At 43.1% G+C, this 71,171-nt stretch overlaps 5 protein-coding genes and 2 pseudogenes across 8 annotated transcripts; 2 read left to right on the top strand and 5 right to left on the bottom strand.

Moving 5' to 3' along the window:
• The first annotated feature begins 3,259 nt into the window (after positions 1-3,259).
• LOC120112491 (L10-interacting MYB domain-containing protein-like) lies at positions 3,260-4,511 on the top strand. The gene is made up of 2 exons (XM_039132018.3): positions 3,260-3,788; positions 3,876-4,511. Exons 1-2 carry the CDS (start codon positions 3,429-3,431, stop codon positions 4,506-4,508), a joined length of 993 nt encoding a protein of 330 aa, XP_038987946.2. The 5' UTR covers positions 3,260-3,428; the 3' UTR covers positions 4,509-4,511.
• An 18,445-nt stretch (positions 4,512-22,956) lies between these two features.
• Positions 22,957-32,435, top strand: LOC103720087 (uncharacterized). The gene is made up of 4 exons (XM_008809622.3): positions 22,957-23,415; positions 26,113-26,374; positions 30,566-30,633; positions 31,912-32,435. The coding sequence occupies exons 1-4, from the start codon at positions 23,281-23,283 to the stop codon at positions 32,164-32,166; spliced, it is 720 nt and encodes a 239-aa protein (XP_008807844.3). The 5' UTR covers positions 22,957-23,280; the 3' UTR covers positions 32,167-32,435.
• Positions 32,436-34,977: 2,542 nt separating this feature from the next.
• Positions 34,978-43,970, bottom strand: LOC103720091 (putative membrane-associated kinase regulator 6). 2 transcript variants are annotated; one of them, XM_088723625.1, is made up of 3 exons: positions 38,682-43,970; positions 35,317-36,090; positions 34,978-35,193 (listed from the first exon to the last, which is right to left on the bottom strand). In XM_088723625.1, exons 1-3 carry the CDS (start codon positions 38,754-38,756, stop codon positions 35,179-35,181), a joined length of 864 nt encoding a protein of 287 aa, XP_088579751.1. In that variant the 5' UTR covers positions 38,757-43,970; the 3' UTR covers positions 34,978-35,178. The 2 variants fall into 2 exon arrangements, with proteins under 2 accessions (XP_088579751.1, XP_088579752.1); XM_088723626.1 differs by having other exon boundaries at positions 35,317-36,082.
• Positions 43,971-44,120: 150 nt separating this feature from the next.
• Positions 44,121-46,515, bottom strand: LOC103720086 (receptor-like kinase). The gene has a single exon (XM_008809621.5). It carries the CDS (start codon positions 45,676-45,678, stop codon positions 44,248-44,250), a length of 1,431 nt encoding a protein of 476 aa, XP_008807843.3. The 5' UTR covers positions 45,679-46,515; the 3' UTR covers positions 44,121-44,247.
• A 2,930-nt stretch (positions 46,516-49,445) lies between these two features.
• Positions 49,446-49,958, bottom strand: LOC148703215 (secreted RxLR effector protein 161-like). Its single transcript, XM_088723325.1, has one exon. The coding sequence runs from the start codon at positions 49,956-49,958 to the stop codon at positions 49,446-49,448; it is 513 nt and encodes a 170-aa protein (XP_088579451.1).
• Positions 49,959-52,115: 2,157 nt separating this feature from the next.
• LOC148703214 (putative receptor-like protein kinase At5g24010 pseudogene) lies at positions 52,116-55,038 on the bottom strand (annotated as a pseudogene). Its single transcript, XR_015988047.1, has one exon. The product of XR_015988047.1 is annotated as a putative receptor-like protein kinase At5g24010 pseudogene (transcript).
• An 8,819-nt stretch (positions 55,039-63,857) lies between these two features.
• On the bottom strand, positions 63,858-66,752 carry LOC148703213 (putative receptor-like protein kinase At5g24010 pseudogene; annotated as a pseudogene). Its single transcript, XR_015988045.1, has one exon. The product of XR_015988045.1 is annotated as a putative receptor-like protein kinase At5g24010 pseudogene (transcript).
• Positions 66,753-71,171: the final 4,419 nt, after the last annotated feature.

Below are 71,171 nucleotides of genomic sequence, written 5' to 3'. Positions count from 1 at the left end.
ACATTTCTCATGATTTTTAAGATCACTTTTTGGTATTAAATTTAGATTCATTAATTGTTTAATTGTATTATAATTTACATAACCTAATCTACTATGCCAAATAGAAGGAGGTTCTATATTCATAATCAAAGGATTTTCATTTATTGAACGAATTATTACATTCAACTTAAACAATCCTTCACTTAGAAATTCTTTTCCAATAAACATTACACCATGAGAAATTACAACTTTATTAGACTCAAAAATAAGACGATAGCCTTGCTGGATAAGCAAAGAACCACTAATTAGGTTTTTCCTAACAACCGGAACATGTTGGACGCCGTGCAGGGGCAGAACTTTTCCAGAAGTAAGCTTCAAGTCTACACGTCCTACTCCAAGCACACGCGCCTCCGAGCTATTTGCCATGATCACAGCTCCTCCACTTGAGACCTCGTAAGAAGAAAACCAGGAGCGATCTGAACAAATGCGAATACCAACTCTGGTATCAATCCACCAATCAAGTGTTTGTAAAGTCATGTTAACTTCAGGAGTGAAGAAAACAAACCTGAAAGCAGTCTCAGAGGAGCCAGCACTGGAAGTCACCATGTTAACTTAAGCACTGGTTGTGTGTGGACCTTTCTTCTTAGATTGAAGAGGTGCAGTCTTCTTATAGAAGCACTGGAGAGCCAAATGGTTGGTCCGACCACATACATAACAAAAACGAACACCGCCTTCCTCTTTCTTCTTCTTCTGCTCCTGGGATTGGATTGGTTTCCCATTGTGGTGGTTAGAGTTTCTAGGGTGATAGGGTTTCTTTTTATAATGCTTATTTTTGAAGGTCGGTTCTAATTTTTTCTAGGTGGGGCCTCTACATTATAAGCATCATTCTTGTTTCTAGTAGAGGTTTTACTTCTAAGCCTGTGCTGCTCTTCAATCTTAATGGAGTTCAAAACTTGGGTTAGGCCCTGTTTGGGGGAGCTTTTGGAGGGCCAAAAAGCACTTTCTGGCCCTCCAAAAGTACTTTTGGGGAAAAAAGTGTGTTTGGTAAAATTTTCAAGAAGCTGTTTCAGCTTTTGCGGGAAGCTGAAAACAGCTTTTTGGCAGAAGCTCCAATTTGGAGCTTTTGGGAGGAAGCTGTTTCAGCTTTTTCGGAAAGCTCTATTTTTGACAAAAATGCCCCCATTAAAATCTAATAATTACATAGCTTGCCCCTTTATAAACCTAAAAAATCTGGTTGAGCCAAGAACCCTAGCCGTCATAGTTCTTTCCGTAAGAGAAGGTATTTTTTTTTTCAATTTTTGTATGCATCCCTTGAACAACATTTTAGAATAAAAAAAATTTAATCCTTCTCTGCACCTTCCAAAATCAATGTGTTGTTTTTTTTTTTTTTTAATCATCAACCTCGCGGCCCGTCCTCCTCGAGCATGGACCACGAAGAACCATCCCTGGACCACGGCATCGCGGTCCAGGCTGTAGCCGCGACACCGTGGACCGCAGCATTGCGGTCCACGATGCCTCCTCTCTCGCGGTCCACGGGTGACCATGATCGCATGTTACAGAGGGAGGATCTCTCTCTGTTACAGAGAGATCCTCGGTCCATGCTCAAGCCGCGACACCGTGGACCGCACCACCACGGTCCACGGTGCCTCCCCTTACAGAGAGAGAGGATCTCTCTCTGTTACAGAGAGAGAGGATCTCTCTCTGTTACAGAGAGAGAGGATCTCTCTGTAACAGAGAGAGAGGATCTCTCTCTATAACACAGAGAGATCCTCTCTCTGTACGCTTAATGATCTCGCGGTCCACGGTGGACCGCGAGATCCTCTCTCTGTTGCAGGGAGGGAGTTCTAGTGGACGGCGAGCTCTTTTCCCTCTCTGTTACAGAGGGAGAGAGAGAGAGAACAGAGAGAGAAATCTCTGTTACAGAGAGAGAGATTTCCCTCTGTGGTTCGGGTGGACCAAATTTTTCCTCTCTCTTCGGGTGGACCAAGTTTTTCCTCTCTCTGTTACAGAGAGAAAGATAGATTTGTATTTAGAATTTTAATGGAGTTTGGTAATATTATTGTTGCCTTCTAACTTATGATTGGATCATTTTCTGTCAGGTACTATCACCTAGTGGCTCAGAAATTTGCAATCTCCATTGCACTTTGAAGCTTTAAGAAGTAAGAATACTCCTTTTATTCTTAATTAGCCAAAATATTTTATGCTTATACTTTTGACTTAAAGTCCAAATTACTACTTACATTGTCATTCTTCAACAAAATTCACTGCTAGTGATTCCAAGAATGGACATTTGATGAATATTGAAGCATGTTTTAATTAAAAGATCTTACACCTTATTGTCATTTTAGTGGTGCATACTATTGTTACTAATACTTCCAATATTGCCAAGAAGATATTGGGTACTCAACATCGTATTTGGCTAATATTGGGAACTTGACAATGTAATATGTTTTGGCCTGAGCGTAGTTAGTGCAAGCAACAAAGTGCAGTTAGGCACAGGTTTATAGTGCAGTTAGGCACAGGTTTTCTAATTTAGTGAAATAGTTTACTGATGCCATCCCTCTCATTTATCTCGATCGTAATTACGAGACACGCCCCTGGACCTTATTAATCTGACAAATAATGTGCATACAACGTAACCATTACATGATTCAAACTTTAGTCTTCATGATCCGAGCATTGGGAATTTCCAAACAATCTCACAATTTTTTTAAGAGAAATCTCGGTGCGCTATTACTTTTATTCCTTTAGAAATAATCAATTTTCATATTTATTACAGAATCATATGAGCATGTTCTGAGAGCTAAAAGGAAAGAACCTGTAGGTGCTAATGGATTTACAATATAAAATCGAGATACTGGAGATAAATAAGGTAATAAATGTTCCTATTAATCTGATCTTATTTCCAATAGAAAGAGAGTCCTACAAGATCTGGAAGTTGAAATTTAAAAAGAAAGGAGATCATGGTACGTAGGCAAATTTTTCCTGAGATCATGGCAAAAATGCTGCTACCTAGTTAGGAATGGGAAGAGTAAGTTTATACATGGTAATGGCAATTTCTTTATTTAGTATCATAATAGCCATCCATCAAATCCTTGATTCTATCAAATAATTGACATTCATTAGACATAGAGTTCTATTAAGAAGACTAGCCTGACCAAATACAGAGAAAGTATACAATAAAGAGTACATGGGTCTTCTTAGACTAGCCTAAAAATGGTCAAGAACATAGACGAAACCAGTAAAGCCTGAGATCCATTTAAGAACTGTGCAAGCTGGTGAAAATGCTTATAGTTCTATCAAATAATTGCCTCTTATTGCATGCCTTGTCTAATATCTCATTGTTTTTCTAATATGCTTTACAAGGTATTTTATTCATATGGATGAAATCATGACTTATGATTGACAAAATGTTTCATGTCTTTGTTGTTGCATTGTAAGAAGAACAAATGTCTAAGAAGAGCCAACATACCCTTGCTGGTCCATCAACCCAAGATGAGAAGAAGAGGAAGGCCATTTGGAATGAAAAATTGATAGAGGAGTTTATCGATATATGTATTGGTGAAGTTGAAGCTGGTAATCTCCCAGGAACACATTTCAATAGGTTAGGGTGGGCCAATATAATTAAGAAATTCAATGAGAAGACTGGAAATCAATATGACTACAAAAAATTTAAAAATAAGTGGGATAACCTGAAAGCAAATTGGAGCATTTGGATGAAATTGGTGGGAAAGGAAACAGGACTTGGATGGGATCCTGTTAGAAATACAATAGATGCACCAGATGCATGGTGGGAAAAAAAATTGCAGGTACACGTGCCACTAGTTTAATATTTGTAAGATTTTTTATACTAACCTATAAACTACTATTGACAACTATATATTGTTAACTTGCAGGAGATTCCTGATGCAGCTAAGTTTCGAGAACGTGGTCTACAACATGCCATAAAATTGGATAGGTTATTTAGAGGTACTAGTGCCACTGGGGAGGGGGCCTGGGCACCAGCTTTACTGGTGCAGGAGGATGTTGAGGACACAATTGAAGTATATGAGAGGTTGGATGGGGTTAATAATGATACATTTGAGGGCTTAGGTGACTCAGATGAGGACCATCATATGATTGCATATAAAATTGATGATATTCCCACTGATAATTTTAATGTTAACCTTACTCTTGCATCTGATGCTATCCAAGAGAGAGGAAAGAAAAGAGTTAGCTCTACTTTGCATGATAAGAAATGCAAGAAGGTTGGGGGTGCTGCACAACTATCTCAGCAATTGAGTCGTCTTATTGATACAGTGGAGAAGAAAAGTACAGTGCCATCCAAGATGATTGATAAACCTGGACGTAGTATCGATGAGGTGATGGACGTAGTGCATATGATGCCTGAGATGGTAGCACAACCTGAACTGCTTTTGATTGCTGCTGAGGTGCTCCTTAAAAGAGAACATCGAGAGATGTTTATGGCACTCCGAGATACCAATCTTCGAATTGAATGGCTCAAGCGAATGTCAAACTTACATAAGTAGTTGTTGACGTACTATCATGGCAATATGTTTTGTAGTTTTAATTATGAACTTCTATTATAGAATGATGATGGACTATATCACTACAAAAAATTAGTATTTTCCCGACTCTTCCCCGCCGACGCTATGAAAAAGCGTCGGCGAACGACGACGCTTTAAAGCGTCGTCGTAGGTCAAAAGATACTTAAAGCGTCGTCGTAGGCCAAAAAGCCCAACTCCCCCAGATCCCTTCTTCAGTGCTCCGCCGATCTGAGAGACGACGACGCTTTAAAGCGTCGTCGAAGGCCAAAAGATACGACGACGCTTTAAAGCGTCGCCGGAGGCCAAAAGGGTCCCAACTCTCCCGATCCCTCCCTCACCCGATCTGAGAGACGACGACGCTTTAAAGCGTCGTCGGAGGTCCCTCCTTCTTCACCCAGCCGCTCCCCCGATCCCTCCATTTTCTGCCGCTCCATCCGCCCACCCCACCATCCGCTCCTTCTTCTTTTAATCCCACACCGGAGACCCCACCCGTTCTCCCCTAATTTCTTTATCTACTGCACCTTTGGCGTGGGGTGTTGGGAGGGAGAGGATGGGGATCCGTCGGAGGAGGAGGACGGGAAAGGCATAGTCGAGGGACGAGTCGTTGAGGAGGAAGCCGTCGGAGGCAATTTTGATGGGCCTCTTCCAGTCGCAGATGTCCCCCTCGTAGCTCAGGTTCACGGGGCTGTAGATGCCTTGGTAAGTCAGCGGCTTCAGAACCGTGGCATCTGCCGTGCCAGATTCCATCTTCTCCAAGATGGGATGGAAAAGTGGAAAGGTGGAGGCGGCCTTGGAAGAGGAGGATGTCTTTGAAAGAGAAATAACAGCAAAAAAAAGAAGAAGCTATAAAGAGAGGAGAAGCGTGGGATTTGGATAGACGCGGACGCAGAAAAAGCTCAACCCAGCGCCCAGCTATGTTCTAGCCTTTGCAGAACCATGGCGGCCATGCCCTGTTCCCCTCTTTCTTTTTTAATTTTTTTTTTAAAAACAGGTTGCTAACGCCGACGCTTATAAGCGTCGGCGTTGAGTATTTTCCCCGACGCTTTCATTAGCGTCGGGAAAGTCCTGTTTTTGCCGACGCTTTCTCTTAGCGTCGGCAAAAACCGGACCCACGCCCACCTGCCCGACGTTTGACCCACGCTTTTTGAAGCGTGGGCTGGGAATTCGCCGACACTTATAAGCGTCGGTAGAGACAAAAAAAAGCGTCGGGATTTCATCCTTTTTTTGTAGTGTATGTATTTGTGGTATCTCTTGGATAATGTATCGTGGATGCTATTGATTTTATGGATATTATAGATGTTATGATTTTGTGATATTATATGTATTTGCATTATATGTTTATATATCATTTGTTTTATTTGCTACAAATATTTTATTTTTTGCATAATATGTTTTCTACAGGTATGGGCAGCATTGACAATAGTTCTGAGGAGAATTATTCCAGTGAAGATGAGATAGTTGATGATGATAATTATAATATTCTACTAACTGCAACTGTTGGTATGGTTACTGAATATTACACAAAATATATTGAAAAGGAGCCTTGTAGGACCTCTTATCAAACCGGATACAAGTTTGTATCAGAAATTTTACATGGCAATCCATATAGATGCCAACAACAATTTCGAATGGAAAAACATGTATTTATTAATCTGTGCATGGAATTGAAAATCAAATATGGTTTAAAGGCTTCTAGATATATTCCTGTTGAGGAGCTGGTGTCTATGTTTTTGATGATTCTAGGACATGGGTTTGGGAATAGGATGGTTCAAGAAAGATTTCAACATTCCGGAGAAACAGTTAGTAGATATTTCACCCATGTTTTAAATGCTGTTTTAAGGATGTCCAAGGATATTATTAGCCCGCTGGATAAAGAGTTCAAAAATATTCCAAGTAAAATCCGCGATGATCATCGTTGGTGGCCTTATTTTAAGGACTGCATTGGAGCAATTGATGGCACCCATATACCAGTGAAAATTTCTCCATCCAAACAAGTACCATATATTGGCCGAAAAGGGATTCCTACACAAAATGTTATGGCTTGTTGTGATTTTGATATGCGTTTCACTTTTGTTTGTGCTGGATGGGAAGGTACTGCTCATGATACTCGTATTTTTTTAGATGCTATACACAGAAAAGAGCTCCAATTTCCACACCCACCTAGAGGTATGCATTTTAATTAAATATATTATAATATAGACGTATGCATATTAATTAAATGTATTATGATCGCAAGTATACTTTTTTAACTTTCATTAAATATATTAAAATACTAACTCATATATATATATATATGCAGGTAAATATTATTTGGTGGATGCAGGATATCCTCACATGTTGGGATATATGGGGCCTTACAAAGGGGAGAGGTATCATTTACCAGATTTTCGACGTGGAAGTCAACCAAAGGGTATGCATGAAATCTTTAATCATGCACATTCCTCCCTGAGATGCACTATTGAGAGGACATTCGGATGCTGGAAAAGTAGATGGAGAATGTTGAGTACCATGCCCAACCTTTCTTATCATAAACAAGTCCAAATTGTGGTGGCTTCCATGGCTATTCATAATTTTATTAGAAATCATGCAATCAAAGATTTGGAGTTTCAGCCTTATGATGATAATGAGGATCTACTCCCTTCTGATTGTTTAGAGATTAATGAACCACAGGAAGAACTGAGTGCAGAGCAAAGCCAAATATTGGGTAACCGTGAGATGGATATTCTGCGTGATCATATTGTTTCTCAACTTATAGCTCGTTGACTTCTGAGTGCAGTGCAATTCCACATGTTGTTTTATTTTGTATTTGACCAAACATGAATGTTCGTTGTATTTTTGTTGCTACTACGTCAACAATGTAAAAAAGTATGAACAAGGTAAAGTTAGAGAGGATGGATATTAACTATGTGCAATCCTTGATTAACTATGTGCTAAGATATATGTATACCATGCTATATTAATTGTGTCCAATCCTTAATTGTGTGTTAGAAAGGCTAAACTGTGTGCCAGGCTATATGAAGTATATTCCAAGCCTTATTAAAGTATGCACGTAGAATATGCTAAATAATTTTTCATCTATGTGATTCTCGTCTAAACATCTAGTAATCATTTAATCAATTTTATCACCTAAATAGAAAAATTGTTAGAGAGATACCATAATACGTTATCACCTACTATAAATATAATATTATAATACGTTATATCATAATACATTAATATGTTATGTTAAATAATTTAATATTATGTTATATTATGAAAAATTAATTTATACTAATAATTATAATATTTTATACCTTTATTATTGTATTATACTATAAATATTATATTATATTATATTACATTATAATACATTAATATGTTATTTTAAATAATTTAATATTATGTTATATTATGAAAAATTAATTTATACTAATAATTATAATATTTTATACCTTTATTATTGTATTATACTATAAATATAATATTATAATACGTTATATCATAATACATTAATATGTTATGTTAAATAATTTAATATTATGTTATATTACCAAATATTAATTTACTCTAATAATTATATTACTATTATGCTATATTAACATAACATTATTTTATATTACAATAATATTATACTATATCGTATATTTATGTATTAATTTATGTTATGTTTTATTATGTTCTGTTGTATAATACTATGCAATGTCCTTTATGGTAATTTTGTCATACAAAAGTACTTTCTCAGTTTGTTTACCAAACACAAAACAAAGTACCACAGCACTTTACGAATGTAGTTACCAAACAGCAAACAGCTTTTTATAACAGCTCTACTTCAGACAGCTCTACTTCCAACAGCTCTACTTCCAAAAGCTCTATTGCCAACAGCTCCCCCAAACAGGGCCTTAAAGTGAGACCTCTTTAGGTATGGCTCAGAGTCTTAACAAAATCAGACCAGAAATTAGATAGTTTATCTATCAGACAGGCTACCTGGAATGATTCATTCAAATTGGTTCCATTAGCCCTAAGCTGGTGGATCAGGATTTCAAAATCATGGATTTAATCATTTATTGGCTTTGAGTCCACCATCCTAAAGTTATTGAAGTTGGAAGTCTTGAACCTCTTTACCGCAGCATCATCAAGACCATATTTGCTATCTAGGGTGTTTCAGAGTTCTTTGGCACTCTTGGCTGTATAATAAATGTCATACAGCCTTTCAGAAAGGGCACCTAGGATTCTATGGATGCAATAATAGTTTATCTCATCAGGTGTCCTAGAGGATGTGCTGGTGGAGGCAGAAGGTTCAGTTCAGAAGGAGGATGAACTCTAGTTTGGGTTTGGATTTTGGCGAGTAGCAGGTCATAGTGGTGAGCCAAAGTTATGGCTGGACCTGTTATCAACTTCAGTAATGCTCTCACCTATGGTTGAGATCAATCCTGATGTGGTGAGTCAGAATTGCATTTGGTGTTGCTACCTCCTAAAGTTATGGCTATCAAATTTTTTAGGTTTAGCATTAAGGTGGTCACTAGTGTTAGAGGCCATAGGTTCAAAGTTATAAAAAAAGTCAGAAATCTGATTGAAGGCAAAAAGTTTATGTCAAAAGATTGCACTAAAATTTGTATTGAATTTTGAATGTCTAGTTGATATATCCAAAAAATAATAGCCAGATCAGCTCCAGATCGGTGGTGGAGCACTAGGCTCATTTAAGTATCAGCCTTTCTTAGGCACGTATGCCTTTTTGACAAATTTTTCTTTGACACTATTAGTTAGTGGATATAATCACTAGAAATAACATAAATTCAATTTTTATAAAAGCCTAAGTGCAAACTTAAATTTGTTATTATGGATTAATCAATTTCTGAATTTTTTGTTTGAATTTTCCGAATTAGTAATTGTTGTTGGAAATTGGACCCGGGGGCGATCGTCCGTCGAGGAGGGGGAGCTGTCGGCGGATGCGAGGGAGTGGTGATGCGTCGGCGGGCGGCGTCCTCTGTCGGGGTGCCTGCAGAAAAGCCGGTGGCCGGGTCTTCCGGCGCCGGCCCTCCGATGCTTAAGTCAGAGGGGGCAAAATAGTGTTCAAAGAAAATGGGAGCAGTAGTGTTTTTTCTCTCTCTCTCTGTTCCCCCCCCCCCCGCCCTTGAGAAGCATGGTTCCCTTTTATAGGGGGGGTTTACCTGCGATGTGACCGGACAAGGCCGTCGTACAGCTCGGCACGTTGCTTGATCTGGTGCACGGACAAGTAAATAATTACACTGATGTCGGAGGTAAGGCCGTCGTACGACCTGAGCCGTCACGCGATCGGGTGAATCATTGCATTGATGTCGGCGGTGAGGCTGGGGTCAGACTTATCATGGCGGACAGGACTCTGCCGAGCTGATTTGCCGTGGAGAGCTGAGGATCCGTAGATGAAAGGAGCCACGCGCATTAATTGTTGCGTAGGCCGGAGATTCACATTAATTGTTGCGTAGGCCGGAGATTCACATTAATTGTTGCGTGAACTGGAGATTTGCCGGGATCATGTGTAATAAATGCTGGGGCAGTGGCAGGATATGGCCCTTGGCCGGACCTCGGAGAGGTACGGCCGCGGCAGGTGGTTGACAAAGACAAGCCTTTGAGGTCGGAAGTCCTCTAGGTCGGATGATCCGGGATCGGACGTTCTGGGGTCGGGCGCCGACCTCAGTCGTCCGGGGTCGTCGACTGCGTAGTCTTCCGGTGGAAGGGTTATTGTATTACTGGGGGAAAACCGTATTCCCCCAACACTACCCCTCGACTTCCGAGTTCGAGCTGCAGGCTCGGACGTGGGAAGTAGAAGTTGTTATCGTGGTTATCGAGGTCGAAGGGGATCACGCCCGCACCCCTAAAGCTTCTGTAACGAAGTCCGCGCCTTTTGAACCTTCGAGGTTGCTTCATGTGGTGGATTTATGATGAGGTCCGCGCCCTTAGGCATTTCGAGGTAGTTATGGCGTGGGCTGCGCCCTTTGGCCCGTCGAGATCGCTTTATACAGCGGACTTATGATGGGGTCTGCACCCTTACGTATCTCGAAGCAGCCATGATGATGATTACGCCCTTTAGATCTCTGAGATCGCTTTGTACGGCGAGCTCATAACGAGGCTCCCTAGGCCCGATGAGGTGGCGCCTCGACCTTATAATCGAAGCCGCCTCCTTAAATAGGCACGCCGTTTCGCGCTTCGAAATGAGCACGTGGCATGATCTAAGGTCGGACGTTTCCGATTTCGTATTGGCGGAATAACAATCTGGGAGGCTGGGGTTATCTCGGCGCTCCACGTGTCCTTGAGGCTTGTTAAATGAAGGGAGCAGAGGTGATGTCCGCTCGTCTTTTAAGGTGATCCGGTTCAGTGGGCCTATGATGAGGTCGTGAGATCCGATGGGACGGCACCTCGGTTGCGTACCCGGGATATTGATCCGGAGTGAATGCGGTGCTTCGGGTTCCGAGGTTGACACCTGGCGCAATCTGGACGGGGGATGGAAACTAAGCCCGCCAATCCGGGCCGTTAGGGGGGTCTATATAAGCCCCTCGAGTCTGCCCTAATAGTCCTATTTGGTCGCCCTTTGCTTTTGTCGTCCCTACCTCCATTCTCTCTCCCAACAATACTTTGCCGACGGTCCCCGGAGCGGTTTCCGGCGACTCTTTCCGTAGGTTCTTGCCCCGTGTTATTTAGGGTTTCCCTTCTTCTCCTACCTACTCCTCTCATCTTTTAGTTTACTTCAATTTTCTGAAAAAATGGGTCTTGGTCCGGAGGAGGTAGGGTCAAGCTTATCGAGGGAGGAGCTGGAGTTAATCCGCTCCCGGTTCTTCTTCCAGCCCGGGTTTCGTCTCGAAACTGCAGGGCCGGAAGACAGGGTGACGCGGCCGCCCCCAGGTCGGATCGCGATTTACCGCGAGACGCTCTGGGCCGGCCTGCGGTTCCCTGTTCACGAGTTCGTGAACAACTTGCTGGTGGAGTATCAACTCATCCCAGCACAGCTTGCTCCGAACTCGTGGAGAACTATCATCGGGTTCTTGTCCTTGTGCCTCGCGCACGGGATTCCGATCTCGGTGAGTATTTTCCGCCGGTGTTTTTTATTAAAGAAAAACCCGGCGGATGCAGAGTGGCTATACTTCGCCTTTCGGGGCGGTATGTCGCTCTTCCAGGGTGCCCCTTCCTCTATTCATGAATGGAAGGAGAAATTTTTCTTTCTTGCATCCGAGGTGCCGTGGGGGTTCAACCCGAGGTGGGGGCATCCTCGGTTGAAGACTCTCAACAGGCTCTCCGATCCCTCGGGGAGGGAGCTGAGGGTCTTGGACTCCCTACGGGCCCTCGGGAAAGGATTCAACCTAACCGAGCTCCTACGGGAGGGCGCCTTGGCGAGCGTGGGCTTGAGCTCGGCGCGCCCCGAGGGTAAGAATAGTTGTCTCGTCCTATTTTTACCTATTTCTTCTTTTCGCTAACACTGGTCTAACACTCGAAAAATTTTTTGGTTTCAGACATCCCCCACATGCCGACTAGCAGCACATCCCTCTTTTCTCGGCTGAAGAGGCGGGAGGCCGAGGCCGGCGGGGCCATCTCTCAGCCCCGGAAGAAGTCGAAGTCGGCCGCTGCTTCCACCTCGGCCGGGACGGGAGGCCCGGAGGCGGGGGTCTCTGCGGGCGCCCAAAGGCGGGCGCCAGATACCGGCGATGCGGGCTCGGCAGCCCCACTCCGTCCTACCCCTGTCGCCCAGCGGGGAGGACCGATGGTGATCCGACTACGGCCTTCAGAGCCCGGGCTGAGCAGGGGCCCCGAGGTCCCCAGCTCGGGCGAGCCGAGCTCCCCGAGGGATCAAGCGGGGAGGTCAGCCGAGCCGGGGTCCCCAATCCTTGAGGGGAGCTCGGCCTTCCACGATGCTGATACCGCGCGCGCGGTATGTCGGCACGCCATGCTTCTAGCGGACCGGGCCGAGTTCCGGAGGGCGTCGCTGGAAGAGATCGTCGACAGTACCTACTGTAATACTGTTCGGGTGAGCTATTGCCTCTCATTGGCTACTAACTTATGCATACACTGCCTGCTTTTTACTTATAGTTGCTTTCTTCTTCTTTTTTCCTCTTTTGCAGCGTATCCATGAAGTCGACTCCCTGGTGTTTATTGCCGAAAGTTGTCAGGCGGAGACTCGACGACTCAGCCGGCAGTTGGAGCCGGCCAAGAAGAGGGTTGCTGAGCTGGAGGCCGCGCTGGCCGAAGCCGAAGCGCGAAGGGAAGCCACCGAGGCCGGGCGACTCGCCATGGTCGAGGTGCTCGAAGAGGAGAGGCCCGCCCATTCGTTGACGAAATCGGCCCTGCGTGCCTCGGAGGCGCGCCTGGGGGAGGCCCAGTCCGAGGTCGCGGGTCTGAAGTACGAGGCTGGGGTCTTCCGCCTCAAGATCGAGCAGCTCGAGGCCCGGGGGAAGAGGGCGCTCGAGCGGGCCGAGAACGCCGTGGAACTCTTCAAGGAGTCAGAAGAGTTTCGCGATATGTTAGAGGAGGAGACTGTGGACGGGTTCCTCCAGGGCTTTGACAACTTCCGGAAGCAGATGGCTCGGATATGCCCCCAGTTCGACCTCTCGACGGTCCGTCCGAGGATGAGGTTCGGGTACGGCTCCGACGACGACGACGATATCCCCGCTGCCCTCATGTCCGAGGAGGACCTTGCTGAGGCCGGAGCCGTGGCAGCTGAACCGGCGAGGGCGGAGGCCATACCTCGTGAAACCAGCGAGGTTGTTCCCGCGGCGCCGGTCGAGGCCCCTGCCGCAGACCCTGAGCCCGCGCCCGCTGCAGACCCTGAGCCCGCGCCTACTGAAGACCCGCAGGTCATTCTTGTAGACGACGAGGGTGATGCTAATGAAGCCGCCGCCTCTTAGGACTTCGGTTTTTTCTATGTTCATTGTAAACGAGGTCGGCCTACAACTTTGTAAAAGGCCGGCCTCTAGTTTTGTACTTAGCCTTTTGGCGTTTCATCAATGAAAGCTTTTTCTTTCACTTCTACATTTATTCTTCTTCTCTGTCTTTTTCACTCGCAAACGAGGTCGGTACTTCTGCCGACTCTCGACTTCGTATCCGAGCCTTCGGATAATATTAATAAAGACATGTTCTTTGGCCATGTCTTACCTTTCTTCTGGTGCGTATAAGTGTCCGAACTCTGATTATGCTAGCTAGGGGGGGCTCCGAGCTTAGACTTTAGGAAATTTCACCAAGTCTTGTAGCTCGGATTCGTAGGTCGCAGAGGTTGCCAAGTTTGGCTTTTAGGTTCTCATGGCACCGGGTTCGGGCTTCGGGCCCCCAAGTGGGGCCGCGCTAGACCTACATGGGTCGCTACCGAGGTGCTCGGCCAAGCTTTTGAGCCTGGCTCTTGGGGCGCAAGCCCGTAAGAAAGTTGTCCCCCAAAGGGGAGCTTAGGCCAATAGTCACATCGTCGCCAGGTTTTTCATAGTCATTGCCCTCGGACTCTGCCGAGATTCAGGCGAGCGGGGTTGGGGCCTGTAAGGAACACCTCGGCCTTTGAGGTTATCTTCACAAGTTGACATCGGAGTCTGGGCATGGGGGCTGAATTTGGCCCTTGCCCATAAGGGTTTATATGAGTTGTGGTGGAGATCGTCGGTAGACGAAGCACGCACAAGGTCAACGGGAGATTAATCTTACACCGACTTGTAGAAGCAATCCGACCTTGGCCAGATTAAGGTCCCGATTTCAATCGGGGTTTCACTGTCAATACGTAGATAAATATAACAAGGCGAGCATCAAATAGGATGTACCTTTTGTGTCTCCAAAATTGCGCCCCTCGTATCAGAGTAGGTGGCCTTATTTCCTCGCCAACTTCCGGAGTCATTCTTTGACTTTTGAGGAGCTCGGGCTTCTCATGAGCCCTATGGCGCCCGCCGAGGTTGAGGGGGTTTGGAGATGCTCCATCAATCTGCGACGCTTCCCGAGGTCGGGGGAGTTTGGGACTCTACGGCCGACCCTCGGGGCATCTCGGCCTTAGTCGAAGGATCGTGCGCCAGGTTGATGGGTCTGGGAACGCGCTACCGACCTGCGACGCTTTCCGAGGTTGAGGGAGTTTGGGACTCTACGGTCGACCCTCGGGGCATCTCGACCTTAGTCGAGGGATCGTGCGCCAGGTCGATGGGTCTGGGAACGCGCTACCGACCTGCGACGCTTCCCGAGGTCGAGGGAGTTTGGGACTCTACGGTCGACCCTCGGGGCATCTCGACCTTAGTCGAGGGATCGTGCGCCAGGTCGGTGGTTCTGGGAACGCGCTACCGACCTGCGACGCTTTCCGAGGTCGAGGGAGTTTGGGACTCTACGGTCGACCCTCGGGGCATCTCGACCTTAGTCGAGGGATCGTGCGCCAGGTCGGTGGGTCTGAGAACGCGCTACCGACCTGCGACGCTTCCCGAGGTCGAGGGAGTTTGGAACTCAACGGTCGAGCCTCGAGGCCTCCCGACCTTGGCCGAGGAATCGTGGAGCTTGACGCCTGATCTGGCGAGCCTCAATCTCATCTTGAGGGAGGGTTCCGTCCCGGAGATAACGGACGAGCCCGTCGATCCAGCTCGGCTCGAAGTCGATGCACATGGTGGGTTCGGGTTCCTCCGTGCTGGGTGTCCGAAGATATTCGAGCGTTGTTCCCTTGGGAAGCTCGCTCATGCGGGAGGTTGCCAATTTGGACAGCTGGTCTGCCCTGAGGTTTTCTGCTCTGGGAATGTACTGAATACTGAAGGAGTTCAGGGCAGACGTGAGTTCCCGCACCTTTTGGAGATACTTTTGCATGGATGGCTCTTTAGCTTCAAAGTCTCCTTGGATCTGGTTCACTACCAGCTGGGAGTCGCTGAAGGCTTTTAGGTCCTCCACTTTCAGTTCTTTCGCCAGCTTGAGCCCGGCAAGGAGAGCCTCGTATTCAGCCTCGTTGTTCGAGGCTGGAAATTCGAGGCGCAAGGCTTGCTCGGCCACCACTCCATCTGGACTGGTGAGGATGAGCCCAGCTCCGCTACCCCCCGAGGTTGAAGACCCGTCCGAGTGTAGGACCCATGGTGGCCTCGGTGCTTCCTCCGTGGATACGGGAGGCAACTCGGGGTCGTCCGGCAGGGTACATTCCACGATGAAGTCGGCGAGTATCTGAGCTTTGATGGCCGGCCTGGGCCGATATTCGAGGTCAAATTCTCCGAGCTCGACCGCCCATTTGGCGATCCTCCCCGCACGATCCGACCTTTGCAGTATTTGCTTCATAGGCTGGTCGGTCAGTACAGCTATTGTGTGGGCTTGGAAGTAAGGCCTGAGTCTCCGAGCCGAGATGATGAGAGCGAAGATGGTCTTCTCGAGCTTGGAGTATCGGGTCTCAGCATCCCTGAGAACCCGGCTGGTGTAATAGACCGGCCTTTGGAGCTTGTCCTCTTTCCGGATGAGGACTGAGCTCACTGCAGCTGGGGAGACGGCCAGGTATAAATAAAGGACCTCGCCCTTCTGGGGCTTGGTGAGCAGCGGGGGAGAGGCCAGAAGGCTCCGGAGCTCTTCAAAGGCTCGCTGGCATTCTTCCGACCACCGAAAGTCTTTCGGCCGCTTGAGGCTCTTGAAGAAAGGGAGGCAGCGCTCGGCTGACCGAGAAACGAACCTTCCCAAGGCGGCAACCCGCCCTGCAAGCCGCTGCACCTCCTTAACTGTTTTCGGAGGCGCCATTTCTTGCAGCGCTTGGATTTTCTCGGGGTTGGCTTCAATTCCACGTTGGGTGACTATGAAACCCAGGAATTTGCCCGAGGTGACTCCGAACGCGCACTTCGCCGGGTTGAGCTTCATTCGGTATCTCCTGAGCTTGGAGAATGTCTCGTTGAGGTCAGCTACATGGTGCTCCACCGCTCGACTTTTCACCAGCATGTCGTCCACGTAGACTTCCATATTTCGGCCAATTTGATCTTTGAAAATTTGGCTGACCAGCCTCTGATAGGTGGCTCCAGCATTCTTCAGGCCGAAGGGCATCACCTTGTAGCAGTAGGTGCCCTTGTCGGTGATGAAGGCCGTCTTTTCCTCGTCTTCCGGCGCCATTCGGATTTGATTATACCCTGAAAAGGCGTCCATAAAAGTTAGCAGTTGGTGTCCTGAGGTGGAGTCGACGAGCTGGTCGATGCTCGGGAGGGGGAAGCTGTCTTTCGGGCAGGCCTTGTTCAGGTCGGTGTAGTCCACGCACATGCGCCATTTCCTATTGGCCTTCTTTACGAGGACTACGTTGGCGAGCCAGTCCGGGTAGGAGACCTTCCGGATGAAGCCGGCTCCGAGGAGTTTGTCCACCTCCTCGGCCGCAGCCCGTTGTCGTTCTGGGGCGGAGCCCCTTTTCTTCTGCTTCACAGGTCTGCTAGTTGGCTTCACCTGGAGCCGATGGACCATGACCTCAGGGTCAATTCCTGGCACGTCCGCAGGCGACCAGGCGAAGACGTCAGCGTTGTCCCGCAGGAAGCTGACGAGGTGGTCCCTCTCGTAGGCACCAAGGCCGGAGCCGACCTGCACAGTTAGCTCAGAAAAATTTTCTCGTAGTGGAACTTGAACAAGAAGCTCACCGGGCTCTACTTGCTTCTTCCAAGGGGTGTCCCTCGCATCGAGGGTTTCTATGGGTAATGAGGGGTCCGTTGGCTGAATCGTTGCCCCGGTTGGTCGCTTTACTCCGTGGGCCGCCATGTAGCATTGCTTGGCAACCAGCTGGTCTCCACGGACCTCGCCTATTCCTTGGCCGGTGGGGAACCGCATGAGCAGATGGCGGGTTGAAACTACGGCTCGAAGGGCGTTTAGCCCCGGGCGCCCAAGGATGGCGTTGTAGACCGAGGGCAGACGGACCACCAGGAAGTCCGTCCTCACAGTGCTCTCCCGGGGAGCGAGGCCAACCGTGACAAGGAAGCTAGCCTCACCTTCAACTGGGACTGAATCCCCAGTGAACCCAACCAGTGGGGCATTAATTCTCCGGAGATGTCCTTCTGGCAACCCCATTTTTTGGTAGGCATGATAATACAAAACGTTGGCTGAACTTCCATTGTCAACTAGGACACGCTTTACATCAAACCTATTTATAATCATAGAGATGACCACAGCGTCATCATGAGGGGTCTCGACCCCTTCTAAGTCCTCGTTCGAGAACGAGATGACTTCATCAGTGCGTGGGCGCTTCGGGGGTGCTCTCTGGGCGGCCGTTCCTGCCGAGGCCCTCCCAATCATGTTGATGGTGCCGGCAATGGGCCTGTTGTCGTCCGGATTCTCGGACGGTATGGTATTCTCCGCCGGCCTCCTTTCCTCATGTCGGTTCCTCACGAACCGGTTGAGTACTCCCCGACGGATGAGTGCTTCTATCTCTCCCGGAGCTAGAAGCAGTCCTCCGTGTCGTGCCCACGGTCCCGATGGAAGCGACAGTACTTCCTGGGATTACGGGGAACTCCCATGTCTCGCATAGGAGGCAGGGGTCGGAAGAAGTCCCGACCCTCGATTTCCATCAGGATCTCGGCCCGGGGAGCATTGACAGGCGTGTAGTTCTCGTACCTCCCCGTGTACGTCCGAGGCCGTGGTGGAGACCTCGGTCGAGGAGGGGTCCTCTGCTGAGGTCGTCCCTGCTGCCGGGGCGGGCTCCTCAGCCGGAGGAGATTCTTCTCTCGACGGGGAGATCGACTCCTTTGTCGGCCGCGTTCCTCGCGGCGTTTCTTCTGCTTCTTTGAGGCGGGCTCAATTGCTCCCCGCCTGGAGGCGACCGCCTCCTCGGCCTTGGCGTACTTCCGGGCTCGGGCCAGCATCTCGGTGAAGTCGGCCGGAAAGCTCTTCTCGATGGAGAAGAGGAATCGGTAGGAGCGAACCCCAGTCTTCAAAGCCGACATGGCTATTGACTGGTCTAGCTCGCGAACTTCCCAGGTGGCGGTGGTAAAGCGGTCCAGGTACTCCTTAAGGGATTCCCCCTCCTTCTGTTTGATGTCCAAGAGGGAATCTGACGTCCGTCGTTGGCGTCGGCTGGCAGCAAAATTAGTGGCGAACTGCCTGCCGAGTTGCTCAAAAGAGGATACCGTGTTCGACTTCAGTCCAGAGAACCAAAGCCGAGCGGTCCCTCGGAGGGTTGCTGGGAAGGCCTTGCAAAGTATGGCTTCCGAGGACCCTTGTAGGGCCATGAGGGTCCGATAGCTCTCCAAGTGGTCGAGAGGGTCGGTGATTCCGCTGTAGGGCTCTACCTGAGGCATTTTGAACCTCGCGGGAACCGGCTCGTCCTCGATCTGGCGGGAGAAGGGGGACTTGGTAGTGAACTCAAAGTCTCCCTCTTGCCTCGCCTTCTTGCTGTGGAGCGCCGCAATCTGGAGCTCCAGATGCTCAACTTTTCGGTCGAGCTCCCCCGCCCGCGGAATTGTTGCCGTGATCTGCGCCGGTTCGCGGTGGTCTGGGGCTGACTCAGCCTCAGAAGGCTGGGGTCTTCTGTTGAAATCTTTCCCCGGTAGCTCTCTCTGGGGGGAAGTCCGCTCTTCGTTGTTGGCTCTGGAGGAGCCATGCAAATTCTGGCCTGGGAGAACCGGGCCGTTGGGAGGAAATTCCGGCAGGACCTGGGCCTGCGGGGGAAGCGTTGGTAAAGCCTCCTCGCGCCGTAAGCCTTGGACGGCGGCGGCCAGGGCCTGGACTTGCTGTACCAGGGCATTGAACTGATCCGGCTGGACCTGAGGAACTGGGTCGGCCGGAGTTGGAGAATTCTGGACGGAGCGTCCAGGACTTTGCGGGGGACGCCGGGAGATGTTGGAGGCTCCCTTGCTTCTCAACTTCATGATCGCTACTCGGGCCCTTCCTCTAGCGCCAACTGTTGCTGGAAATTGGACCCGGGGGCGATCGTCCGTCGAGGAGGGGGAGCTGTCGGCGGACGCGAGGGAGTGGTGATGCGTCGGCGGGCGGCGTCCTCTGTCGGGGTGCCTGCAGAAAAGCTGGTGGCCGGGTCTTCCGGCGCCGGCCCTCCGATGCTTAAGTCAGAGGGGGCAAAATAGTGTTCAAAGAATGGGAGCAGTAGTGTTTTTTCTCTCTCTCTCTGTTCCCCCCCCCGGCCCTTGAGAAGCACGGTTCCCTTTTATAGGGGGGGTTTACCTGCGATGTGACCGGACAAGGCCGTCGTACAGCTCGGCACGTTGCTTGATCTGGTGCACGGACAAGTAAATAATTACACTGATGTCGGAGGTAAGGCCGTCGTACGACCTGAGCCGTCACGCGATCGGGTGAATCATTGCATTGATGTCGGCGGTGAGGCTCGGGTCAGACTTATCATGGCGGACAGGACTCTGCCGAGCTGATTTGCCGTGGAGAGCTGAGGATCTGTAGATGAAAGGAGCCACGCGCATTAATTGTTGCGTAGGCCGGAGATTCACATTAATTGTTGCGTAGGCCGGAGATTCACATTAATTGTTGCGTGAACTGGGGATTTGCCGGGATCATGTGTAATAAATGCTGGGGCAGTGGCAGGATATGGCCCTTGGCCGGACCTCGGAGAGGTACGGCCGCGGCAGGTGGTTGACAAAGACAAGCCTTTGAGGTCGGAAGTCCTCTAGGTCGGATGATCCGGGATTGGACGTTCTGGGGTCGGGCGCCGACCTCAGTCGTCCGGGGTCGTCGACTACGTAGTCTTCCGGCGGAAGGGTTATTGTATTACTGGGGAAAAACCGTATTCCCCCAACAGTAATAATTAATTATTAATTTAGTGCTATCTAGACAATTATTGTAATTAAAATCTAATATGTCAATTCAATGAATTATATATTAGAATTGATTTATTGCCTTATTAGAATAATTGATTACTAATTTTGTGCTAGCAAATCAATTATTGTAATTGAAATTTAAAATGTCAATTCAATGAATTATAAGGTTTATTATCTTATTAAAATAATTGATTACTAATTTTGTGATAGCAAATCAATTATTGTAATTAAAATCTAAAATATCAATTCAATGAATTATAAGATTTATTACTTAATTAGAATAATTGATTACTAATTTTGTGGTAGCAAATCAATTATTATAATTGAGATCTAAAATGTCAATTCAATGAATTATATAATTTATTATCTTATTAGAATAATTGATTGAGATCTAATAAGTCAATTCAATGAATTAATTATTATGTATTAACCAATTTTCGAATTTTTTGTTTGAATGGGATCTGAAAATTACTCCTTGAGGAGTCCAAATGGAGGTATGTTAGAGGTTAAACTAAATTATTATCTTTTTAGAATGATTTACTGAATTATATATTACTAACAAAAAAAATAAACAATCACTTTTTTGGATTGTTAGCAATATATCACCTAAATAAACAAATAAATCTAATAATTGCAATTAATAGAAAATCTTAAACGGAATAATATATATTTTATCCGAGATCAAAATAAATCTATTTTATCACAAAAGAAATCTATTATAGCATAAAATAATCTATTCATTTAATAAATTCAAATCATAAAATTGCAAATCCTACTGATCTACTAATATTAAATTTAAAACAAAAGTTAGAGAAAATAGCTTGATTGAAGGCAGGTTGAAGCGCGTAGACACTATCCTAAAAAAGTATTTGTCCCTACGTACGGATCTTCCGGCAATGCTCCTCAAAGATACGATGACCTTAAACTTCTTCTTCGATACGCCTCGGAAGAAGCCAAATCAAATCCGATTGGACTTGCAGATCCAGCGAAAAATGAAATAAAAAGGATAAAATAAACAGAATAGAATTGCAAAAATAAAAATCAGAAGTGGCTAAGAGGAAGAACTTTCCTCAAGAATTTTTTTAGTATTTTTTTCTAATTTTTCGTGTCCCGAATATGATGAAATTAAGGGGTATATATCGGGGTATTGGTCAGGAGCTTTTTTTGTCATTTTTGCGGACGCGTTTGCGCCTTCCGCGGTAATTATGCGGAGGAAAACTACAGCGGGTACCAGCAGGCGCCCGCTGGCTATTGGCCGCGTGCGCATTTAATTTGTCCAACATCTTGATTAAGGCTGCAAATGGGTCGGGTCGACTCGTGACCCGACCCGATCCGACCCGCGTAGACCCGTCGACCCGACCCGAATTTTGGAATCCGCGGATCCGGGTTGGGTCCGAAAATTGGACCCGAATCATTTTCTGGATCGGGTCTGGACTTACCGAACGGTTCCGATCCGATCCGAATGGACCCGAAGAGAGAGAGAGAGAGAGAGAGAGAGAGAGAGAGAAAGGAAAAGTGAGGGAACACTCGCCAGTCAGGGTTCCCTCTCGATCTATTACACTGTTGATACCTCTGGTGTCTCGGTAGCTGTTTTTTTTTTTTCCTTCTGTTTTTGGGCTTTTGTTTCTTTTAACGTTTGAAGGGCGAAAGTGAGGGAACACTGAACTGAATATGGGTCATGTGCCAGTTTTCTGCAATGGAATTGGATTTTGGAAGACGGTCAGGGATTTCTTTTGTCCTCGTGAGAGGGGAGCTGCGAGACACCAAGTTCCGTCCAATCAGTCATATAGATAAAAAATAGCGTGGTATGACATTTAGCTTGTAGACCGACTTAGTTAGTCATGGGTCATCTGTTCTGACTCAAGGTCACCAATGACTTAGCAAGTCTTTCGAGTCATGGGTCACCCAGCACCTCATAATTATGATATGACCAAATTAGATTTGCCCAAATCTTTTTCCAAAAGTACAAAAAATTGGATCCGATTCGGATCCGAACCCGATCCGACTCGGATCCGGACCCAAATTGGACCCGACCCGATCTTCAACCGGATCAGATCTGGAACCAAAATTAGGACCCGAACAAAAAACCGGGTCGGATCGGGGTCACTCAGGATCCGACCTGATCCGACCCATTTGCACCCCTAATCTTGATCTGACGGTAGCGTATCCTCATATTCCTCGTGGCTAATATTTTTCAGAAAAATGCTCCACGAATGTCTTTAATGATGCAATCAAATTCCAATTTGTTTCGGTTAGACCAGCCTGGGCAAGGTATCTAACTCCATCCACTAATGTGTATCTTATGCTTGATGTGTACAACCGATGCCTTCGTAGGATTACAATTGCCATATCATCTGCATTAGACTAAACATTAATCAAATGCAATCGTAATTAGAATCAGGAGTCAAAGGGACCGGATCTCACGAAAGGCCAATGATAATGGCAAACAAATGGCTGTAAAAATGGAAAAAGAGAATATAGCGACCGGATGACTTCCGTAGAAAAATCCTCCAAAACGGAAGATTCCCTTGAGAGTTGAGACCAATGGCGTGATCTTTTTTTGCCTCTTCGCAGTCGCATACCTGCATTGACCCTTGATCGCAGAACAAAACTGGCATTGACCAAAACCCACGCGGTAATATTTGACTCCCACGCGCGAGACAACATAACGGAGAACACTCTTCCGCGAGGCAGCATAACACAACGTACAGGGCGTAATCATTGTACCTCATCCGCTTACGGAACGGAAGCTAAAAAACCGTCGATTGCTTTCCCGAAGGACATAAAAATAGGAAATGGAGTCGGAGAACGTAAAGAAGTGGGAAGCCGCGGCAGCGTTTGGTGTAATCGCCGGAGGTGGAGGCGGCGGCGGAGGCGAATTCTTGTTCGCGTTCGATGCTATCGTCTCTGTCCGGATGGTATAATAGTCCTTACGGTCCACGCTTTCTTGAACTCCCCCTTCCTTCCTCTTCTTACACCGAGAATAAATAGGGGTGAGGGAGAGAAGTATTCAAGAAAGCAAGAAGTAGAAGCAAATTAAAGACGGGAGGGGGAGAGAGAGAGAGAGAGAGAGAGAGAGAGAGAGAGAGAGGATGAAGGAGGTGATACTGCACGTGTACGACGTGACCAACAGCGAATCCGAGAAGACCAACAACACTATCCTCCAGATTAACCGGATCTTCAAGGACCGCGTCGGCCTCGGCGGGATCTTCCACAGCGCCATTCAGGTTCTCCTTCCCTCTTCCCCCCTTTGATTTGCTCCTTTAATTCTTTGAATCAAGAAATCTGGAGGGTTTTGGTTGGCGGGGTTGAGATCTAGGGTTTGGTTTTCTGGCTTCCCAAACTTGCTTTAATTAGAATTGGGGGTGATTGTCACCAGGATGTTGTATTTGCTGCGCGCTAAGGCATAGATTGTCCAATTATTTTTTTTGTTGTTACTGATCTAGAAGAAATCCATATGATGCGGCGAGAGGAAGTCTCTCCTAATGCCATTTCTTGTAGAATTGCAATTGCATGAGTGCTAATACTTCCTCTCTGTTAGGGCAATCTTTTTGAACTCGAAAACGATTTCTTTTAGTTGATTTTGCGATACGTTGCATGAATGGTGGAATGGACGAGAGATGTAATGGAAGTACAGGTAGGGTACCAACATGAGTTTTGGTGGCTACATTTGAAGGAGAGCATGAATATGGGTAATCGCAATATATTTTGGTGGCATGCACACTGTGAGGATTGGTGATCTTGGAAAAGAGAGAGAATTATTTTAGAGTATAGGTCAGAAATTGATAGGTCTTGCATTTGAAGTTTGTTAATAGCACATCTAGGTGAGAATCAGTATGGTTGAAACATTTTCTTACTATGTGGCGTACATGTTAGTAATGTGCAATTTGATTTTACACTATTTTGCTGGTTTTCCATTATCATCCATAACCAGTATATGATCTGCTAAATTTGGGGGGACATTGTACAATTGATTATCAACCTGAATTTATCCCTCTGTGAATCAGCAGACTGTAAATGATTACCTTTTCTACCCTCTGGTATAGCAGAGATCTTTTCTAAGACAGCAATACAACATCTGCAATTATGACGAATGTTTTGGCAAGCATGTCAATGATCAAAAGGGAGGGAGGCTAAGAGAGAGAAGGTCCCCCTCTTTCAGTCTCCATATACTTTTTTTCAGAAAAAAAGTAAAGTAGTCAAATCAATCATTTAGCTATAGAATCAAGAATCTACCAACCATTGCTTCTGGATATGACATTCTTCTTGCGCATTAAGACAAACCTCTGTTCTTCCTCTGATGTGTTCAAAAATTGAAGCTCACTCTTTAATGATCTGGTTTTGTATTGCTAGTTCTGACATAAGAATCCATAAAATAATTCACACAGTTTGATGCCCATGCCCATGCATGTCCATGATCTCATGCACAATAAGCTATGCTCTATCACCAAAAACGATGCAAGCAAAAGTGTAAGGGACCCTTAAGGCTTCATCGGATGCACCATGAGAAGATAAATTTATACAGCGATCGAAGAAAACACATGGTTAAACAGCTCATAAATCAACTATGACACTTGTCAGACACTTGCAAACTCAAAGTATGCTGTCTATACCTCGATCTAGTACAAAAGAACTAAAAAGCTTTGTTAATTTGATTCCAAATCAACTATATTTTAGTATCGAAACTTTATGCAGTTTTAACCATCATAAGTACCGAACTATCTAAAGCTCAGAAGAAAGTTCTTGTTGAACTTGAAATCGGCCTTAAAAATGAGTACACATATGCCTCAAATGGACATGTCTAGCTCAAAAAAAATGTCTACAGAAGGGCAGCTGACTTGTTTATCAGAAAGTTGACCAATTTTATAGTTCAATAGGAATCCTTGTTTGCATCATTGCCCTAGGTCATCATTTGACCATTCTCGTTCCAGTCTACTTTCGGAAAATATTGATCATAAATCAAATTCATTTGCATACCATATCAATATTGAAAGAAAAGATTGCATCAGATAGCTGAAAACATTTGTTAGCTCTTTATTAACCAGTTTAGCAACTTTTTGAATCATTGTTTGCCTCCTGAACATTGTTACATTTCTTAGAATCAGTGACGAGGATAGTATAAGAGAAAGCTTGTCTTAATTCTAATAATGTTGAATTTCTAAAGATATCGTTTCTTTATTTTACCTGAATTCATATGGGATAAGAGGAAATTCATCTGGTTGGAGTCTATTTGCCAATCACTTGTATGTCAACTACATGAATCTCCAAAGTCATTTTGTGCCTATTGGGTAGGAACTGACAAACTTCTTGCACCTGCATGTTTGGTCTATTTCCTTTATAAACAACTCATGAAGTGTTTACTTAGTTCTTAACATCATGTTGTAACTATTTTTCACCTTGAATCTAAATGAACTTATGTTGTTATGTCCCTGTTTAAAGTGCATAGCTGTCGATCTTTGACACCAATTTATTTCATCTTGGTCCAAGGTTTTTATGTTAAAATTTAGTCTAATAATTCATCTAATTTAATAATTCATCAAGAGTCTATTTGCTTCCTACTGTACAATTTATCCTACACTTAGGATTAAATCATTATTTGCAATTTCATTTTTTAGAATATATTTGAATATCATATTTTCAATTTCCAAATTTTGACCTGGCCTGCTTGGATACTTAAAAATGTGCCTGCCAGGAAATCTTGTAATTAAAGAAAAAAAACTTGCTACTACATATCATGCCTGTTAATATTACAAATTTGACAAAATCTGTCAAAAATTCTTGACATGGTTCCCACTAACAAGGATATATGGTCAGATGGATGATTTGATATCCCATTGGGTATAACTTCATAAAGTAAGAGTAAATACAAATGTTCTGACTTTTGATATTAATGCTTTTAGCTCTGTTGGCATCTGTTGTGATAGGTATATGGAGAAGAAGAGTGGTCATTTGGGTTTTGTGAAAATGGTTCTGGAGTTTTTAGTTGTCCACCAGGTAAAAATCCTATGTATACCTATCGTGAGCATATCCTTCTGGGAGGGACAGACTGTTCAATCTTGAAAGTAAAGCAGATATTGAGGGAACTTAGCCAAGAGTGGCCTGGAGATTCATATGACCTTCTGTCGAAAAACTGCAACCACTTTTGTGATGCTTTCTGTGAAAGACTGGGTGTACCAAAACTTCCAGGTAACATATCACTTTTTTGTGGTTTTGGAATCCATTAAAAGGACATTACATTTTTCTGAGTTACTTTGTTCAGGAATGTACTATTGCATATGCTTTACTCAGACATTTGAGTTTCATGAGCCTGTCAGCAGATTCAGGACTTAATTCATGGTTTTAGGTATAGCTATCTATGTTAACCTTCTGTTGGTAATGCGTTGTCACTGCTCTCTGTGAGGGTTAATTAATGTAGGTGGTTCTGTTATAACTTTTCTGTTCCTAATATAAGTTGCATTTCTAGATCTGTGTTTATATACCAATGCTTTCAGGAGATAGGTATAGATCAAAAGATGATTTAGTTATAAATTTTTTGTCTACTTTTGCTTATTTTAGCTTCACAAGGATTTCATAAACTAATAATTTAAGATTCAATTTTTCATACTTGCATTGCAAACAATTTCCAATTTACTTTACAGCTTTTTAATTGGATTATGCTTTAACTGGTAGTTTTACCCATTTGTAGTTGCATATATGGGGATGGTCATATTACATGCAGGGTGGGAAAGGACTTTACATCCACTGCCAAACTCATAGATGGGGATTTAAAAATGAAAATCTAAATTGTTGAATGTGACAAACAAGGCTTAGAATAAAAAGAATGCCTTAGTGCGTGCGGGGTCTAGGGAGGGTCAAATGTATATAGTCTTACCTTTGCCTGCAAAGAGGCTGTTGTCGTGTTTCAAACTCGTGATACCTAGGTCATGATGGAGCAACCTTACCATTGCACTAAGGCTTGCTCTCTTAAACAAGGCTTAGAATGTGATGCAACACAAGGTGCAGCCAACAGGTTACTATAACCAACTAGACCATGCGAAGCGTTGAAGGAGACAACAAATTTGCGGGCGGAAACTGCAACAGATTCAAAGGTTTTCAGCCGACATTCTAGTATGTTTTTTTATTGTTGAGTCCTATTTCGAGTATGATTATGCATCGGGTTTAATACCTGAATTAGGGTTAGAAAATCATGTCTTATATATATGCATGCTATACATCGTAAGGGACAACTTTTGAGATATTAATAAAATTCTTTTTGAGATAATTTCTTTTACCAAGTGAAGAATTCTTCAATCCAGTTTTTTTTTATTTACATGTTGATCTTCAAAGCATAACCTCGTTGATTAAAGTGCCCCTTCTTTCTTTTCTCACTGTGTCAGAATACTTACAAGAAAAATATGCTTTCGGTAGTAATTGCTTATACAACAAGTGCTTTCCCAAATTTATAGTTTTAGTGACGTAATGTAGTTTGACTTTACACATGATTTGTTGATAATTTTTTGCATGAACAATATAGAAAAGATAATTATCGATCAATATTGAAGTACTTTCTTTATGTTTAGTTCTCAATTTTCTGTAAATTCTTGATGAAATGGTACTGATTTCCTTGCCAAAATCTTCTCCATTGGCAACACATTTTAGATTGATGCAGTCACTATGCATTATGAATGTCTTCTAAAGCATTCAATCATGTAAAAGTCGTTTAAGTGTTTTTGAGTCTCTCCAAGTGCTAGACATTTTCCAAATGGATGGTTCTCATTTCCACCTTTTCTCCTCCTTGTTCCACTTCTTGATTTGTGCAACGAAGGTTGGCAGCTCGTTTATAAATTTAATGTGGATGCTCTTGTAAGAATTCAATCAATTTTCAAATGTAGTTAATTGTTTACATAAATGTTTTAGCACCCTGGTCAATAATCTTTTCATAGTATGGCTGATCATTTTAATTTACAGAATATTTAAGGGTAATTTTGTAATGCTACCAGAATGCTCTAATATAAATAACATATTATTCGATATCACATAGAATGAATCGTATTTATTTCCATGCATTGAATAGTAGTATGCATGTCCTTTTTGTGGTTCTTTGAAGTTCATACTTGCTAATTTATTGGCTTCATCTTGCCCTCTTAGCTTATCCTCTATATGATAGTTGGAGTCATGATAGGCCTTAGTAGCAGGAATCTTCTACGAATTTACACCTGCTTCGTAAGCACTTTCTTACTCCAATTATTTCTAAAATATCATTTTTCCATGCCCACACCTACGCCAGATCCCCTTTCTGGCAACTAAGCAATAACCGCATGCTTATTCATTGGGCATTTGTAGGCCTTAGTCTATCTACTGCTACCAGTCATGTATACATTAAGCTTATGATAATAAATAGAAATTATGGCAAAATTAAGTGGAATGGGAATTAGATGCTCTTATGATGCATGGTTCTATTCCCAATTTGAACCATCTGGGGGGCCTTCCTAATAGCCTTGACATCCTTAGAATGTTTCTAATGAGACCTAAAAGGTGCAAGGCATGTTGTCCTTCATATGTTTAGTTTCTTTAATTTGTTTAATTTGAGCTGAATTTAGATTGAGAAAAAAGTGAACCGGTAACACGTGCATAGGAAAAACAGGTTACCTTGATTTCTAGCTTTTCTTTCCATGGAGAGTAACGATTTTACATCATTATCAGATCTGATTGGTAGATTGGTCCTTAAATGTTTAAAGAAAGCTAAAGAAATGGAAGAACTCTGGACCACCTTGAACTAAAAGGTCATAGAAAGTAAAAATGGGTTTGCATACGTATGCGAATAAAAAAGAGTTACCTTGATTCTAGCAGAATGATGATTTTTCATCATTATCACATCTTATTTGTAGATTCGTCCTTAAATCCTTAGCCAAAGAAATGGAAGAAATCTGGACCATTTTTAAAAAAGAAAAGATTAGTTGAGATGGCTGGCCATTGGTTAAAATGGGAAAACTAAGTTACAAGCTTGTTCATCATTGTATCAGCATATGGTGCTGTAGATACCTCTTTATTAAGATAAAAATAACCTGTTGGCACAAGACATATTGTAGGTACACTTCTCTAAGGATCAGGAGTTAAATCCACAGCTCAAAGTCCTTGACTATTTTATCGATTGGTTTTGGTGCTATTTCTTAGCTTCTAGTAAACCTTTAACTTCTTAATTTTACAATGCAGCTACCGTCATACCCTTGATTTTGCTATGCACTGTATCGATGTGCCCTCTACTCTTTCCAATTACCTAATATGAACAACAGTTTTATACTGGTTTCATAATAGTATTTTTTCAGTCTCTATTGTATTCTGTAATTATATAGCACTCTAAAGGTGCACCTTCACCTCACAAATTCCACTATACTTTGAAGCTTTTATTTAGTTTCTGTATTTCAAATCAAGGTAGCAAATAAAACTTAACTAGGAATTTGTCATTCTAGTATTCTGGATGCTTGGTTGAACTCAAAAATATACTATCCAGTGTTTCATTTTCTGCTCCGCCTTTAGTTTGACTAATTTTTTAATTCTGTCATCTGGAAATTCTTTTTATTTATTATTTTGCCTCTTGTCTAACTATGCTAATCATCATCAGCTATATACAATCATGCTTATACAGTTCTCCTTCATAGTGCTAACAAATATTGGCCAATTACTTGGCCTTCTTTTTCTTATTGGTTCATGACTTCAATAACAACTATTTTTTACATTATACTTGCATTTTTTTTATTATAGAGCTTTAAGTAAGCTTGTTAATGTTTGTTGAATTTGTTAATATTTTAAAATCATGTCTAGATCCTTCCTCCTTTATTAATTTATTTATTTGACTGTTGTGGTGTTAAGCCATATTGTCTGTTTGGTAGACTTTTACCCATATTACTCTTTAATTGCCCTCTGCTGCAGCTTCATGATATGAGTCATGTGCATGGTTTTCTGGGTGGACTTCTATATCATTAATTGATACAAATTGGTATAATTGTATTCCATGATTAGCCAAATGGTCTTGCACGTTTCATACAAATTGGTATAATTGTATATTTGTCTAGGAGCATTGAATCAATGACGTGCCACATTGTGCGTGCAGTTTTACAAATGCAATTTGTTATTAAGTTTGTAAAAGCTGGAACTGAATTTCCTGAACTGATGGTGTTGTTGGTGGTGGTATTAGTTGCTGTGCTTATTCACCATATGCTTTTCTTCGTGCTTTCATAGTTTGGTCTTCCTCACCTGGCATTTATAGTGAACAATGATCTTAACACTTGAAATCTCTTTAGTTTCATGATACTTAATGAAGATTAATTATAATTACATACAACTTCTAGTGGCTAGAATATTCTGTAGATCATGTTTTCATAGTTTATAACATTGCAGGTTGGGTCAACCGCTTTGCTAATGTTGGAGATACTGCAGTGGTTGTTGCAGGAAATACAGCATTGCGGGTGCGAAACTCTTCCTTAAAACACAGTTTTGCTTAATTGCGTTGCATCACTTTAAATTTTGTGGATCATGTTGGCCAATTTAAATGCTTGATATTGATAATTTGCAATACTTTGATGGTCCACCATGTTTTTTTGCAACAGTACTCTCTCTCTCTCTCTCATCTTTCTTAAAATTGCTAACCAACTATAATGTGTATATCCCAGCATATGATGGTTGGTTTGATATTCTTTATTCTTGACCAGGTTTCCTTCCTCTTATTGATTTTTGAGATGAGGTTTTTAATTTAAAATATGTGAGATAGTGATTATCAAGTTCCTGAGCATGCGTGAATGATTATATCCTCTCCAAGTTGTGTCAAAAGAATAATTCAAAATTTATTATCGTGAAGCTATTGCAGCTTAATTAATATTTATTCTTGACCATGTTTCCTTCCTCTTATTGATTTTTGAGATGATGTTTTTAATTTAAAAAATGTGAGATAGTGATTATCAAGTTCCTGAGCATGCGTGAATGATTATATCCTCTCCAAGTTGTGACAAAAGAATAATTCAAAATTTATGAACTCGAAGCTATTGCAGCTTAATATATGATCGAGCATAGCCAGAAGTTGTACAAGAATAAAACAATTCTACTAGAAGACAGTGACATAGCATACTTGGAGAGTACTGTTAGACTAGTAGCTTTATTTAGTGCATTGTTGTTCATTTCAACAGTCATAGTTTGTGAAACACAAGATGAATAAATATAAACAATAAACTGTATTTCATCTATAACTGAGGCTTATTCACCTTACTTATCCAACACCAGCCTAGCTGACTCTGCTTACTGGATCCTTTGAATATCGTTTCATGTCTTGATATAAAACTAATAGACCATCCATCTTGCTAATTTGTGTTGATTTAGATATAACAAATTTTAGATATAACAAATTTTAACCATGGAGTCCGCTGTCAACCTATGAGGACATATAGGAATTATATTACCAAATGCCAAATGTGAATCATGGTTTTGGCAACAATTGCTTCAGTCATGATTATCATTAAGCTTGTTGCTAGTGTAACCATTAAAGGAATTAAGATTAAATGTCATGTTAACTCAATTCTCATTGGGCACAAACATGTGGTCTTAGAAGATGATGAATCCCTTGATGGATTTTTGATGCCATTTTTTTTGTTATTACATTCCAACGCCATTTGCTGGACTTATTTTTTGATGTTTCTTATCGTTCTTTGGACTTGGTATGGTATATTATGGTGCTCTTGTTTCTATTTTGACAGCTAAAGCAAGCAAAGACAGAAATTGTGACTGCCAGCAAAGTGGCATACAGATTCATGGCTGGTCTGGCTTCAAATTCAAATTCACCTGCCACCCCAGAGTCTCTAAACAATTCGAACGGAAGCTCCCCTAGGTTCCAGGGTACTTGGTTTAGAAACTTGGTATCTGTTGGTGCCAAGCCATCCGGTAGTGCTTCAGAAGTTCCAGGAGGGGATGTTGACACACTTCCACTGCAGCAGCAGAAATCTATGAAATAACACCAACACAACTCGAGGCATAATATTTGACATTTAAAAAGCCATTTTCATGGTTGCTTGAATGTGTACCATTGGTCAGAAAACTTAGAAACTGAACATGTTATTTATGCTCCAAGCAGGAAATCTTTGCTTCTAGTTTCTTTTTACATTATCTTTGCAACAGAAAACAGAATTTGGAAAAAAATGATCGAATTTGATTGATTGTATATTTACATTTGTGAAACCTTACGAATTCCAAAGGGAACATGCTTAATTCACCCTTCTTCAAAGTGGACTTCTGGATACGATTGCTGTGAATTACCCTCCAGAGTACAGAGGCGATGGTGTGTATTGCAATTGTAGAGCTATGTGAGACTTTTATCTTCCCCTGCTTTGGTATAGGTCTTCTTCCACCATTGCTGAAAGCAGCGGCAAGAATAACATCAGCTTTGTTGCTCATTGTGCTTCACTGGATGTATGCTGTGCAAGGAGGGACCTGTGATTATGGTATTAATTCTTCTGATCTTCCTTCGATAACGCTTTGTTATTCTCCTATTTATAGTGTTCTCACAAACTACCCAGCTTGTATCTAAAGGCAGGATTTGGAGGTGGGCTGTGTGGTCGGGGACAAGCCAACGAAGCTGTCCTGGCTGTATTAAGATTCCATGCAGTCTAGATGACAAAAATTGGACTCTCATGGTCTTTCCACACCCTTGCTTGATGAGAAGTCGCTGGATTGGTTCTGATTTTGAGGGGCTCGTGCTAGCGTGTTGCTTTCTGGTCTTTGAACTCGTATGCCTTTTGGTTCTGCCTGGCTATTTGGCTTCCGTTTGTTTGGCTGCTGACCCATAGGTTGTGAAATATGAGGACTAGATTTAGCCCTGGAGGCTGATGAACCGTGGCTATTTGGAGGTTTTCGAAGCGTGGCTCCTGTAATCCAACCGAGATGGTTCCTTTAGGTGAGGGACAATGCGGATACTTGGATGCGAAATTTGTTTTGCCCGTTCCCTGTGTAAAGACGGCAGATGTGTGGCTGTACTTTGGATAGATTTTTTATTGCGTCCAAGAGCGTCGTTGGGTTTCTGAAGTGCCCGTAGATGTGTGGCTGTACTTTGGATAGATTTTTTATTGACCATTTGATGACCTTAAGCTACGACAAAGATAGCTTACCGACATGGTCCCACTTTTCCTAGTCATCACATTCAGGTCCCATGAAGTGATGTTCCTACCAACTCATGGAACGCATCTCAACAATGACTGTTTTAATGATTCCGTTTCGTGTAATGTAGCAAATTCAAGAATTTGAATGATGTTATTCACGACATGAGCTGCTATCTTGTTAGGCCTAAGAGTGACAACTTGTTCTGGCCTCCCGACAGGCTGCGAAAACCAAGGCCGTCGGTCCCCACAGCACAAGAAACCAGAGGTGCCTTCTCCTAGTTGAGAGAGTAATAAGCCAGCAAGGAGAGCAGAAGGAGACAGATGGTGATATAGAGCGCCCCTTTCTTTGCTCCTTTGCTTCACTTCTTCCCATGCGACTCACTTGATCCCACCTCGACAAACTTCCCTCCCACCGTTCTCCAGCTGTGAGCCAAATCTCCAAGCATAGCAAGCGATGTTTTCATGCTTTTCTGACGACAGAATGCGAGGCCTAACGCGACCAGTCCATGTTTACATTGCTTTCTTCTTGCCCCTGCAATTCTAATAAATGCTTCATGGAAGTTTGTCAGAAACTTGCCTTTCCTTAATCCTTCCACTTGCTCAATATTGGCTTTGGAAGTAAATCTTATATGGTTTTGACTAAATCGGCATTTCAGAGGGCCTCACTCACATTGTCCTTCAGACTTGCCATTTGTCCGAGTAAGCTGGCGATTGAGCTGCACCACTTGCTCAGACCATCCCCTATAGACCCGTTGGGCCGACGAGAGCCATGGATTACCAATTCAAAGCATGGTGTTAGAATCCTTGCTCACAGCTGAATTATGTAAAATTTACACAAGAAATTACTAGGATCTTTTATTCCCATTTCCTGCATTTGCTTTGATCTAAGTACGAAAAAGGAACAAACGCTATATGATTTCACAGCTTCCATCTTGAGCAACATTTCCTGTAATTGCTTCACTCTATTATCTCTGAAAAATTTTGCTGTCTGCACCATTGGTTTCACTTCTTTGATGTATAGTCATCAAAAATCAGCTTTCCACAGAGATAGTATCATTCTTGTTGGACTATTTCTAACTTTCTTTTAGCTTAACATTGATCAATCATCATGACCCATAATACCCTTACTAAAGCATATCTCTTTTTCAATTCATGCTGCGATCGTATGATTTTTTATCTTTTGATGCGGTAGTCCCAACTTGATTAATGGCCCTGCTTGTGGACACCTTACACAGACAAATGAACTTCTTTCCCCATCGACCAAGATAGATGCTGAGAGAGGTGAATTTGTTCGAGTTTCCTAACATTGTCGACAATGGTCTCTATCTTGTTTGGCTTTTCAACCAGCAACTGATAGCATAAAACAACGAAGAGCTGCTTTATTACACCAAGTGTGTTTGTACTTTGTCAAACCTAAAGACGATTATATATATGCCTCATGCTTCTGATAGATTTTAATTAAAAGGCATTAAAGACGCCATACAACCACAAACTGATTCAGCAGGGGCCAAGGTCAAGGCCAAAATGACATCAATGATAGCATTTAAACTAAAGCCATCTCAATTTTTTTATCATGCCTCAATGAAAGTCAGTGATGACCGAAAAGAGATCTGCTATCCATCCAGGGTCAACTCCACCTGCAATTTGTTACTTAGACGTTAAAACAGGCAATCACGAAAAGATTCCTTCCTTTTACTTAAAACTTTTTCCAAGCAGCACATACAGGGAGCTTTTTTATTTCCTGAAAAGCTCTACATCTACAAGGCCTTCCGTGACTTTACAAGAGAAGATATAACCAAATAGAGAAATTGTATATTATTGCTATTCTTGTAGGATTCTTCTTGCCCCCTGGTTTCTTCTCCGCTGCCTCCATTATGAAGCCTGTCCCTGATAGAGCACAAACAAAAATCAGAAGCAAATCTAATGAAATCGCATACTCGTTTCCATAGCATATTTCTTAAAGAAAACAGGGAGAACATCCTATAATTGTACGTGTGTTGTTGCACTTACAATGGATTTTTTGCAGTGAAGAATTGCATCATAGATTGAGCTATCAGCATTTCCACGGCGCCATTCTATGCTTGATAAAGCAGTGGTCATCCTTGGAGAATCTCCTACTGAACCCCTGCATGTCCTTACCGACTTTGGAGAAGCTAAGCTCAGCCCCTTCACCTTCTTATACAACGGCATGAGAAAGGACAAGTACTTCCATAAAATTTTCTTCGGAGATTTCGTACAATTCTTGAAGAAAGGTGACTTAAACTTGCCACTTGTTGAAGCAACACTCTTGGATGAACACGAACTCATCGAAATTGGTGTGCTCTGTGCTGAATGGAAGAGGGGCGAAGAGTTTGAAGAAACAGACCTACTTGGAACTGCGTAGAAGCGCCGCGGCTGGAATCGGTTGCTCCGAGAGAGCAGTGCTTTCGATGAGTCCAGCGATTTAGATCTGCTAAAATTGGAGCCTAAAGACTCTTGTCCTACTTCACTCTGAGGTGGTGGGGTGTTGAGGTAGAGTGGAAGAAGGTGGCCATTGGAAATGAACTGGTCTGCATGGGCTGAGACCGGAGATTGGGTGCTCGGGAAATTGAAATTGAAGTCATGGGCATCACTTGTCCAACGCATTGAAAAGAAATCAGGATCCATTTCGATGAAGGAGCTGCCATCAAAGGAGTGGCGAAAGCTGCTACTAAGGGATTCAATGGATGGCTTGATGCTTATCAACCACCCATTAGAGAAACTATCACCAAAGAGCTGCTGAGAGGAATCCATGAGCCTGCAACACTGAAGGTTGGGAGCTTAGGAAGGCTATGGGGATGATGAGGAATAAGAGGGGAGGTAAGAAATTGCCTGATGAATGAGCACAAGAATAAATGCATCATAGAACTAGTTGATTTATTAAATGACCATGATGCCCCTGTTCTTTCGTATTAATGTTGAAATCAAATGTTATTTTGCTTCTGAACTGAAAAGCTTCTTTTTTTAAATTGTTCTTAGGAAATGTTTCCTAAACAAGACCTGTTTGAGTTTACTTTGCTTCAGTGCTTTTTTTTTGGGGGCCAGCTTGTCTGCCAATGATTCCCAAAAATCATCTGGGGGAGGTCTCCTTGAGGCCTTGAACTGTAAAGACCTTAAGCTAAGAGTCTTCAAGCGTAGTCATTTGGTATCTGTGTGGATTGAACAAGAAAACAAACATGGGGATTTCAATTCTGTCATTATACTCCACAACAGTCCATGAAAAGCTTATACTAAAACTATGACCTCTCTTTGTACAAGATTCAGGATTATTTGTCTAAAGTATGCTAGCTAAACAATGACTTCTTCGAGGGCTAATGTTTTGGGTGGGTGAGATAAAGTTGGATCAATGTGTTTATCATGGGTCCTAACCACTTGACCAGAAGGAATGAAAACCACCAATGCATATTATTACTACAATCTTGGGAGATGATCTGCATTAAAAGACAATGTCGGATACTAATCATAAGCTAATTAAGACTGCTGTGGTACAAAAGCGTATTTACAATATTTGCATGCCCTTAATCATAGGCAGGTAATCAAAATAATTCCAAGGTGAAAGACAACATGCCATTTCTTTTATTATAGATGTTAAATAGGACAAGCAGTGAACCAAAATTATTAGATAGTTTTGTAGGTCCTGAAATATTTTATGATTAGTTAATTTGGCGCAAACATAAGGGACGACAAAGGCCCAGATTCCTCTATTTCTTTCATTCCCTTTTCCTGAACAGGTGGACAGGTTGGAGTTAAATAATTCATTGTTAATATTCATGCTGTCTGAATACGCTTCTACTAATGAAAGATCCAAGCTTTGATTTATAAATATCATCTCAAGGCATGGTTTAGGCCTCCTTGAGTCATTTTATTTAAGCAGTTTGTTCCTTTCACAAGCATCCCAGTACGATGGTGCGAAATGTAGCAGGTAGAACATTGCGGACAGCACGCGTATTGAGGATGTCAGTTTGCGAACAACTTAAAATACATGCTGCATGGCAAGTTGTATCATGCGTGCCAATTGTATATTAATAGTATTCACTATGATAGGAACGTGACACGGAACATAAAGAAACTTTAAAAAGGAAACTCGGCGTACGAAAGTGGCGACTCCATGGGCCAATGGATAAGGCGCTGGTCTACGGAACCAGAGATTCTGGGTTCGATCCCCAGTGGGAGTCGTTCTGCTGTTCCTTTCTCATAATTACTTCTGCTGAAGGCAGGCTTTATCGGGACGCTCTTTTTTTTCCTATTTTTTAAAGCACCGAAATAGACGGACTGTTTTTTTTTTTTTAGCGTCCTTGTGTGTCCCATTAGTTTATCTGTCTCTAAAAAAAAAAAAAAATCTATTTACACATAAACAATTAAAATCCAGTTCAGGAAATCTTTGATTTCTATTTACAATTGATTTCTCCCTCTTCTATCTGACAGTATCAACTAAGCTTGACTATTGGTTATCAGCATTTTTGAGTTGGATTGATTTTTCATGTTGGGTGCAAAAAAAAAAAAAAGACCTTTAATCTGTATAAAATTAATGATAATTTGAAAATTCCTTTCTAATTATCTGAAGGAATGTAAAATTCTTTGATAGCACGTTACTAAACATGTATAAGGGATGCATGTTTAAATCCCATCTACAAACTCTAGTAGGGTTATCAGTGCACAAACTCAAACTCATCATAGAATGGAAGGTAAGGAACGAAACATCAGGCATGCATGCGTAACGTAGATGGGAATAACTTAAAATATTCCCTAATAGATGGGCGCAGGTTTTATCTCGAAGAAAATTTGCTTATTCTCACTGATGGCTCTCTGGAACTTAATGGGAGAATACAAAGTATATATTAAGCTGCTTCGCAGACGAGACTACTCTGATGATTGACCTCATCAGAAAGGAAACAGTTTATTTGAATTGGCATAAAGTTTCAGCCATGTAGCTCGAAGTATATCAAGACGAAAAAAAAATCACAAGAGAAAACTGCAGGCGATCAACTAATAAGAATGAGTACTCGCAGACAAGTTTAGAAGGAAATAGTTGGTCAAGCAACGCAGAAGGAAGGTGGCATTCCCATCATATAATCACATTTCTAAAATAAAATTAACGAATTCTACTCTTTTAACTGCATCTACAGAAGTTAAACTAAAATGATTGGCAGGTGCGAACGTAACTTGAATGATAGCTTTCAAACAACAAGAGTTTGTAATTGATCATACGATGAGGGATGACCAATTAAGTGACAGGAGGTTATAAAACTGAAACAACATCAGATAACAAATTTAGACACGACTAGGATAGACCTGACTGCACGCCTTAAAAGGTTCTAATTCAGCAGCTAATAGTGGCAAGAGGGAGAAAAGAATACCTTCTTTGTAAGTAAATCATCACCAAAGGGAAGGCAACCATCCTTGTTAGTCAACACCAATAGGAAGGCGACCATCCTGTGCTTGCATCAATAGATAAACATGGATTATCATTAGGATTTCAAGACTTCAGCAACCAATTAGATCGATGCCTTCAACTAACTTCCCATCTTGATACTAAACTATTATCATGTCTTAATCAGCTTGTACTAATCAAACCATATTCTCCCCTAACATTACTGACTAGGTCACCTCTCTTATTTCTAAACATGAAACATTAGACTCTGATTTTCCAAAGTCCTACCCACCTGTTTGGTGATATCAGCCATGGGAAACATCCGACAAGCTGACAATCAAAGTTACAAACAAAGCCCTTTCAGATTTCAACAAGCATATGACACCGATAACAAGATTTTAATTGAAAATAACATTGACACTCCCAGAAAGACAACATGAAGAGTTGCCCATTTATAGATTTCAGAACAACTAAATACAAATTCAACTATGCTGTTCAAGCTTTTCACCGAACATCATGTGACAACGCAAAAATGAGCAGCAGAGAATTAATTAATTAAGTTGTAATTTGCAAAACATGAAATGATTCTATAGGAAGCTTGTATGTGTATATATTAATGTGAATATTAATGTGAGAAAGTTGGAGCCACCACAACTCATAAAAGAAGTAACTACAACACAGAATTTTTCCGCATCTCATTACAGCCCTCCAAATGTTTACCATGCAGAGAATAAAAAGACCAGATTACAGATCAAAAGGGACAATGGATATATTGTGGGCATCTGAATTGAGCATATCGGAGATGCTGATGTCCAGGTGGGCGCGTGGCACATCTAAGAAGGACCAATGGATATAATAACATGAAAGGAAGCTAACAAATTGCTCTGACAGGGTACAAGATAGATAAATATAGCTTCAAACACATAACAAGTACAATGAATAACACAAATTGTCTCTAATAAGGAGAGTGGCAAGGATCTGGCAAGGAATTTGAAAGTGATATATGGACAACAGACTTAACAAAACTGAATGGAAACAAGGAAGCCTATTGCCGACCCCAAAATTGATCAGGTATTGCTGATGATAAGCAAACAAAAGAAAAGTGGACTATTTGCCTCTCATGATGATTATTATTTTTTTACAATGAAATAAATGGCACAGATCCCATCAAGTCCTAAAATAATAGCATGAAATGAGTAATATATAAAGGCCCCTTTTGAACCACCTTTTAAACGTAGGACAGCACCAATGATTAATTTCTTACATGCATTCAACATCACCATCTGAAGATAACTACAGGCAAAATTACTATTGACCTCAGTCTCTTTAATCAAATCATACATTCATCAAAACAGTCATTATTGTTTTATAAGCACATTGGTTATACTATAAATTGAATATAAAGAAAGCACACTTCAGTAGAGATGCCATTGATGGCAATACTGTCACCAGCACAGAAAATCCAAAGGGACCAGCAAACATGTCAGGCATCAAGCAGGTTATAAACAAAACCTGAACTTTTGAACTTTCAAATTTCAAATTAACAAAGAAAATTAAAAAGCATATCAGGATATGAGCTAATACCATACTAGGATTGCTAAGCACGGCCTAATTAACTTACATCAAACTAAAGTCACTTCAAAAGATGTTCATGCTTTTCAAGCACAATCCCGGACCACAAGCTATAAGACAGGAGCATTTCTAAACAAAGCTTTTTCTTCAAGCTACTGACATTGAGCTCTTCTAAACCAATCTTTTTCTCATACAAATACTTGGTTCTTTTTTCAGCACCCTGTTAGCATCTTATATCCCCTTTATGATATTTGAAGAAAACATTTTACAGAAACAGTGTGCATGACAAATGCTGGCATGATTTTAAGAAAATATTCTATCATTTTCAGGACAAACGTGATTTAATTGCTCCAGCATACTGATTTCTCGTATATCCACTTTTAAGAATATACACTTTCTAATACTAGAATAGATTATAAAGTTCTTGGAAAGATAGTCAGCAGTCCAACTCAGTGTCACTTAAGAAAATCTATATTTTTCCAGAAACAAAAAGCAGAATGCATGTGATTTAAAGACAGTCCATCACGATCAAAACAATAAAATTTGAATACTTCAATAATTGTGCGCAAATGCCAACGACATGAGAAGCATTCATGAAATCCAAAAATGGAAGCCACATAATGAACCCAAAAGGTTAAATTGAATTTAGTAATTAGGTTATTTCTTTTCTATAAACAAGTCATAAATGTTCCAAATATAAGATTTGAATGGTGGGTAGAAACTAATTTTTCTTGTATGCAATTCGATATAAGGAAAAGAGGTCACTTTGCAATATCCGCAGGATGCACTCTGGATGAGTTTAGTTCCATTTACCAAGATTTGAAAATGTGCTACAGCACATATTACAATATCATGAATATCTAAAAATGCCAAGCAGAAAGGATGGTCTTCCAGTCGGGAAGACTTTTCAACTCACAGAAAAATAAGATGAGGTTCACTATTCAACAGCAAACACAAAGCCAAGACTTGTTTGCTTTTAAGTCAATATTTTTTCAGTTGCCATGTTTCGTTTAATTTTCTACCACTATGCCATCAGATATATTACCTAAGGACTTCTGTATTAGGCATTTGGATGCAGAGAGCATGAAATGATTACCCTTTTTAACACTAGAAGTTCCAGATGAACAAAATATGAAATCCTGGAACTTCTAGATATTCAGTAACATAGCATCTAAATGAAACATATAAACTAACCAGATATTTTAGCATGCTGCAATAGCATTTTCAAATGATAGAATCAATTCAATTACCACTGACAGTTAATTACTAAACCTGAAAAAATATTAAAGCAGCATGAAAAGAAAATTTCCTGTGCTCTCTGATTACTATCTGAAGCAGTGATCTACAATGCTTTTCAGGATCCTACCACTCAGCCTAAGCTCATGAAAAGATTCAATCAATCAGCAGATGTTAACCACCATATATGGCAATCATATATTAATCAATTCCTGCAAAGTTCACTGAGATTCCTTGGAACATGGGAGCCTTTCATTCTCATGCCAATCGAATTTATAATCAAAAAGGATTATAATTTTTTAATTTGATTACAACTTGATATGATAAAATCTAAAGGGCATCACAATACATGAGGCTCTTGCTACTATAGAGTCTGGAAAGGGTCAAATGTGCATAGCCTTACATACCGAGAGGCTGTTTTCATATTTCGAAACCATGATACACATGTCACAAGGGAGCAACCTTACCGTTGTGCCAAGATGTGCCCTCTTAAAATGATAAAATTCACACTCAATGATATACTTACATGTCATTACAGTTTCAACTGATTTTATACTCACATTCGAGGAGAAAAGAATTTCTACCATAAAGTACATAACAGACCTTTGCATGCTGAAGCAAGGTGAGGCGTGTGGACTCTCAAAGAGCAAGGTATGAACATTTTTAGCTTTTTGTAAAAGAATATGTTAAATAAAAGTTTAAAAAATTGTCCTGAAAAGAGCAAGTTAAATGATTGTTGTTGGATGGGGACTTGAATATTGTATCTGACTCTGGTACATATGGATCTTGCATTACATATTTCAGATGTCCATACATACATACATACATATAGATACACATGTATATGTGTGTGTATTATAAAGGACCTGCTTTAGAACAGTAATGCCAAGTTTAAGCATACAGAAACATATGCCACCAAAACTAGTTTGACCCTGTAGCTCAAAAAATCAACAATTTGCACTGCACAATACCCACCCTTTTCTTCTATTGGGTACAGAAACACTCAGAGGAGAATGTTTTCACCTCTGAGTAAAGGCATAAATATAAGGTACAAAGACTAAGGCTTGACACCTCATCCATGAATAGTCCAGATACCTCATCCATGAGCGTCAAGGTGTTTAGCAAGAGCCTTTGTGCATTGGAAGAGCTGAAACCCTCAAATAAGGCTCATAACAATGGAATGGCCTAAAACATGTTTTTCTTTTAACAATAATCTCTAGCCCATTCATTACTTCCATTTTCTCCTTTCCTAACCAGAACAAGCATCAGTTCTAAAAAATATTAAAAAGCAGTTATCTAACGAGTATTTATATTTCATAACAAAACAGGATAACTAAGAAAACTGACTTACCATGGTTTCACCCACATAATGTGTCTAAAGGAGCTTTCAAATTGAAAATTCTAAGTGGGGTCAATAATCCCTGGTCTGCTCAAGAAGTATGACGTGTCACCAATATATTGTAAGGCAACAATCACAATATATCACCTTCCACTGTTAAGATGAAAAAATGGCCTAGGGAACATTCTCAATCTGAACTATGCAAAGGACTTGGTCAAGCACATTTCAGTGAAAAAGATGATGATATTGCAGAAAGACACACTAGCCTTGTTTCTAATTTGTTTAATTACCAAGTTAATGAATGTTCCTATCAATTCTAGCTATGTTAAGTGTATGTGATTTCACTAGGAGTGAAAGTGAATCAGATAATATCCATCCGGATATGTTTTCATATCCAAATTTATCCAGATATGGATAGAAATTTGAGCATCCGACTAATATCCGTATTCGTATTCTTATCCAGTAAAGAAAAAAGAATATGGATATGAATAGACAACTACCCGATCTATATCTGAATATCTGATTCTATTTGTAACCCCATTTAATTTTATCTAGCTCTCATGAATTTTTAAGGAAAACAAACGACTACCTTAATATACTACTAACTTGATTTATAGTCTACTTAGTAATATCTTTGATTCTATAGTCATAAAATTTAATTATCTGAATTATATCTGTATTTATACCCATTCTTCTAATATCCGATTTAAATTTGTATCCGTTTAAAATAAATATAAATATAAATTTTTGCATCTGACTAACATCTGTATCCGTATTTGTACTCGTCAAATAAAATAAATATGGATATGGATATACTAGTATTTGATCCGTATCCGATCCGATTTCAGCCTTAGATTTCACATCACATGACAGTAGCTCATAACTGAGCCTTAACTCTACAAACATCTGTCTTAAGCTTGCTGACATAATTCATTAAGTTGTTAGAAATGTGATTGTTCGAATTATGATCATGTCAAACTATTAGAAGGAACCTAAATAGAATATTGGAGACTGGCTGCTGGCTCTCATACTATAGATTAAAATATTCAAGCAACCAAAGACACTGAAGGACTAACAGTTCTGAAATAAAATAGAACAATGACAGCAAATAACATCAGCTACCAAGCTTAATTAGCTCACTTGGCATCCAGAAGCCAGCATAACAGTATGCTTGAAATCCACAAAAGTCTGATAACTTAGATACAGCATAAAAAGGAAGAATGCTAGAAAGACTTGAAAAGAGATTATCAAAAGCAAAGATAAATGATACCACCTACATAAAGGAAAATAGCTTATAATACTCATACAAATAATTTAAGCGCTTCATACAAGCTTCGTGGTAGATATTCCACAATCCACACTGAAACGATTGAAATTATATTTTACAAAATCCTTATCCTAGCCTTCAAAAGTAAACTAATTTACTTGACACCACTGGATTTCCGTTAGCTGATTTACCACCTGAAACATCTGTAGGCAAGGGCAACCATGTCACGGTGTTCCTTGTCTCAGCCCGCCACTTCAGCAACAACACAAATCCAATCATCAACAAGCTCATAAAACCAAGTCCACATACAATCGAACTAAGAAATGCTCTGAAGCCTCTTCTTGCCGGACTCTCCAGAACCAAAATAATCGGAGACTCTCCATCGAGACTGCCCATTGTATTGTTAATTTTCATAATTTCTAACCCATTTAGCAATCCATTTATCCACAAATGGTTGCTCTGCTTAGAAGGACCGATGCTTACACTTAAAAGCTGCTCCAAGCTATCTACGCCAGCTACAAAGTCTACGTAATAGGGTGAAGCCAGGAAACCGGTGGCCATCGAGAGATCAAAATCTTCATAGGCCAAATACCCATTGACATAAACATTGAAATATAACTCATAGAGAGCTCGACTAGCAATATCGCAGAAATGCATCCGGATAAGGTACTTGTAACCAGACCTCACTGCGAAAACCCATGTCATGTTAGAATTGGAATCCGAAACATTCGCACCATCCACTGCTCTGGCAGTGTTGTACACATTATCGGGAGCTACTTCGCGACTCGCCGCACCCTCGCGGTACATAATCCTTCCACTGAAAGCCACAGTTTTGGACACAGAATCCGAATTCCTGAAACCGGCATCGGGAACCCAAGTCCTCCAAAGAGTATCGTTAAAAGGTGTGACCTTTGGGCCTCCAACGTTGAGCCGGTAGAGCGTTTCCATCGCCTGCCTCGAGAGGCCATCAAATTTTTCAATTCGATCAGGATTTACTAACCTCGCGGTGTCGCCGATGAGATCCCCAGGAGCCGAGACGACCTCAATTGCATTGACGAAGGCAAAGGAGGATCTTCGAGCAGGGGCGAACGAGATCACGAGCTTCTCGGCGTCCACCCAGACGAGATATTCCTTCAATTGAGGAAAGGAGGTGCCGAAATCGGTCAAGAGAACGAAGCCGGAAGCCGAAACGTGAAAGAGGGCGGAGGAGAGGTTGAAATCCCGGGAGGAGAACGGGTAGAAATGAAGGCGGATTATATGGGTACCCTTCTGTTTGATCTGGAACTCGTAGGAGGAGGGGCGGGTGAAGACCCTAGCCGTCCGGGAGAGAGGGGAGGAGGCCGGCGATGCGTCCGGCGCCGCCAAGACCGAGATCTTGGAGCCCGAGGAGCGGAGGAGGGCAGCGGAGTCGGGCAGGAAGACGCGGCGGTCGTCGAGGGTGGAGGCGGAGGCCGATCCGCAGGCGATGAGGTGGTTGTCGGGGGGAGAGAAGCGGGCTGAGGAAAGGGCGAAGACTCGAGAGAAGAGGATGCAAAAGAAGAGGAAGAGAGGGATTCGGGGATTCCCCATGGGAATGGATCAAGAGACGGGGTGTCGAGACTCGGGGATCGAGGAATTGTTCAAGTGGAGCTCTGAAGAAGGGGGCAGAGAGAGAGAGAGAAAGAGAGATGGGGGGAGGACTTAAGAGGAGCTGTGGGATGGGTCCTGGGGTACGGTTGTAACGCGCCGAGAGAGAGGGGTGGACGAAGGGAGGAGGAAGAATAGTTCTACGCGCAGCGAATGGAGATGAGGTGGGCCAGGCTCACACGTCGTGGTCGCGACGCGGCACGACTCGTGGCTACCCGCGGTGTTCTGACTTGAGCTTGGTTGGGCCGACAGAGCTGGCTGGCAGATGCCACCATCATATAATCGCGCTGGATGCCAGTAGGGCCGGCCCGGCGGTCGCCTAAGGCTCCGGGCCAATAAAAGGCCCTGGAAGATGAAGAGAGAGAGAGAGAGGGAGGGAGGGTCTGACCGTGACCAAAAGGAAGCAAAGGCCCCATATCGAGTCTTCCCCCTTGATGGAAGGGAGGTGGAGAGTTTCTTGGCCTGCAGAGGGGAAATTTAGGAAGTTGGGGACGGTAGTTTTGTTTTGGATGGAGAGAGAGAGAGAGAGAGAGAGGAGGGATTTGGTTGGCTTGATACACGTCTGAAGCCACTCTTATCTTTCATCCCTTCTCTTGTTTGGTTTTGGTCTTGGTTTTCCTTCCCTCACAATACTCCTGATCCAGCTGGGCCATCAGGAAGAAAGGGGGATTGGAAATGGACTACTTGGAGGGTGGAGATTCTTTTAATTTTCTCCTCTCGGTTTCTTCTTCCCTCTTGGGTGGTAGAGAGAGAAGGAGGGAGGGGGTTGAATGGCTGTGTGCTGTGATGTTGCGGTTGCTGCTTGGGTACTCACTTGAAGGGGAGATGGAGGGATGGGACGTTTATTAATTAGATGGAGTCAATTTTCCATAATGCCCCTACTTTCTCTTATAGAGAAGCTTCTTTCTAGACAAATTCTTTTCTTTACCTTGACCATAAAATGCCATGGGATGACCTTTTCCTATTCCGCTCTTGCTTGACATGATAAACAATATTGCCAAGCATTATCTCAGTTATTTAATCAGTTTTATGACTTTTTTTTAGGATAATTACTTTGCTGCACTTCCATTCAAAAATAATATTAAATTAAAAAAATTTCTTGCCTATCTTTATTAGATTCATGTATCTTTGTTGAAATAGTATACTTGATAGCTATCCATTTTCATATCATTTTTTTAAATATTTTATATTTATTAAAAAAATTTATTATTAAAAAAAAGGCCTCATTCATTGGATTCGCCTTAGGCCCCCAAATGTATTGGGCCACCCCTGGATGCCAGTCCAGATTTTTTCGTTCTGGTTCCCGAGCAAGCTTTTAATTTTTACAGACAATTCTCACTAACCAACGGTTATTAGTGATTAGGATTACGATAACTCGAACTGGGCAGGCCATGTACTAACTTTGGGTTATGATTTACATCAATAGCAAAATTATAATTATTATTTTTCTTACTAGTTTTTTACGTTGTCCCTGTCCCTGAAAAGGATGATGGTGGACGGCGAGCTGGATATTCGTTCACTTTTAATGCCAGTCGTTCACTCATTTGCCATTACCCTAACCTGCTTCAGCATGGCTCGATGCAGGGAAATAGATGAAGACCTAAAGGAGTAAATTTAGCTGGGTGAATATTGAGTTCTAATTTGATGGTGCCCACTAACTCAATTGTTAAAGTCACTGGGTACTGATATGAATGACCTAGTTTTGGATCTCGCCCTCATCCTTGTTCTCACAAAAATATATATATATATATATCCAATGGGCTGACTCAGACCCGTTCACTTGGGACCGCAATGACAAATGCCTCGAATTATCGAAGCATGTGCACAAAGGGCTAACATCAGAATGCCACAATAAAGAAGTCAAGACGATGTTTATTAAAGTTTTGACCCAATATCCAATCACGTAAGTCTCTGTTATATACCAGAAGAGAATTGTTGACATAGATTAAGTCTAGTAGTAAAGATTCCATCATCCTAATATTTGTAGAGGTGAATAGGTGGGACGATAGTTTAGATGATTGCTGCTAATTAAATAATGCATGGACTTCCAAAAGACATTAATTTGTTGGACATGTGAGCAGATAGCAGAATATCAAAGATAGGTGACGGAACTTTATATCACGCAGGTTTAAGGTAGGTGAAATTGAGACGTATCCAATGCCATTACCACCAAATGATGTTCAAAATTTGACGGCAAGCACCGTGCTTAAGTTTTCCCATTTATGGCGCTGCGTTAAATTTTCTTTCTAGTTGGTGGAACCTTCTGATTCTGTGAATCTGTTTAGTGCCGTGTTTGTTCCTTTTAAGACAGATTAAATGAAACGAAAGACTAGGCTAAATTTCAGCCAAACTATAAGGAATGTGATTTAGACCAAACATGATCGAAGAATTTTTTGCTGCAGTGTAGAGCAGTAGACGAACCAACCATCTGCTGGATGGCCCTTTTATTTTACTATAAGTAAAACAAGATAAAACAGAACAGAACTTCCTGACGCTTGGCTGAAGGCTGCTCAGACTCTCAAATTTATAGGCAGGCAGCCATGACTTTGGGTCATGTTTGTATCTTTCGTGTGAAAGAAAGATTTGTCATCCTTTGCACGAGTTCACGGTTAATCTTCATCTGCCTGCATTGAGACTTGGGTAGATAGATGAATGATAAAGTTTGGAGTGCTTTATAAACTATGCAGTGGACAATCGAATGGCAGTTCCTTGCAAAAAACAACCTAATGCTGGATGACAAACCAGAAATCCCAAAAACCATGCCGCAACTAATAAGCCGGAAACAAAATAGAGAACTCATCGCAGGTATCACCATCGTCCTCATGGTTGATCCAATCTTTGTAACATCACCTTATTCCTTATGTTGCAAAAGCACCTTAAAGAGTTGTAAGGGAACTATAAAGATTGAACTTCTGAAGTTTATTAAATTATTAATGCCAGGAGAAGGCACTCATATTCCAATGCAGGTAATTAACCGCAACTGCCATTCTCAATTTCGTCAGCAATTTTATTTGGATGAGTAATTATGGCCATACTACAAGGACCAACTAAACTTGCACAGCCGAGTTCTGAAATCATTAGGAGATACTTGATAGGAAATACGAGGGATGCACTACATCCTTACTGTCGTACAATCATAGAATTTCACTGATATTCTTCTACATTATAATGATATAACTAATAAATTGCCCTTAGAAATCTGTTAAGAAAAGTCTACGGACTATACCACTCTCTTTTCAAAGCACACAATAGTTTGTAATTTCTTTCTAATCACTTATCAAAATGAAAAACTAGGCAGCCTTATATAGGCATTACAATGCAAAATGAAAACGTAAATCTACTTAACTCTATAAAAAAAACTGACTACCCATTACCACATAATTAAGCAGCCCATTATCACATAATTATTGACTACCCATTACCACACATTGACTACCAATTACCACATAATTAGGTAGCCCATTACCACACAATTATTGACTATCCATTACCACACAATTTTTGACTACTCATTACCACACATTGACTACCCATTACCACATAATTAGGCAGCCCATTACCACACAATTATTGACTACCCATTACCACACATTGACTACCCATTACCAAACATTTTGATTTATTGTAACTTCCAACATGTCCCCTCAAATCAAAACGTTCTCAATCCGAGCATTTTTGTTAGCCTTCTAAAGGATTCAATCGGCAACGGCTTAGTTAAAATATCTGCTACTTGCTCCATGGTATGACAATACTCCAGCTCCATGGTTTTCTGCTTTACATGGTCTGAGAAAATGAAACTGTGTATCTATGTGTTTGCTCCTCCCATGATGTACCGGGTTCTTTGCAAGTTGCATAGCTGATTTGTTATCCACCAATATCATAGTTGGTTCTTCTTGTGGATGATCCGGCTCTTTTAATATATTCTTCAACCAAATTGCTTCACAAACTGTAGATGTAGCCGCCACGTATTCTGCTTCACATGAAGATAAGACCATAACTCCTTGCTTCTTTAAGGTCCATGAAAATGTAGTTGACCCAAGATAGAAAACATAGCATGTGGTGCTTTTCCTCTCATCTTGGTCACCTCTCCAATCACTATCCGAATAGCCCACTAACTCTGCAGCTTCACCATAAGCATAGAATAAACCCAGGTTAAGTGAGCCTTTAATATACCTTAGAATCCTCTTCGCAGCTAGCCAATAAGACTCCTTCGGTGTCTCCATATAGCGACTCACAAATCCAACTCCATAAACGATATCTGGCCTTGTGATCGTCAAATACCTCAAGCTACCAACTAGACTCTTGAAGAGAGTCGAGTCCACGAAACCTCCATTTCCTTCTCTAGATAGCTTCATTCCTGTGGCTATTGGGGTGTTTACTAGGTTTACTCATATTGAATTTCTCCAAGATCTCCTTCATGTACTTCTTTTGGGATATAAAGATCCCATCTTGCTGCTGCTTCACTTCGATGCTAAGGAAGTCGGACATCAACCCATTGTCCGTCATCTCAAATTCATTGAACATGGACATCTTGAACTCTGCAAACATCTCAGCACTATTATCTGTGTATAGCAAGTCATCAACATAAAGGCAAATTATTAGAAATTCACCTTGATGGTTTCTTTTCATGTAGACGGCATGCTCATAGGGACATCTGGTGAAGCCATTTTGATGAAGATATTCATCGATCCGTGCGTTCCGGACTCGTGATGCTTGCTTTAAGCCATACAAGGCTTTCTTCAGACGGTAAACTTTGTTCTCTTACCCTTTCACCAGAAAACCTTCTGGTTGTTGCACATACACCTCTTTCTTGAGTATGCCATTGAGGAATGCTGACTTGACATCAAGGTAATATATCTTCCACCTTTGATGAGCTGCAAGTAAAATCAATAATCTTACCGTATCTGGGAGAACACCTTGCTTGCAGTTATATCCGAGCAGACTTCTCTCATCCCTGCCATCGAACGACCTTCATCAATTGATATCCTAGTTGAAGGCGCCCATCCGACTGCCGTCACCGGAAACTGCGACTCCACATTACCACTGTCCTCGTAAGGCTCCCTCTTCAGCTCTGTTTCCTGAAGCTGGAGAGCATACTCCAAGTTCCACAGCACATCCGCCATGGTCGGCCTATCAACAGCATACTCTGCAAGGCACTTCCCCGCTGTCTCGCCAAACTTGCTCAGAGAATTGACATTGATCTTCCCCACAAGCCTCGGGTCAATGATTTTCTCCAGCTGGCCTCTTTGCTTCCACTGCAGAGCCCACTCTGCCAGGTTGACCTGCTCACTTGAGAGTGTCTGGTCGATCACTGGCCTCGCGCACAGCACCTCAAGGAGCACCATTCCGAAGGAGTAAACATCAGACTTATCAGTGAGCAAGAAGAAGTGTAGAGTTGTTACCCTCATTATTTGTTGCTTCGGTGAGATTGGTTTGCTCTTCGGTTTTGTGCCAGCAATCTGATGCATAGTGCCCAAACTTACGAGAGTTGTAGCAGTGAACATTCTTGTTATTTCCACGCCCAGGTGTGAATCTTCCCCGATTGCCTCATCCTCGGCCTTTGAAGCTTTGGGCCTCCACTTGATTTTGAGTGGTTCGTTGTTAGAGACCACGTCCCCTGCCTCTACCACGACTACGGCCTCTACCATATGAGCCTCGATCACTGTCAACTTTGACTCTAGTATTTGTTCCAAAGCTGGGGAGATAGTTTTCTTTTGCATGCGTTGTTCATGAACTTGGAGAGATCCCAAGAGCTCCTCAATTGAGATCTCCTCCAAATTCATCGACTTCTCAATCGCCGCCACCACGTGCTTGAACTTTGATGAGAGGGATCGGAGCAACTTCTCTATCACTTGGACATCTTCTATCTTTTCTCTATTTCTTCTCATATTATTCCCGATTAATACTAATCGTAATAATAGTCAGAAATAGTTTCTTCGTCTTTTATTTGAGCGGCTTCAAAATCGCCCCTCAGAGTTTGGAGGCGAATTCGCTTCACCCATTCGACTTTTTTTAGATTGTAGTAAGGATATCTCATGCTTCCTTGCTCGTCGTTGCTTCGGCAACTCTCTCGAAAGTAGACTCGTCCAACCCTTGATAAAGTAGGAAACGAGCCTTGCTATCCTTCTTTCTCTACTCTCTAAGAGCCTTCTTCTCCTCCGTGGTATACATGGCTTCTACTAGCGGTGTGGGTTCCATGAACCCATCAATGATTAGCTCCCACAAATCTTGAGAACCAAATAAGGCTCTCATTTGGATTGACCAACTCTCATAGTTATCTTTTGATAACTTTAATACTTGAGGATTGACAGGATTAGTGGTGGAGGCCATGAGGAGAAGAAAAGGTGAGAAAATAGATCTAAGTGGCTCTGATACCAATATTAAGAAAAGTCTACTGACTATACCACTCTCTTTTCAAAGTACACAATAGTTTGTAATTTCTTTCTAATCACTTATCAAAATGAAAAACTAGGCGGCCTTATATAGGCATTACAATGCAAAATGAAAACGTAAATCTACTTAACTCTAAAAAAAACCCGACTACTCATTACCACATAATTAGGCAGCCCATTACCACAACTACTCATTACCACACATTGACTACCCATTACCACATAATTAGCCAGCCTATTACCACACAATTATTGACTACCCATTACCACACATTTTGATTTGTTGTAACTTCCAACAAAATCAATCCCGTTCATCTGCCTTCATCAACAATTATCTGGGAGAACACCTTGCTTGCAGTTGTGTCCGAGCAGACTTCTCTCATCCCTGCCATCGAACGACCTTCATCAATTGATATCCTAGTTGAAGGCGCCCATCCGACTGCTGCCACCGGAAACTGCGACTCCACATTACCACTGTCCTCGTAAGGCTCCCTCTTCAGCTCTGTTTCCTGAAGCTGGAGAGCATACTCCAAGTTCCACAGCACATCCGCCATGGTCGGCCTATCAACAGCATACTCTGCAAGGCACTTCTCCGCTGTCTCGCCAAACTTGCTCAGAGAATTCACATTGATCTTCCCCACAAGCCTCGGGTCAATGATCTTCTCCAGCTGGCCTCTTTGCTTCCACTGCAGTGCCCACTCTGCCAGGTTGATCTGCTCACTTGAGAGTGTCTGGTCGATCACTGGCCTCGCGCACAGCACCTCAAGGAGCACCATTCCGAAGGAGTAAACATCAGACTTATCAGTGAGTTTCAGGGCCTTGAAGTACTCCGGATCTAGATATCCAAAGGTGCCCTTGACCTTGGTGGAAACATGGGTTTCCCCGTAAGAAGGCCCCCACCTCGAGAGCCCGAAGTCCGATACTTTGGCCAAGTACTTGTCTCCGAGCAGAATGTTGGTGGACTTGATATCACGGTGTATGATGTTATGCGAGTAGCCCGTATGGAGGTAGTTGAGGCCCCTGGCGGCGTCGATGCATATCTGCAGCCTCTGCTTCCAGGAAAGGCATGGCAAGTCGGAGCCATGCAAGTAATTCCGGAGAGGCCCCTTCTCCATGTACTCATAGACCAAGATCATTTCCGACTGCTCCTCGCAGTAACCAATCAGTGAGACAAGATGGCGTTGGCGAATTTGTGACAGGAGAAGGATCTCTCTCTGGAACTCTGGATAGCCTTGCCCTGACAGACGCGTTCCTCGCTTCACTGCAACTCTGGTGCCATCGCTGAGAACTCCCCGATAGACCTTCCCAAACCCGCCTGTGCCGATCACGAGCTTGTCGTCAAAGTCGTTGGTCCCCACTTTGATCTCAATAAAGCTTATATGAAGAGACATTTTGAAGTGGGGCGAGGCACTGGGTGCTGTTCTTGCAGTAAACTGGCTCGAGAGCTCAACAAAATTGGCACCGTCGGTCCTGTATGGTGCCCGCAAAAATGGGGTTTCCGCTGGCTTTGTCACACTCTTCGAGCAACATCTCTTACATACAAGCACCAAGACAGCGATCGCTGAAGCAATCAGAAAAACACCACCAACAATGGTTGAAATCAGAATGGCAACATGAATCTTCTTGGTTTGGCTATTGCCTGAGTCAGGGTTGATGCTTCGGTCGAGGCTGCCGGGGTTCACCTTCATGATCTCCAGCCCGTTCAGGATAGCATTAGCCATCGTCGGGCTGCTCTTGCTCGAACGGCCAATGCTAACATTGATGAGCTGCCGCGAGGTTGGAACGTCCAAGGTGAAGTCCAGAAAGAAAGCTTCCGCAGGCTGACCTACTCTATCAGCTGGATGGAGATCTTGGTATGCAAATTGGTCGCCGATATAAACGTCGAAGTAGAGGTCAGTATAGATCTTCGAAACGAAATCACAGAAATGCATTCGGATCAAGTAACTGTAGCTTGGAGTTACAGGGAAGCTCCAGGTTATGTTGAAGTTGGGGTTGGAGTTCGTTATGTTCATGGTTCGGGCAGTGTCGTAGACGTTCGCCGGTGCGATTACAGGATCTACGACCGCCGCGTATTTGATGTTCTGGGGGCTCGTGCTGTTCTCCAGCGAAAAGTCCTTGTCTGTGAAGAGGTACTCGTCGTCGGGAACCCAGGTCCTCCAAAGGGTGTCATTGGCCGGGGTCACCTTTTGGCCTCCCACGTTGATCCTGTGGACTATCTCCAGTGCCTGGTGGGCTAATTGGTTGATACTCCGGCTGGAAGGTACTGGGTCGGGATCTGTGCTGTTGCTGATGAGGTTGGTGGGTGCCGGGAAAACTTCAATCGCGTTGACGAAGGCTAAAGAAGATGCACTGGAATTAGAATGGGGAATGAAGGTGATGGCGAGCTCGGCGGTGTCCACCCAGAGAAGGTACTCCTTGATGACGGGAGTATGGGTGTATGGGACGGAGAAGCCGAGGAGGAGGAAGCGGTCGAGGGCGGCGACGTCAAAACGAGCAGTGGCGAGGTCATGGTTTTGGTCGGCGAAGGAGAAGAAGTGGAGACGGAGGACATGTGTACCCTGGGAGTCGAGCTTGAATCGGTAAGTGGAGCGCTCGGTGAAGGCCCTGGCGGTGGCGTAGAGAAGGGAGGAGTTGGGGTTGGAGAGGGGGATTGAGTTGGACTTGGGGGTGAAGAAGTCGGAGTCAGGAATGAAGTTGCGAGCGGGATTGTCGGTGGTGAGGGGAATCATGGAGGTCGAGCCGCAGGCGAGGAAGTAGGGATTGGTAGGGGTGAAGACGGAGGAGGATAAGTGGAAGGAGGATAAGTAGAAAATAGTAATTGCGAGCAGCAGCTCCATCTCCGAATGGCGTGTGGAGAGGTGCAGCTGATGCTCCGGGACATTGAGATAGCACCAGGGAAAAGAAGAGGGGGATTCCCCTCTTGACGGGGTAGACTTAGTCAAGAGGGCGAGCTGTCAGCGACGACCGGAGACATTGACCTGTGTTGGGACGTTCTCAATGTTTGATGTGACGGGGCTGCATGTTTCGCATGAACGCGCGAATCCACAGTTGGATCATCAACTGCACGGCGCTCCGAACTCCGTCATCCATCCGCCTGCACATAGCTCAAACCGACCAGGGGATGATCCAACGGCAGATTCGCGCGAAGGCAGGTGAATCCTTCATTCGCGCGAAAGATTCAACCCTGGCCAGAAAAATGTTATCCGGTGTGGAAATTTGGTGGTGCGGTTTGGTCTTATAAATATCAACTCAGGCATAAGGTTGAAATTGAGTTTGGATTGATGCAGGTTTTGATAACCCATAATCTTATCATACTGGCCTTTCTTCAAAATATTATCAATCTTTGTAACACATAGATGGGACATTTTTTTTGTTTTGTTTTTGTTAGAGAATAGATATTATATGTTGCTATAATGGGAAAGAACATAATTAACGTGCTAAGCAGTTTGCTTGGGGAGAAGAGGACATGGAGAAAGATGCCAGCCACCGCTACGTATCCTCTTTATGCTCTATGGAGGTCAGGTTTCTCCTTCAATGTCATTTTTTGGTGAAACCTTCTCCAGTGTCATTGAAAAAACTCTATCCTCAAAAAAGACTCCACTGCAGTGCGAGCGGATTCAGGATGAGAATCAGCGGGGCGATGGCCACCTAATGCTTAGAGATATCCACATGATGACGAGATTGTGGCCCAGACCACACTCGGATGTGTGCAAGCTAAGTAGCCTGTCTTTCTTGGGAGTTTCTTTTCTGAAAAAATAAGTAGTATTGTATAAAGATAGTGGAATTATACCACTATTTAGGATTGACCAGTAACCTCTCCTTTGAGGGGGAGGTGGGGTGGTGGAGGGGTGCCAACCAGGCACGCCAACGGCTGTTCGCAGGCTGTGGCTGTATAATCCTAGTGAGGGAATTCTGAGAGCTGGTGATGTTAATATTGGGCTCTATCTCCCGTCACTGGACATAGGATTGGGGTCAAAAGAAGTAGTTTTACACCACTTCGGACAAGCTTAGGCAACGACCTTGTCGAGTGCACTGTAAAAGTTGCTCCCAGCATTTAAGAATTCTTAGTCTTCATTAACCACAAAAAAAAAAAAAATTATTTCCACAGCCACTTCTGAAAGTATCGGCGGATGCATAGACACTCTCTGGTCAAACATATTGCCGCTAAATTCTGAGCGGAAGTTGGAATACCACTCAGCTTACTCTGAGACCAAGAAAATCGAATCGAATGAGATAACTGATGTGAGAAAGAATTGGTTGCCTTCCAAGATAATTTACGAGGAGTCCACTTGCCAAAATTTTTTGGTGTGGAACCCTTTGATGATACGGCAACCATATAAAAAGAAGAAATCTTGTAGAGTAGAGTTTCGAATGAGCTTACCTGAAGAGCCACCTCTTTATATAGGGGAGTGTACTAATATGTTATTTGATTTTGGTACAACGTGCTTTAATTGCAACATAACAGTTAGTTGCACATTTATAATATAGAAACCGTCTTGTGTAAGCTGCACGCAGCAATAATTATGTTGATCGTGCATTGACTGTAGTATTGCCATAACTGCCGGTCATTATTACCACGAATATAGTACTTTTTGATTGTTACCAAAATTGTCCACCTCGACTAATACCAAGACCAAGAAGGTCGGTTTAATTCGAGGTGAGATGCCTAATATTTTTTCTATCAGAATATATTTTGACTTTGTTTCAAAAAATAATTGCGGTTTCTTAGATTAGAGTGGCAAATTGATAACTTCGGTCTTCTTTTTTATCTTTATCTTTTGTCCAAAAAAATTTCGTAATGTCAACATCAGTTATTGCCAAATAGTTTAGAAATATTATTTTTATTAGAATAGAAATAATAGTTATTATTAATCAAATCATCTTTTGATCTGATTTTTCAGAAATACAATAATAAATGCTATAGCAAGCCCTCATAGAGTCATAGTACTTATAAGAAAGAAAAGGAAGACTATAATAATAATAATAAAATACATATTATTTGGTGATGATATTCTTGAAAAAATAAAATATTATTTTTCTTCACTGTATTAAAAATACAAGTTCTGAATTTCCGAAAAATCTTTGTGTTAGGCAAATAATAAGTTTTACTAATTACATTCTAGCAATAAATTAAAAAAAATAAATCTTGGCTTTCAATAAAATAAGGAAAAATTTAAGAGAGCCCATTACAAAGACATAAGAAAATGATCATACCAAAAAAATTGGGATAAAATTAAATAAAAAGAATCAAAAATACCAACTGTAGACAAACAGAGAAGATATAATAAAATATTTTTAGATCCTACTAAAAAAAATCTCTCTCTTTGTTATTCCCTCACTATCATTGTTTAAAAATAAATAAGAAATAAAATTTTATTACAAATAAACGGAGAACATATTCGACTATAGATAGATAAGGGAATATATATTTACAATATCTATGAGAGTGCATAAATATAGATAAAAGTACAAAAAGTTCTTAAAAAAATCTAATTATTTTAATTTTATATATTATAACTTAAAATTTTATATTATTCTTTTGCAATATGTATTGCGGGTGGTTGGACAATAGTAAGCCTAAACGAAAAATTAAATTTTAAGTAAAAAACAAGGTATACAATACTACACCAAATCGGACGGTATGGAGTCTACCGTACTAGTTCGGTACCGGTACATGGTACAGAAGGTGTATTGATATAAAGGTCTGCTGGGATAAATGAGCATGATGCCAGTCACCACCATGACTTGCATCCTTCAGTTTTAATGCCAGTCGTTCACTCATTTGCCATTATCCTAATCTGCTCTAGCATGGCTCAATGCAGGAAAAAGATGAGGACCTAAAGGAGTAAAATTACCTGGCTGAATATTGAGTTCTAAATTGATGGTGCCCACTAACTCAATTGTTAAAGTCACTGGAAATTGATATGAATGACCTAGCTTTGGATCTCGCCCTCACCCTATTTTGGCCAGGCTCTTTTTCTCCATCCTTGTTATAAAAAAAAAAGGCGTATATTAATTTGTTGGACATGTGAGCAGATAGCAGAATATCAAAGATAGGAGACGGAACTTTATATTATGCAGGTTTAAGGTAGGTGGAATTGAGACGTACATGACCACCAAATGATGTTCACTTTGACGGCAAGCACCGTGCTTAAGTTTTCCCATTTATGGCGCTGCGTTAAATTTTCTTTCTAGTTGGTGGAACCTTCTGATTCTGTGAATCTGTTTACTGCCGTGTTTTTTCCTTTTAAGACAGATTAAATGAAACGAAAGACTAGGCTAAATTTCAGCCAAACTATAAGGAATGTGATTTAGACCAAACATGATCGAAGAATTTTTTGCTGCAGTGTAGAACAGTAGACGAACCAACCATCTGCTGGACGGCCCTTTTATTTTACTATAAGTAAAACAAGATAAAACAGAACAGAACTTCCTGACGCTTGGCTGAAGGCTGCTCAGACTCTCAAATTTATAGGCAGGCAGCCATGACTTCTGGGTCATGTTTGTATCTTTCGTGTGAAAGAAAGATTTGCCATCCTTTGCACGAGTTCACGGTTAATCTTCATCTGCCTGCATTGAGACCTGGGTAGATAGATGAATGATAAAGTTTGGAGTGCTTTATAAACTATGCAGTGGACAATCGAATGGCAGTTCCTTGCAAAAAACAACCTAACCCTGGATGACAAACCAGAAATCCCAAAAACCATGCCGCAACTAATAAGCCGGAAACAAAATAGAGAACTCGTCGCAGGTATCACCATCGTCCTCATGGCTGATCCAATCTTTGTAACATCACCTTATTCTTTATGTTGCAAAAGCACCTTAAAGAGTTGTAAGGGAACTATAAAGATTGAACTTCTGAAGTTTATTAAATTATTAATGCCAGGAGAAGGCACTCATATTCCAATGCAGGTAATTAACCGCAACTGCCATTCTCAATTTCGTCAGCAATTTTATTTGGATGAGTAATTATGGCCGACCAACTAAACTTGCACAGCCGAGTTCTGAAATCATTAGGAGATACTTGATAGGAAATACGAGGGATGCACTACATCCTTATTGTCGTACAATCATAGAATTTCACTGATATTCTTCTACATTATAATGATATAACTAATAAATTGCCCTTAAAAATCTGTTAAGAAAAGTCTACGGACTATACCACTCTCTTTTCAAAGCACACAATAGTTTGTAATTTCTTTCTAATCACTTATCAAAATGAAAAACTAGGCAGTCCTATATAGGCATTATAATGCAAAATGAAAACGTAAATCCACTTAACTCTATAAAAAAAACTGACTACCCATTACCACATAATTAAGCAGCCCATTATCACACAATTATTGACTATCCATTACTACACATTGACTACCAATTACCACATAATTAGGTAGCCCATTACCACACAATTATTGACTATCCATTACCACACAATTTTTGACTACTCATTACCACACATTGACTACCCATTACCACATAATTAGGCAGCCCATTACCACACAATTATTGACTAACCATTACCACACATTGACTACCCATTACCAAACATTTTGATTTGTTGCAACTTTCAACATGTCCCCTCAAATCAAAACGTTCTCAACCTGAGCATTTTTGTTAGCCTTCTAAAGGATTCAATCGGCAACGGCTTAGTTAAAATATCTGCTACTTGCTCCATGGTATGACAATACTCTAGCTCCATGGTTTTCTGCTTTACATGGTCTCTGAGAAAATGAAACCGTGTATCTATGTGTTTGCTCCTCCCATGATGTACTGGGTTCTTTGCAAGTTGCATAGCTGATTTGTTATCTACCAATATCATAGTTGGTTCTTCTTGTGGATGATCCGGCTCTTTTAATATATTCCTCAACCAAATTGCTTTACAAACTGTAGATGCAGCCGCCACATATTCTGCTTCACATGAAGATAAGGATACAACTCCTTGCTTCTTTAAGGTCCATGAAAATGTAGTTGACTCAAGATAGAAAACATAGCATGTGGTGCTTTTCCTCCCATCTTGGTCACCTCTCCAGTCACTATCTGAATAGCCCACTAACTCTGCAGCTTCACCATAAGCATAGAATAAACCCAGGTTAAGTGAGCCTTTAATATACCTTAGAATCCTCTTCGCAGCTAGCCAATGAGACTCCTTCGGTGTCTCCATATAGCGACTCACAAATCCGACTCCATAAACGATATCTGGCCTTGTGATCGTCAAATACCTCAAGCTACCAACTAGACTCTTGAAGAGAGTCGAGTCCACGAAACCTCCATTTCCTTCTCTAGATAGCTTCATTCCTGTGGCTACTGGGGTGTTTACTGGGTTTACTCATATTGAATTTCTCCAAGATCTCCTTCATGTACTTCTTTTGGGATATAAAGATCCCATCTTGCTGCTGCTTCACTTCGATGCTAAGGAAGTCGGACATCAACCCATTGTCCGTCATCTCAAATTTATTGAACATGGACATTTTGAACTCTGCAAACATCTCAGCACTATTATCTGTGTATAGCAAGTCATCAACATAAAGGCAAATTATTAGAAATTCACCTTGATGGTTTCTTTTCATGTAGACGGCATGCTCATAGGGACATCTGGTGAAGCCATTTTGATGAAGATATTCATCGATCCGTGCGTTCCAGACTCGTGATGCTTGCTTTAAGCCATACAAGGCTTTCTTCATGCGGTAAACTTTGTTCTCTTACCCTTTCACCAGAAAACCTTCTGGTTGTTGCACATACACCTCTTTCTTAAGTATGCCATTGAGGAATGCTGACTTGACATCAAGGTAATATATCTTCCACCTCTGATGAGCTGCAAGTAAAATCAATAATCTTACCGTATCCACTCAACTAGGGCAAATACTTCTTCATTAATCGATGCCATATTTCTGTATGTAGCCTTTCGCTATAAGCATCGCCTTGTACCGATCAATTCCACGATTTGTTGTGCGCTTAATCTTGTATACCCACTTGACACCAATCGCCTTATGATTTTGTGGGAGTGTTGTCAACTCTCAGGTGTTATTCTTCTGGATGCCGTGAATCTCCTCCTCCATTGCCGATCGCCAACAATCTTCTTTCTCAGCCTCTTGGAAGGTGAGAGGCTCGTGATCAGCATATAAACAGAAAAAATTGAACTCATCACCATCTTCTATCTGCTCATAAATCTCTCTGAGGCTTCTCATTCTGATGAAACCTCGATGCATGGCAGATCTGTTGCTAGTACCTCCCCCAGAAGATGAAGAGCCTCTTCCAGGAGAGGGTGTAGCTTGCTGAGGAGATGGTGGTGTAGCTGGTGGTGGAACCTCCTATGGGGGTTCATCAGGTTCATCCACCACAAGTTGCTCTTTGGCAGTTTCTTCATTGCTCCAGTTCCATGATTCTCCTTCGTTGAAGACGATATCTCTACTAACCACTAGTTTCTTGGTTAGTGGGTTATAGAGCTTATACGCCTTCGACTCCTCACTGTATCCAATGAAGATACATTTTTCACCGCGATTATCAAGTTTCTTCCTTTTGACATCAGGTACTTGAGCATATGCAACGCACCCAAATATTTGTAGGTGCGCCACACTAAGCTTGTAACCACTCCATGCCTCTTGAGGTGTCTTGTTCTTTACTATCTTCGTCGGGCATCGATTATTGAGCAAATAAGTTGAGCACGCCACAGCTTCCGCCCAGAACTGCTTCGGCAGTTCCTTTTCTTTGAGCATGGTACTTGTCATATCAAGGATGGTTTGGTTCTTTCTCTCTGCGATGCTGTTTTGCTGTAGTGTGTAGGCAGTAGTAAACTGCCTCTTTATGCCTTGCTCCCTACAATATTCTTGAAAGACATTTGAGGTGTACTCACCACCTCAGTCAGATCGGAGGGTTAAAAGCATGTAACCACTCTCCGCTTCAACTAGAGCTTTGAAGTGCTTGAAGGTAATGAAAGTGGCAGATTTTTCTTTAAGAAGGTACACCCACAATTTTCTACTGAAGTCATCAATGAAGGTAATGAAATATCTATTACCTTCCAAAGAGACAGGCTCAATCGGTCCGCAGATGTCAGTGTAAACAAGTTGCAATGGTGCCTCTGCTCTCCATGACTTTCCACTAGGAAAAGAAAGCCGTGGTTGCTTGCCAAGTATGCAACCTTCACAAACATGATTTGGTGGGTCGATTGCTGGTAGGCCATGTACCATGCCGGTTGTAGAAAGCAGCTTCAGGCCATCAAAGTTTAGATGGCCGAAGCGAAGATGCCACCTCCATGACTCATTCTCAACGTGTCCTTGGAAATACTTCTCGAATTCTGTATTTAGATGTAAGGGGAACATACGGTTCTTTGTCATCTTAACACAAGCTATGAGGCTTCCATTTGCATTTTTCAACCAAAGATGGTTGTCTTCCATATGTACTACGTATCCCTTTCTGTGTAGTTGACCGATGCTAATAATATTGCTTTTCATGTTAGGAATATAGTAAACATCAGAAATATACTCGGGCTTACCATTCTTTTGATAGATTTTAATCTTCCCTTTGCCTTTAAATGGGAGTTTTGAAGAATCTCCCAAACTCACATTTCCATGAACTCCTTCTGTGAGTTCCATGAAAAATTCTTTCTTCCCGCACATGTAGTTGCTAGCACCCGAGTCAAGGTACCAAGTATCATTCTGAACACTTGAATCATCATGAGCAAGAAGAAGTGTAGAGTTGTTACCCTCATTATTTGTTGCTTCGGTGAGATTGGTTTACTCTTCAGTTTTGTGCTAGCAATCCGATGCATAGTGCCCAAACTTATGAGAGTTGTAGCATTGAACATTCTTGTTATTTCCACGCTCAGGTGTGAATCTTCCCCGATTGCCTCGTCCTCGGCCTTTGAAGCTTTGGGTCTCCACTTGATTTTGAGTGGTTCGTTGTTGGAGACCACATCCCCTGCCTCTACCACGACTACGGCCTCTACCATATGAGCCTCGATCACTTAAAGTCAACTTTGACTCTAGTATTTGTTCCAAAGCTGTGGAGATAGTTTTCTTTTGCATGCGTTGCTCATGAACTTGGAGAGATCCCAAGAGCTCCTCAATTGAGATCTCCTCCAAATTCATCGACTTATCAATCGCCGCCACCACGTGCTTGAACTTTGATGAGAGGGATCGGAGCAACTTCTCCATCACTCGGACATCTTCTATCTTTTCACTATTTCTTCTCATATTATTCCCGATTAATACTAATCGTGAATAATAGTCAGAAATAGTTTCTTTGTCTTTTATTTGAGCGCCTTCAAAATCGTCTCAGAGTTTGGAGGCGAATTCGCTTCACCCATTCGACTTTTTTTAGATGGTAGCAAGGATATCTCATGCTTCCTTGCTCGTCGTTGCTTCGGCAACTCTCTCGAAGGTAGACTCGTCCAACCCTTGATAGATTATGAAACGAGCCTTGCTATCCTTCTTTCTCTGCTCTCTAAGAGCCTTCTTCTCTTCCGTGCTATACATGGCTTCTACTAGCGTTGTGGGTTCCGTGAACCCATCAATGATTAGCTTCCACAAATCTTGAGAACCAAATAAGGCTCTCATTTTGATTGACCAACTCTCATAGTTATCTTTTGATAACTTTGGTACTTGAGGATTGACAAGATTAGTGGTGGAGGCCCTGAGGAGAAGAAAAGGTGAGAAAATAGATCTAAGTGGCTCTGATACCAATATTAAGAAAAGTCTACGGACTATACCACTCTCTTTTCAAAGTACACAATAGTTTGTAATTTCTTTCTAATCACTTATCAAAATGAAAAACTAGGCGGCCTTATATAGCCATTACAATGCAAAATGAAAACGTAAATCCACTTAACTCTAAAAAAAACCCGACTAGTCATTACCACATAATTAGGCAGCCCATTACCACAACTACATATTACCACACAATTATTGACTATCCATTACCACACAATTATTAACTACCCATTACCAAACATTTTGATTTGTTGTAACTTCCAACAAAATCAATCCCGTTCATCTGCCTTCATCAACAATTATCTGGGAGAACACCTTGCTTGCAGTTGTGTCCGAGCAGACTTCTCTCATCCCTGCCATCGAACGACCTTCATCAATTGATATCCTAGTTGAAGGCGCCCATCCGACTGCTGTCACCGGAAACTGCGACTCCACATTACCACTGTCCTCGTAAGGCTCCCTCTTCAGCTCTGTTTCCTGAAGCTGGAGAGCATACTCCAAGTTCCACAACACATCCGCCATGGTCGGCCTATCAACAGCACACTCTGCAAGGCACTTCTCCGCTGTCTCGCCAAACTTGCTCAGAGAATTCACATTGATCTTCCCCACAAGCCTCGGGTCAATGATCTTCTCCAGTTGGCCTCTTTGCTTCCACTGCAGAGCCCACTCTGCCAGGTTGACCTGCTCACTTGAGAGTGTCTGGTCGATCACTGGCCTCGCGCACAGCACCTCAAGGAGCACCATTCCGAAGGAGTAAACATCAGACTTATCAGTGAGTTTCAGGGCCTTGAAGTACTCCGGATCTAGATATCCAAAGGTGCCCTTGACCTTGGTGGAAACATGGGTTTCCCCGTAAGAAGGCCCCCACCTCGAGAGCCCGAAGTCCGATACTTTGGCCAAGTAGTTATCTCCAAGCAGAATGTTGGTGGACTTGATATCACGGTGTATGATGTTATGCGAGTAGCCCGTATGGAGGTAGTTGAGGCCCCTGGCGGCGTCGATGCATATCTGCAGCCTCTGCTTCCAGGAAAGGCATGGCAAGTCGGAGCCATGCAAGTAATTCCGGAGAGGCCCCTTCTCCATGTACTCATAGACCAAGATCATTTCCGACTGTTCCTCGCAGTAACCAATCAGTGAGACAAGATGGCGGTGGCGAATTTGGGACAGGAGAAGGATCTCTCTCTGGAACTCTGGATAGCCTTGCCCTGACCGTCGCGTTCCTCGCTTCACTGCAACTCTGGTGCCATCGCTGAGAACTCCCCGATAGACCTTCCCAAACCCGCCTGTGCCGATCACGAGCTTGTCGTCAAAGTCGTTGGTCCCCACTTTGATCTCAATAAAGCTGATATGAAGAGACATTTTGAAGTGGGGCGAGGCACTGGGTGCTGTTCTTTCAGTAAACTGGCTCGAGAGATCAACAGAATTGGCACCGTCGGTCCTGTATGGTGCCCGCGTTGTTTCCGCTGGCTTTATCACACTCTTCGAGCAACATCTCTTACATACAAGCACCAAGACAGCGATCGCTGAAGCAATCAGAAAAACACCACCAACAATGGTTGAAATCAGAATGGCAACATGAATCTTCTTGGTTTGGCTATTGCCTGAGTCAGGGTTGAAGCTTCCGTTGAAGCTGCCGAACACCTTCATGATCTCCAGCCCGTTCAGGATAGCATTAGCCGTCGTCGGGCTGCTCTTGCTCGAACGGCCAATGCTAACATTGATGAGGTGCTGCGAGGTTGGAACGTACAAGGTGGAGTCCAGAAAGAAAGGTTCCGCTGGCTGATCTACTTTATCAGCTGGATGGAGATCTTGGTGCGCAAATTGGTCGCCGATATAAACGTCGAAGTAGAGGTCAGTATAGATCTTCGAAACGAAATCACAGAAATGCATTCGGATCAAGTAACTGTAGTTTGAAGTTACAGGGAAGCTCCAGGTTATGTTGAAGTCGAAGTTGGGGTTGGATAATACCATGGAGCTCGATATGTTCATGGTTCGGGCAGTGTCGTAGACGTTCGCCGGTGCGATTACAGGATCTACGCCCGCCGCGTATTTGATGTTCTTGGGGCTCGTGCTGTTATCCAGCGAAAAGTCCTTGTCTGTGAAGAGGTACTCATCGTCGGGAACCCAGGTCCTCCAAAGGGTGTCATTGGCCGGGGTCACCTTTTGGCCTCCCACGTTGATCCTGTGGACTATCTCCAGTGGCTGGTGGGCTAATTGGTTGATACTCCGGCTGGAAGGTACTGGCTGGGGATCTGTGCTGTTGCTGATGAGGTTGGTGGGTGCCGGGAAGACTTCAATCGCGTTGACGAAGGCTAAAGAAGATGCACTGGAATTAGAATGGGGAATGAAGGTGAGGGCGAGCTCGGCGGTGTCCACCCAGAGAAGGTACTCCTTGATGACGGGAGTTTGGGTGTTTGGGACGGAGAAGCCGAAGAGGAGGAAGCGGTCGAGGGCGGAGACGTCAAAACGGGCAGTGGCGAGGTCATGGTTTTGGTCGGTGAAGGAGAAGAAGTGGAGACGGAGGACATGTGTACCCTGGGAGTCGAGCTTGAATCGGTAAGTGGAGCGCTCGGTGAAGGCCCTGGCGGTGGCGTAGAGAAGGGAGGAGTTGGGGTTGGAGAGGGAGATTGAGTTGGACTTGGGGGTGAAGAAGTCGGAGTCGGGAGTGAAGTTGCGAGCGGGATGGTCGGTGGTGAGGGGAATGATGGAGGTGGAGCCGCAGGCGAGGAAGTGGGGATTGGTAGGGGTGAAGGCGGAGGAGGATAAGTGGAAGAAGGATAAGTAGAAAATAGTAATTGCGAGCAGCAGCTCCATCTCGGAATGGCGTGTGGAGAGGTGCAGCTGATGCTCCGAGATATTGAGATGGCACCAGGGAAAAGAAGAGGGGGCGAGCACCGGGATATTGGGATAGGAAGATCTGAGGAGGATTCCCCTCTTGACGCGGTAGACTTAGTAAAGAGGGCGAGCTGTCAGCGACGACCGGAGACACTGACCTGTGTTGGAACGTTCTCGATGGTTGACTTGACGGGGCTGCATGTTTCGCATGAACGCGCGAATCCACCGATGGATCATCAACTGCACAGCGCTCCGAACCCCGTCATCCATCCGCCTGCACATAGCTCAAAAAGCGACCAGGGGATGATCCAACGGCACATTCGTGCGAAGGCAGGCGAATCCTTCATTCGCGCGAAAGATTCAACCCTGGCCAGGAAAATGTTATCCGGTGTGGAAATTTGGTGGTGCGGTTTGGTCTTATACAGACCTCGACATTGACTAGCTGGTCTACGCTCCGCATCAAATGGGTAGCAGATCTTTTGCGATCTGAGCGGTGGGAAATTGTTTTGATTTAGATATTTGGTATATTTGACAGGTTCAATTTTTTTTGTTAATAATTTTTATTTTAAAATCCACCATGATATATTAGAGCCACATCTAAGCGGCTTAGCTTTAAAATTTATGGCACACTTGGTTGTTTGAATTTTCTTCGGCTATAATCATGAAGAATTTACACTCCTCCAGACAAAGGCAACGACTCAAACAATCCAAGTAATGATTATATGATATTCATCATAAAACAAATAGGAACCATATCCAACTTGTTAATTATTTATTAAAATAAATTTTTATATTTTAATTCTGTGATGAAAAATTATTATCTATACGGTTGTGCATGCCACCAATCACCGTGATGTATTACCGTGGATTCCATTCGATGGTGATTGGCATATATAAATACGCCTTGGTGATTGGTGGCATGTACGGGCATACTGGTGCGCGTAGTACATGCTATAATTTTTTTCTCAGTGATGAAGTAGAAGGTTAGTTTACTCTTGGGTTTCAAAATAAGTTTGTAGAGCCATTCAAAATTGCTTAAAAGTTTTTTTTTTTTTTAATGATAAGGAGGGCTAGAAAAACAGCCATCCAGCTTTTATTAAAAATCAAAGATCGGGAGAAATTACAAAAGTTTTAGGAGAGAGATACAAGGGAGAGGGAGAGGAGAGATACAAAGTCAACTGCTTGTTGACAAAGAACACATTCACCACTATTCTTTCCAAGCTTCTTGCCAAGGGCGTCTCTTGTATTGAGCTCTCTCTTGTAGCAGAGCCCAGGGAAGCTTTTCATCTTTAGGGGTTTACAGAGGTTCCAAAGAGAAGATGCGAACCTACATGACACTCCTCTAGAGTTAGTAAATAGAAAAAGGGACGATGATGAGAAGGTACCTTCACAATCTGATATCTCCAGACAATTTTGTCCTCTTCGCTATTGAATGTAACCGCAGCTAGTAAGGAGAGCAAGTGGTTGAGCTATGAGCATATCTCCTTTGATTGCCGGAGATTTGAGTTTCCATAAAATGGTTCTCGAGTTGAAGAAATCCGGCACTGATCTATTTTTTATTAAGCTGCAAACATAGAGGGCAGGGGAGATCAACTTGAGAGGAGTATCATATAGCCAGCTATCTTTCCAAGACAAAGTCCCTCAGCCGTTTCCAATATAGAAGTGGACTCTGTTCCAAAATGGTGGAAGAGTCTTAATAACGTCTTTCCAAAAATTTGAACATCTCCGTCGGGGCTTCCAACTCATGGACAATTTTATCTTCTTATGATAGGCATGCTCAATTTGCTTTCTTTAAAGGCCAACATCTTTTGTAATAAACCTCCACCCTTATTTCTCTAGCAATGCTGTTGAATTAGGTAATGTTGCTGGAAATTGGACCCGGGGGCTACCGCGAAGCCGGGAAAGGAGGAGCTTCGCTGCAGGGACGGTGGTCGGCGGCGCGCCGACTGGTGACGTCCTCCTGGAGGGGTGTAAGTCCTGCAAAAAAGCCAGTGGCCGGGCTCTCCGGCGCCGGCCCTCCGATGCTTAAGTCAGAGGGGGGCAGATATGTGTAGAGAGCAAGGAAGAGAGTATATGGAGAAGACAGCAGGAATATTTGGATAAGATGAAGAAGATGAAGAGGGTGATATCCTCCCTTGTGTCTGTGCTGTTTGCTTCTTTTCACCCGGTCCTGGAGGGTTCTGTCCGGGCGGCCCCCCATCCTTTTCCCCCCAGGTTTTCCTTTATAGAAGGATTTTTGTTACCTGGGAGGTGACATGAGGTTTGTCCTCTTTTGTAATAATTGGGCACGATTTGGCCCATTAATGACGTAGTGGAGAACGGGACCGAATCGGACCGGAATCAGGGAGTTGTCACGGTCGATCGGACCTGTTGGAGTGGTTGAACCGCCGGCTGTGGTGGGCCTGGGGTCCGTGGATGGTAAGTGCATTTATTACCGAATGAACCGGCGGTTAGGGAGAGCCATACGCTCTGATGGTTCAGTGATCCGGAGATCGTCTTGGGCCGTGCTCATTAAATGACTGGGTGCATCGGAGACTTGAGGGAGTCTCATGCATTAATGGCAGGTTGTGCCGAATACCTGCAGAGATCTTATGCCTTGATGGCTTGGAGATAGTGGCAGGCTATAGTAGAGTCGCGTGTATAGCCGCCGGACCTTTCGAGAAAGCTTGGCGGGGAGGAGTATTAGTTAAGGCATCGGCTCGGCAAGGGTGCCGAGCCGAGCTGGTCGCCCAGAGGGGCGCCCTGTGGCGGGGTTGCTTCGAGTACTCCTGGTTGGCGCCCTTTGGGCGAACACCTTCTAGCCGAGCGCCTCTATTTGGCGCTGTCTCTAGTCAGCGCTTTCTAGTTGAGCGCTTCTCTGGTCGGCGTCCGCTGGTCGGCTCTTCCTATCCGAGCATCTCTACTTGGTTATTTTGATTGGGCGCCTCTTGGCGCTCTCTCTGGTCGGCGCCCTTTAGTCGAGCGTCTTCCTGGTCGGCATTCTTTGGCCGAGCACTTCTCCGATCGGCGCTTTTCGGCCGAGCGCCTCCGTGGTGGTATGACTTGGGGTTTTTCCCCCAACACTACCCCCGACTTCCGAGTTCCAGTTGGCTAACAGCTGGAGCGTGGGAAGTAGCTTCAGTTGGGTCATTACAGATTCCGAAAATCCTAATTTATTGCGTATTTTGAATTATCGAGCGCTTTGAGGTGTAATAGGCGGCGTCTCTTCTTTTCCGAAAAGTCTCATTATTGGGACACTTTTTGCGAAGCGTCCTCGCGTCGTAGGCTCATGATGGGGCCGCACGATCCGATGGGGCGCTTCGGCGTCCGAAACGCTAGCCCTAATTAAATGCGTCGTTCTGTCTTTTGGACCGACACGCGTCGCCATCTAAACAGGATACAGCGTTTTTCTCGCTGATCCGGGCCGTTGGGGAGGTCTATTTAAACTCTCCCCTGGCCCTCTGTCCTCTTTCTATTGCCTTCTGCTTCTAGCTTTCTTCCTCTCAGCCTCTCTCAGTCCGAAGTTCTATTCTCCGGCGTTTTCCCCAGGTCGTCCTTCTTTTTGATTTCTTTTTCTCGCTTGCAATGGGTTCTCTCCCTAGCGAAGTTGAGTCCACCATGAGCATCCTGGAGGTCGAGATGACCGAAGAGTGGTTCTTCCCTCTTCACGGGTTCCGTTTGGAGCCCGCCAGGCGGAGGGACCGGATAACCGATCCTCCGGTAGGCCGGATCGGAGTGCATCTGGAATCGCTCTGGGCCGGCCTCCGATTTCCTCTTCACGGCTTCGTGAATGAGTTGCTAACGGTGTGCCAGTTGGTTCCGGCGCAACTCACTCCGAACGCCTGGAGGACGGTGGTCGGTTTTCTATCCCTGTGTTTACTGTAGGGGATTCCGACTTCTGTCAACGTCTTCCGGCGACTTTTTATTTTTAAGTCGAATCCGGGAGACGGAGAGTGGCTTTACATCGCCCTCCGGGCGGGTCGGCCACTCTTTCATGGTGCCCCCTCGTCCATTCATGGCTGGAAGGAGAAATTCTTCTTCCTTGGTTCTGCACAGTCCTGGGGGTTTGACCCACGGTGGGGACCGGCTCAGCTCAAGTCCATCAACAAACCCCCCAGACTTTCTCCACGTGAGCAGGGGATCCTCGACGCCATCCGCAGCTTCGGGGACTGCATCTTACTGAACGGCCTCATATGTGAGGACGCTTTAGTAAACGTGGGCTTGAGCTCGGCGCGTCCCCATGGTAAGAGTAATTTCAAGGTGTATTTATTTCCTTACTGTTCTAATGTTCTAATCCTTTTTGCCTTTGCAGATATCGCAAAGATGGTGACGAAAAGCGAAGTCCTCTACGCCCGCTTCCAAAAGAGGGCAGCCGAGCTCTCGGGCGAGCCCACCGAGCCGAGGAAGAAGCAGAAGGTCTCGGCGACCCCGGCGACCCCGGCGCCTCCGGCGGCAGCAGTGGCCGAGGCGGGTCCTTCTCGCCCCGCTCACTCCGAGACGGGTCCTTCTCAGCCCGCGCGCCCCG

Source organism: Phoenix dactylifera, chromosome 6 (assembly GCF_051530095.1).
Source record: "Phoenix dactylifera cultivar Ajwa chromosome 6, Ajwa_hap1_PhDact_Kaust_v1.1, whole genome shotgun sequence".
In the NCBI taxonomy this organism is placed as follows: Eukaryota; Viridiplantae; Streptophyta; class Magnoliopsida; order Arecales; family Arecaceae; genus Phoenix; species Phoenix dactylifera.
The sequence above is the reverse complement of the archived record's forward strand: the minus strand, read 5'-3'. Positions and strand labels throughout refer to the sequence as shown.

Coding starts and splice junctions, on each gene's coding strand:
- LOC120112491 (XM_039132018.3), top strand. CDS start 3,429: ATGTCTAAGAAGAGCCAACATACCCTTGCTGGTCCATCAACCCAAGAT. Junction 3,789..3,875: donor GGTGGGAAAAAAAATTGCAG/GTACACGTGCCA, acceptor GTTAACTTGCAG/GAGATTCCTGATGCAGCTAA.
- LOC103720087 (XM_008809622.3), top strand. CDS start 23,281: ATGAAGGAGGTGATACTGCACGTGTACGACGTGACCAACAGCGAATCC. Junction 23,416..26,112: donor TCTTCCACAGCGCCATTCAG/GTTCTCCTTCCC, acceptor CTGTTGTGATAG/GTATATGGAGAAGAAGAGTG. Junction 26,375..30,565: donor GGGTGTACCAAAACTTCCAG/GTAACATATCAC, acceptor ATAACATTGCAG/GTTGGGTCAACCGCTTTGCT.
- LOC103720091 (XM_088723625.1), bottom strand. CDS start 38,756: ATGGTCGCCTTCCTATTGGTGTTGACTAACAAGGATGGTTGCCTTCCC. Junction 36,091..38,681: donor ATGATTTACTTACAAAGAAG/GTATTCTTTTCT, acceptor CCCAACCTTCAG/TGTTGCAGGCTCATGGATTC.
- LOC103720086 (XM_008809621.5), bottom strand. CDS start 45,678: ATGGGGAATCCCCGAATCCCTCTCTTCCTCTTCTTTTGCATCCTCTTC.
- LOC148703215 (XM_088723325.1), bottom strand. CDS start 49,958: ATGGAGACACCGAAGGAGTCTTATTGGCTAGCTGCGAAGAGGATTCTA.